Below are 53,540 nucleotides of genomic sequence, written 5' to 3' on the forward strand. Positions count from 1 at the left end.
AGTAGCAATGGCTAAGATTTCTGCCATGGATTTACCCTCAACACCCTCAGTGTTATGTTGAAGCTTCTTTCTAATATCTTCGCTAGCCTGACTTATGAACACAAGCCTTAACACAGGCAAAGTGGCAGGTGTCTCGGGGTCCATGTTTCCATACTGATGTATAGCTTTACAGAGTCTTTTAAAGTAGTCTGAAGGGTGTTCTCATCTGAGGTTAAGAGGCTTTCGAGAAGCTGCATGACATCTGACCAGGTGGGGTTATGAGTCATGAAAATGGTTTTGAAGCGCCTTAGAACTACTTCGGGATCATCTCTGAGCCTGGGGGTGTTTTCTTGCCAGTTTAAGAGGTTGGTGGTGGAGAATGGAGCGTGTTTCCAGTGACTGATAACTTCTCCACCCTCGCCAGGCACAGGGTATTCTCTTAGGGAAGCCAGAAGGCTAGGGGCAGGTACTCGTTGTCGGGTACGATTAGCTATGGGAGTCTGATCAGTGTTCGGGGAAGTTGAGTCTGGAGAGGGATGCCTTGATCCATCTACAGGCTCAGGACTTGGGTGGTTGCCAGGAGGCAGTCGGGGTGATGCCTCCCCACGATTTCCCAAGTCCCCTGCTGGCACGGGAATGAACGGATCAGGTGGGATAGGGGGTCTGGGCATGGGTTTATAATCATCATCTGAATATGAAGGTTTTGGGCATTGAAGGGGAGTTAACAAATTCGAGAAAAGTACAGGGGTGACTAAAGGCTTACTAGCAGCATTGTCTCATAAATACCAATAATTCATTAGGTCGAGGCAGAGGTCCTCCAAGATCTTTCGTAAGGTAGCCAGGCAATTTGGGTCAAATGATCCATTTTCTGGCCATTGTCTTCCCAACTCTAACTGAGAAGTATGAGACATCTAATTAATTAAACAGAGTTCTGCCATATGAGACTTGGACAGCTCTGCCCGTCCCTCCAAATGTTTCCAATTTCTAATCATAAAATCAAGGGGTGAATCAGGAATAGCTTTTCCTTTCCCTAGACCGGAACCCATGATTATATCCAAGCACAAGCAGTCTTATTTCCCTAAGTTCTACCTGCCTAGAAGCTGTTTCGTCCACGTACAACAACCGGTGTTCTCGGACCCCACTGGCTTTCTCCATGAGGAGGGGCGTCTTGAGTCCGAGACCCTAGTCATTGGCCGTTATTACAGCATTTCTACCTTATATCCGTGTCTTTTGCCTTTCGGCTAGGCTGCTGGCTCTAACAGCGTTTAAAGTAGCAGGCGGATACCCTCAAAGACTGCTTCCAGAGACCTCTAGAGGTTAAACCAGAAAACCAGAAACCAGATAGAAACCAAAAACATACCTGACCTGAGGTACTCGCCGGTACCATTCCTTTACCCGATTTGAGGATCCCGCCTTATTGGTCCTGAGGGGACCGTCCACCTCCAGAGACTAACCCAATAGGTGAACTCACCTGGTGCACGCTGGGGTGTCAGGGGATGGAGGTCTCCAAAGGCGCCAAGCTAGACGGGTCCCATCTGGGGTGCCAAATTGTGGTGGGAGAAACCTCCCTAAGGTTCGTTGTCTAGCTGTAATTTGATAGACAGACAACGTGGGTAAAGAAAGGCAGCTGTTTATTTGCTCGAGCAAAGACCATAAAGCCAGCAAAAGGCAAAATGGCCCCCCCTCAAGGTTGAGGCGATCTTTTATACTTATTACAATAAGGCAAGACTTACAGGGTTAACAAAAAGCAATATTTGGATGGTGCTTTAACAAATCTTTGTAACAGCATATTTCTATTAAGCTGAACTAGCACTTTTTTTAAAAGCTAAAAGTTAAGTAACAGTAACATTATAATATGTTAGCAAAACCTTACACAGTAGTAGATACTTCTCAAGGACACAACCACTGCACCCAGAACAATGGCTTCCCTGTCTTATCTTACTTCTTGCTGTAGCTGATTTTTCAGCACACAGACACAGATCCACTTTTTAACTCAGAAAATGCTTAATACAGTTAAAATGATTACTTGACACAAGCAAAGGCTTAGCTATCATTCTGCCTTGTGGTCAGCTGCATTGCTAGGCCACAGGTCATGCCTTGTATTCAGCTGTAAAGCTAATACTTCTTAATAATCCAAATTATTGTTAACCTAACGGTATGCTATCAGAAAACTATTCTATTTCAGGGTAATAACAAACATTCCCCCACAGCTTCCTGGGCCCTGCTGCTGCCCCTCAGTCCCCCCACCCCCCCAGCACACCCCTCAGACCTTCTGTTGCTCCTCACACCTGCCCCACAGCCCCCCAGCCCTGCTGGCACCCCTCCCTCCCCCCTAACCCTGCTGCTGCCTCTCACTTCCCCTAATAGCCCACTGGTGTTGCTAGTCCCCCCATCACTTCCCCCCACAACCCCCTGGCCCTGCTGGTGCCCCTCACTCCCCACCCTACAGACCCCTGGCCCCACAGCCCTGCCAGGGGAGGCCCCCAGCTGCCAGAAATATGGGGCCAGGGACTCAGCTCTGCATCCTTCTGCCCCTTTAGCAGTGCCTGAGCCCCGTCTGCCGCCCATGGTGGAGTTGGTGGCTGCTGCAGCATAGTGGAGTGCAGAGCCCGGCTCCCCTTCCCCATTGGTGGCACGACTGCTGCAGGCTTGGGTGGGGGGTGGGGTCAGCTCCCTGCCACTGCACACACTCCTGGGGGTAGAGGGTCTCATGCCCCCAGATCTGTGCATGGGGTGGGGGCAGGCTGCCTTCTGTGGGCTCGGGCTACCCACCCTGCTGCTCTGCCAGGGCCTCCACAGCCTAGATGGTGGGACCCAGCGCAACCGGACAGAGCGGGGCCCAGCTGGGAATTTCCTTGCCGCTATAAGCTCTGCACTGCCCCTGCATGCCGTGCAACAGCAAGGGGCAGGACTCTTGGCTTCTGCTTCCACTGCTGTGGGAAGTGCAGTGGGCTCATTGCCAGAGCAGTGCACAGCTCACAGTGGGAAGGAGCTTCCCCACCCAGCCCTGCTTTTCCCTGCTGGGCTGCAGAGGCCCCACAGGAGGGCAAAAGTCATCCTCCTTGTCCTGATGGCAGGCTAGGATTGGTAGGACATGATCTTCTGGCTTTGTGGTCTGCAATCTTTGGGGGTCATTGCTTGTAGCTTTCAGCCATCAGGGTGAAGCATGATATAGTATTTGATAATTCTTATCTGCCAACTCGACGTCGCTGCAGCCTTTAACTGTTAAACCACAGAAGGCTATTTTCACCTGCTGCAAGAGGATTGTCTTCCTTCACATTGTCACATACATACATCATTCATTCTTTCATTACTTCTTTTTAAACATGTTAGACATATCACAGACCTTACATAAGCATTTTCCTTATGCCAAATTTAGGTTCTAAAATCATGAAACCAATAGGTCAAATATATTTATGCTAAGCAATAGGAAATTTAAAATAGATGGCTAATTCCAGAACAGTAATGACTGATTAAAATATTATAAAAAGTAAATCATAACACAATTACATTTATCTTAATGGCTAAATAATTCATTATATAAAAATAAAAGTAACAATATGAGCAATCAAAGCAATTATAGCTACTGCAATACACTACCATCCCAGCCCCATCTCCCCTCGAGCTGCTACTCCTCATTTGACCCCATGGTTTCCTCTGGCCTCTTCCCCCCACAGCCCTGCCATCTGCAGGGAAGATGGTTTCTACTCCCATTGCAGAGCGGCATAACATGCTGGTGAGTTTGCCCTCAGTAAGGATGGCTGCTGTCACTGAGGCTTTCCAATGAGACTGAAGTCAGGATCCTCTGGCTTCTGAGAGAAATGAAGGGAGCCATGGGACAGCACTGGGGAAGGGGACAATGGAGAGCAGGAGGGTCTGGTAGGGCAGGAAGGAAAGATAAGAGGATGGGAGGCTGGGGTGCCAGGTCACCTAGATGTAGGGGTGTGGGAGCTGAGAGGTGCAGACTGAAAGACATAAGAGAGGCATAAGAACAGAGAACTACTAGTTACGGGGTTAGATTATAGGTCCATCTTGCCCAGTAGCCTCTGTCACACACAGGCAGACAGAGGATGCCAAAAGGTAGAGTGAACAGGGGGAGAAGATGTGAGTTACAGAGAAAGGGGAGAAGATAGAATGGCAGCTATGAGATCTCTCGTTTCCCCTCATTACTGAGCAGAGGCTTTGGTGGTCCAATTTCTCCGGGTGGGGGGGAAGTGGGGTACAGACTTTCTGCCTCCAGCCTCTCAGCCCTACCTCTTCATACCTCCTGTAATTGCCATATGCTCCTGCCCTGTTTCCCCCATACCTGCCATCCCCCTACTCCCCTGCCATTCATTGTTCAAGCAGAAAAGGAGAGCAAAGGCAGCCAGCACCACATCCAGGTTGTGTTTCTGCCTCCACATACACCATCCTCTTGCATCAGTCTCTCTGAAAATGGGCTTCTCCACCTTCCTAGACATGCACAACCTGTAGCATCTCCCCTCAGAAAGCTATTTATCAGAACATCCCCTTTGTCACATGCCAGAGAGCAAAATTATACATGAATCCCAGAGACTGATCCTAAAGGTACCATTCTACCACAGCCTTGACAAATTTCCTCCATGGTACTGAGGTCCACATTTAAGGTGACCCTGATGTCATTGAAGTTGGCTATTTGTGTTGCCAAGGTAAGGTCATTCGTATATACTAATTTGCATAATTTTGTTGATGGCACATGGCTTCTTTATACTTTAAAGAGTGTTGGTGCAAGTACTGAATGTTGTAGCAGTCCATTGCTGAGGAACCAGGATGAGCTGACTCTGTCACTCTGTCATACATTGCTCCTCCACCCATTCGTTGTAAAGCAGCAAATTAAGGAAAACAAACATCTCCCCATCCACAATGACCTCAACAGTGCCCTTCACCATTGCCTAAAGTGGTGCAAACCCTTCTGGATCCATGCACTTAACCTTCAACAATGTGACCTCAAACTTAATGAAGCTTGGCAAACCAAATGGAATTCACAGGAAGTCCCAAATATACATCTTGTGATAGATCCAGTGCAGAAGGTCCTTTGCTTTGACCTCCCAAAACTCTCAGGGGCAACTCTATACCATATCTCCACAAACCATGGGGGATGCGGATACTTGATACACAAATGGAAAATTAAAAACTCTCCAGTGTGCAACTGTGGTCACCCAGAGCAGACCATGGAACTTATTAATAATGACTCAGTGCCTAAAGTACAAATCTGAAGGAGCTATCACAACAATTCACTCTGCTGCTCCTGATGAAATTGTCTGGCTCACCTAAGCAGCTGGCTTTACCTAAATGTAAAGTTATAGTTGCTGTTCTGTATCTACATCAGCCATATAAAAAAAGACCATAGCCCCCTGTGGCAGGGCACTGTTTGTGCCTGCCACTTTAAGACCTGGGGCCAAGCAGCCAGCAGGTACTTAATTGCAGGGGCCATTTTAGAGCTCTGGCCACCCATATAAACAGGGCATTTTGCTACTGGTTGGAGGCATAGGAACATTGCCTGGCTGTGAGGCTTCATAGAACACTCTGGAGGTAAGAGAGGAGCTGTAAGGGATGGTCAGGAGGCTTCTGGTCCTGGGCATGACCTAAAATTGTGCCCTGCCAGGAGTGTGGCCTGGTGGGGCTCTCAGTGGTGTGGGAGCCCCCAGGAAATGCCAGGCCAGTTACCAGCCTGGTGAAAGTTGGGTTGGGGTGCCTGAACCCCAGCTCCCACAACTGGGTGGGTTACCCCCTTGTAGGGTCTGGAAGGTGGACCCCAGTGAGAGAGGGGGGCCATAGACTCAGAAGCCTGTCTCGACATCTCCCAACTGGTCAATGCTGGGACCAGGACCAGAAGGGTAAAAGGGCCAAGGGCCCACCATGAGGGATGCCCAGAGCTGAGGGCCTGGGGTTCTGACTGGCCTGGAGGTGGGCCAAGGCCAGTAGCCAAAGGTCCTGGGGGGACCACACCTGTAAGGGGGAAATAGCTGGGGGAGCTATGCTGCCCAGGATGAAGGCAAAGTAGGCCGCCTGAATGGATGCATCCAGGTGGGGTTCAAATAGTAGGATCTTGGGACTCAGAGTGGGGCTGGTGAAGTTGACAAGAGAAGATGCCATCTGTGAGGTATGGGCTGCGGTGTAGGGAAGGTATGGAGCTGCAGATAGTGCCCCCCTGGCACCGGGGCAAGAAATGGGCAGCCTCCTGCTTATTAAGATGATTGATTGATTAATATCAAGGTGTGGCAGGTGAGAAGGTGGGCGGTTGGCCCAGAACAGGTGGGCAGGCCAAAGGTTAATAGGCCCCAAGAAGGCCCCCTGTTACACCCCTACACACCTGTCATCATATGTATACGACCGTATACCAATTCTTTTTATTTTACTTTATCTTCACTTGACTGACAACTCGGGCACTGTCTCCTGGTTGGATGTTTCACACCTTAGTCTGGCACACAGCTTTGTGTGAGCTTCACAAGAGGCTTAATATTAAAGCAAGCAAGAGCTTTTTTGATGACAATAAGAACATGCATTGCACTGTGTTCTTCCATTGGTGACTTAAGAATCAGTCTGATAACCATCAATTGCTCACTGGGCTATACATCTTCTGTGTCCTGTCAATCGGGTCTCACCAAAAAACACATTTCACGAATTTCTGCTCCCATGTTTTTTAGGGCAGTGTTTTGTTTTGTTCTGTTTTTGTAGGAATAGGAAGCAAAGCAGATAGAGGAGATTGATTTAATGGCCTCCCCACAAGGAAGTGTACTTGCATTACTGTTATATAACATCCATGTGAACGACTGGCCAATCGATTTTTGGAGCTTCCTCATCAGCACCCAATCTCTCAAAGCCACAGTGAAGGAAACACAACTACAGATGTGTAATGAGACACTGAAGAAAATACCTAGCTGCTGGCATGTCCATATTTTTGCTGTAAAGTCCTCACCCTCAGGGGCTGATGAACCATGGCAAAGGCGGCAATGTCTAAACTGCCTATATACTAGATGTTGGCGCTAGATTTATGACACAGATACCTTGTTCTGGGCAGATCCTCAAACTGACCATGACTTCTTCCATTCAATAATAAGCACAGTCTATTGATACACCATGATAGCAGATAAGAATAATGCAGGCAAGGCAAACAAAATACACCCCACCCCCCCGATTCTATATATACCAGTCCTAGGGTTCACAGAGGAAAGGTACACTTGGTCAGTATGCGAACTTCACCCTATTGCTCTTTCTTGAATGTCAGATGTCCGCCTGGAGGTCAAGGACTGACTGGGGTAGATGAGATAGCTGGTGATGCACCTTCTGTCCACAGTGCCCTTGGGGACCCTTTCCAACTGTGAAATCCCTCCTTTTGTACAGGAAACTCTTGCTATTCACTAGTTCAGCGTTCGCAGTTTCAAATATTCATGAATGCTGAACCCACATCTATTTGGCAATTATTTGGGCCCGAGGGCCACATAGGGAGTTTTGATAAGCTGTGGTGGGCTGGGTTGGCATCACTCACCACAAAACCTCACAAAGGCTTTTGATGGCACCTTGGGTGAGTGGGGAGCAATGTTTGGGAGCTGGAAAGGTGTGATCCGCTCCCTGCACACCCTGCTCTGTGGGGGGTGGGGCAAGTGTGGCTGGAGGTGTGTAGAGGGGGCATGTATGTGTGGTGGGGGAGGCTCTGTGGGGGGCAGTGGCTGCCTGGGAGCCAGCCAGGGATGAGGAGAGGTAGGGGGAGGAGCATGCAGCAGAGCTTGCCTGGTCAGCATCTGCCCCAGGCAGGGCAGTATGTGCTGTGTTCCCACCTGCCCCCACCAGCTCAGAAGCTGTGCAGGCTGGCTGAAGCCCAGGTTGATGGGGCTGTTCTGTTTCCCTCGCCTCCAGATGTGGCTGCTGCTCCTGCCCCTGCTGCACCACTTTGGGCAGAGGGGAAGCTTCAAACAGGTGGCTCCTGCCCAGTGCATGGGGCTTCGTCTCTAGCTCCTGGCCACCTTCCACCCACTCTGCCCACTCACAGGTGGCTGCTCATCACACCAGGCAGGCAGAGTGGGTGGAAGGCAGCTGGGACCTGGAGCCAGAGCTCCATGCACTGGGGTAGGAGATGCCCAGCTAAAGCTCCCCACCCACCTGCCTGGAGATCAGAAGAGCTGGGATCTCCCAGCTATAGGAGGGCCCAGAGTATAATGGCAAATTAAAGTGGGATAGAAACCAGCTATAAAGTCATCATTGTTTTTTCATTGTTTCTGGAGGGTTTTCCTTCTTCTTTGGAGATGGTCTTGCCTTTTAATTGACTCCTTTATGGAAGCCCCCTCCCTCCTGACACCACATCCCATGGATGACAACAAAGCACGAGAGTCCAGACAGGGCAGCACTGTGGCTTTATTGCTTTCCTTTTCATCAACTGACTTTTACTATCACAGGTCCTCCATGTAATAGGCCTGTGCGAAGCAGGATTTGGATTTGGATTCGGCCAATTCGGACGGACAGTGATTTGATTCAAAGATTCAAATCACTGTCCCAATTTTGATTCAGCCGAATCAGATCCAAAGATTCAGCGCCACTTCAGAAATTCAGCCATAGACTAAACAGGCAGCAGTCCTCACCAGGGTGGACACAGGTGCCTCCAGCTGGTAAGTCTGTTGTGGTGGGGGGAGGGAAGGGACATGGGGGAGGGAGGGAGGGATTGGGGCTGCGGCTGGGACAAGCTGCCTGGCGGGGGGCATGGAACTCAGGGAGGAGGGCGGGGGTGGGGTGTGGAATGCGGGACCCGGGCATGGCAGCGCTTGGAGTGGGGGCTATGCCGTCCTGCCACTTGCGCAGCTGGGGTGGGGAAGCGGGGTACAATGCAGGCATGGCTTGCTCCAAGCAGAAGGGGGCAAGCAGCAGCAGGGCATTACCCACTGCTTGCCCAGCTGGGGTGGGGGAGGGGGTCATGGGATGCAGGCACTACTTTTGCTTGCCCAGCCAGGGTGGGGACAGGTGCAGGATGCGGGCACGGCAGCACTGGGAGCAGGGGCTATGCCCTGCTGCTTGTTCCCCTCCCATCCAGAGCAAGCTACACCTGCATCGCGCCCCCTCCCCCCAACAACTCATTAGTGACAGGATCCCAAGTCACAGAAGTGTCACTTTTCCCTTGGGTTAATGGGGATCCCATCTTAACTGGGAGGGAAGAGGGATCTAGAGTGTCCTCTCTATATGATGAGTTGTGGCAGAGCACAGCACTGCCCAGAAAGGCCCCCAGCAATGGGGGCTTGAATCACTGTGTCAACAAATGTAGGTTCATGCCCTGGTCTCAAATCCACCCCACAGGCATATACCTTCATCTCATATCCCACCATGGGAGCATGCCTTTGTCCTCATATCTCATAGAAGTAGGGTCAGAAGGGACCTTGTAGATCTTCAAGTCTGACCCCCTGCCTGGGCAGGAGGAAAACTGGGCTCAAGTGACCCCAGCAAGGTAGGCATTGAGCCGCTTCTTAAAGACCCCCAGAGTAGGAGCCAGCACCACTTCCCTTGGAAGTTGGTTCCAGAGCCTAGCCGCCCTAACTGTGAAGTAGTTCCTACGGATGTCTAATCTAAACCTACTCTCTAACAACTTGTGGCCATTATTCCTTGTTATCCCGGAGGGCGCTAGGGGAAACAAGGTCTCCCCCAGACCCTTCTGGTCCCCCCTAGTGAATTTATAGATGGTCACAAGGTCCCCCCTCAGCCTTCTCTTGTGAAGGCTGAACAGGTTCAGGTCCTGTAGCCTCTCATTGTAGGATCTGCCCTGCTGTCCCCGGATCATGCGGGTGGCCCTCCTCTGGACCCTCTCAATGTTGTCCACATCCCTCTTGAAGTGGGGTGCCCAGAACTGGACACAGTACTCCAGCTGTGGCCTGACCAGTGTCGCGTAGAGGGGGAGGATCACCTCCTTGGCCCTATTTGAGATGCACCTGTGGATGCACAATAGGGTCCAGTTAGCCGTGCTGACCGTGACCTCGCATTGTCGGCCCATGTTCATCTTGGAGTTGATGATGACTCCAAGATCCCTTTCTGCCTCTGTGCTGTCAAGAAGGGAGTTTCCCATCTTTTAAGTGTGTTGCTGGTTACTACTGCCCAAGTGCAGCACCCTGCACTTGTCAGTATTGAAACGCGTTCTGTTTTGTTAGCCCACCCCTGCAACCTATCCAGGTCTTTCTGCAGTCTTTCCCTCCCTACTAGCGTGCCCACCTCACCCCAAATTTTGGTATCATCAGCAAATTTGAACAGGTTGCTTTTCACCCCGTCGTCCAAATTGCTGATAAAGAAATTGAACAGTGCAGGCCCAAGGACTGAGCCCCGGGGGACTCCGCTGCCCACTTCCCCCCCAGGTCGAATATGACCTGTCCACCGCCACCCTCTGAGTATGACCCTTCAGCTAATTAGCAATCCATCTGACCGTGTAGGCATCGATGCCACAGTTGCCTAGTTTTTTAATGAGGATGGGGTGGGAGACAGTGTCAAAGGCCTTGCTGAAGTCCAGAAAGACTACATCCATTGCGACACCTGCATCCAGTGCTTTTGTGACCTGATCATAAAAGGCAATCAGGTTGGTCTGACATGACCTACTCCTAATGAAACCATGCTGGTTGTTACCTGATGTCAGGTAGCTTACTCACAAGTATCATCCAGAGGCAGATGGAGAGTCCCTCTAGAGGCAAGCAGTTCATTGATCATGAGTTTCAAGATAGAGAGCAAGTTTCAGATGGTCCAGCTTCTCTGTGAGGTTTTCATCATGGCTACTGCCCCTCCTCCTGGGTAGTCCTTAACTTATATAGAACTTATGGCCTCATTTACCTGATCCAATGAAGACCAATTTGAAATGTAACACTCGTTGCCAGGTAGACTGACAGGGTCTTTAGCCCCCTCCCAGTTATGTTGGCATTGTTTAGAACAATAGGGAGCTTAACCCCCAACCCTCACCCAGGTATGTGATGCCAGTCACATGGACAGAGGCAGCAGGTTTCCCCCATCCCTCAAGAATGTATCCAGCTCAGGTTACAACTTAGAGTTACCTGAAGCAGATGGGATCAGAGGAGTCTGCCCTTTGCAGTGACCATGGTAACCAAATTGTCAGATAGCAGAGTTTGGGGAGAGACAGATGGTATTTTGCCACAGGGCCCAGGCCCCCTGTAGTCCCAGGGCCTGTCTGTCCTCCCCTCTCTGTGTCCTTGAGACTGCACTAAGGAGCAAATTTGTAGTCCCCTGGAGCAGGGTCTGGTACTCCCTCATTTAATTCTGTTTTTTTTTGTTATGCAGATTACCCTTTACCTAAACCCTTCATCTCTAGGAGCCCAAGAGGGGCAATCCCCCTGTGGTGATCTGTCACCATCCAGTGCGTCAGTGCCAGGATGTGCAGTTCTATCTGTATAAAGACAAAAGTAAAATCTCAGACCTGCTGTCTCGTACAGATGGGGGGAAATTCACCATCCACAGTGCCAGATGGGAAGATGGAGGTAACTACCACTGCCGATACTGGTCCAAGTTGGAACCAGTCTCTTGGTAGGATCTCAGTGACACTGTTTGGATCAATGTCATAGGTGAGGGGCCAGTTCTCATTGGAGCTGGAGGCCAGAGTGTGAGTAGCAGCACTGAGAAGGGACCCCCTTGCCGCCATCATGGTATTTGCTCTCTCTGTCCTCTTTCTTGGTGAGTACTAGAGACAGCCAGAATGTGTATTGAAACCGTCCACCACCATGGACAGTTGTGAAATGAGGATCAAGGCATGCTCATTTCACGGGGTGAAATGAGGATCAAGGCATGCTCCCATGGCGGAATATAAGATGAAGATGCATGTCTATGGGGTGGATCTGAGACCAGGGCATGTACCTACATCTGTGGAGACAATGATTTGAATCCCCATTGCTGGGGGCTGTTCTGGGCAGTGTTGGGCTCTGATATCACTGTTCTTACAGAAGGAAGCCTCTAGATCCCTCTCTACTCCCAGTTAGGACAGGATCCCCATAAATCCAGCAGAAAAGTGATAGCTGTGGGACCTGGGATCTTATCACTAATGAACCATCTCCTTTCCAGGCTGCTAGCTGGCCAAGCAGAGTGGGTCATGGGGACATGAGTATTGTAGGCTGAAGGTGGTGGGAACATTGGTGACATGGGCAACTGGTGCCTTCCACTAGCACTTTCGGTTTTGTAGCTGGTGCTTCCAGGGGGTGTACAGCCAATCTCAGGGGGTGCACATGTACCCACATGCAGCCCTACACATCACCAATGATTGGTGATAAGCACATCGAGACAGACAAGAGTAAAGGGGGTTGGAGTCCTGATCCCTCACCCCTAAACACAACAGATCCCCTGAACTTTTCCTCGGCCTGGAATGGAGCCTGGGAGAACTGTACCTCAGACCCCAAAGCAACCCTCTGAACTGGCCCCTGCAGAGCTAAGATTATGATTATGTCTTGGGGCCCCTGTAGTTTGAAGGCCGAGGGAAGAAAGACCACAGCCCCTAGAGGAACAACAGAACAGGGAGGCCTTTCTTAATAGGCTGTTCCTGTCCTGGGGACGCAAAGAGGAGCTGGGAGCTTTAGTAAATGGCAGGTGCTGGCTTAGTAGCCCCTCATCCTGACTCCTCTGCATGCCTTCGGGACTTGGGAAGTTCAGACAATATCCCCTGGGAAAGGCCACCCTGCTTCATATGTCCCACTGGACAAAGCTCCCCCTCTCATCCACACTGGATATCGATGGGCTGTTCCCCTGTTCCCCAAGAAGGAAAGCTCTGACAGCCTGTGGGGATGAATGGGCAGTAGGTGAATAAGTGGAGGAGCAAGTGGGTGAGTGTGTGTAGGAATGGGTTGATGGCTGGGTGGGGGATGGAGTGGGTGGTTATGACCCTGCAGGGCAGGGGGATTCATATTCTGCTGCGGTTAGTGGGAACTGGGACTCCTGTGGATCTGCCTGGACTAATCCTCTCCTCCATGCCCCCTAGGACCAGCTGCTGATTGACTCTTCCTTCCGTCTTGTCAACCCCAGATTACATCCTGGACAACATCATCTGCCTCTGCCTGGGCAGGGAGGGTCTGCTCATCCTGCAACTGATTGTGACTGAACTAACATACATCTGGAGGAAGGAGCGGGGGCTCAACTGATTTCCCCACCTTCCCTCTCCTACTACCTCTCTGCAGAGTGATGCAGCTGGTACAGGAGGAGCACAGTGGAGTCACTCCATGACATTGCAAACCCAATCAGGGTGCTTGCACCCTTGGGATGTGGATTTGCAGCAGGCTGTGCATACAGCTATAGCAGTGAGCATATCAGCTGAAGCTTGGAGCTGAAGGCCGCAGAATGCACGCAGGCTATTGGACAGCTGCAACTCCAGACAGAAGCCAGGAAAACAAGGGGAGCAGCTGAGGAGAGGGCTGGGCAAAGGAGCTGAGAACTGCAGCTAGAAGCTCAGTCATAGTGGACTCCAAGATGAACATGAGTTGTCTGTGTGATGAAATCATCAGCAAAGCTAACCACACTTTATCATGCATTGGCAGATGCATGACAAATAGAACCAAGGAGATGATATTTCTCCTCTATGCGGCATTGGTCAGACCGCAGTTGGAGTACTTTTTCCAGTTCTGGGTGCCGTACTTTAAGAAGGATGTGGATAACCTCAAGAGGATCCAGAGGAGAGCCACTCTTATGGTTAAGGGTTTGCAGGCCAAGACCTATGAGGAGAAACTAAGGGACCTGGATCTCTTCAGCCTCCGCAAGAGAAGGCTGAGAGGTGATCTTGTGGCCGCCTACAAATTCATTAGGGGGGCGCAGCAAGGAATCGGAGATGCTCTGTTCACCAGGGCGCCTCTTGGGATAACAAGGAACAATGATCACAAACTGACAGCAGATTTAGGCTGGACATCAGAAAGAGCTTCTTCACGGTAACAGTAGCCAAAGTTTGAAATGAGCTTCTAAGGGAGGTGGTACTCTCCCCTACCTTGGGGGTCTTTAAGAGAAGGCTGGATAGGAATCTGGCTGGGGTCATCTGACCCCAGCACTCTTTCCTGTCTAGGCAGGGGGTCAGACTTGATGATTTGTTGAGGTCCCTTCCGACCCTAGCATCTATGAAGCTATGACGGGGGGTGGGGGGGAGGCCAGTCGCGTTCACCAATCAAGGCCTGACACCTAGTGAGATGAGATACCCAGTCCATAAGCTAGAATTTTTTTTTTTTGTGGGGGGTGGGGATGGCAGCTGAACTGATCTCACTATTTTATGTGGAGGAAACTCAAGACCCAAAGAAATAGGGGGGAATATGCTCACAGTAGCACAGACTGCCTGTGTCTATGTTACTGTGAGCAAACCCTGGAGCCCCAAGCCACAGCCTGGTGCTTTAACCATGATTCACATTGCCACCCTGGAGTCATCAAAAAAAGTCATGACACTGCCCTACAGTTTCTGAAATTTTAATACCATCTGACATTTTTGCTTTTGCTGTCAGAGCTGCTGGGGTGGCCTTATTGGAGTCTCCCAGCACTCTAGGAGCCAGGGCTTTAAGATGAACATCAAGCTTATAAGGCTGGGGATAAACTGGCTAGAGTTAACAGTATGTCTGGGGCATGAAGGTATTTCCTCTTGGCTTCCAGCTCCAGAATGATACACAGGAGGGTGGAAAAGAGAATTCAGGCCAGGCACTGCTTACTCTAGCACGGATTGCTGCACTGATTCTCCTAACATCACACATTTACACATATTATCTTGAAGTGCAATCTACCTCATGATGGTGCAGGGTAGGGACAATGATCCCAGATTTGGTTAATTTGTTCCTGAGATAAAACATCTCAAAAATTGTGTCCCTACTATCTCCTAGTTCTTTTTTCTATGTATGCCTGGGGTGGAAACAATAGTTTCAGTCTGCCCCAGACTGATCTCAGCTGCTTGGGACTTATTTTAGCTGATCCCTTCTGGGAGGGATATTTCCAAATCTTGTAAGAGTAAAGTGGAAAGAGCTGTTGAGATGAGCTGATGTGCCAAAGACAAAGAAAGGAGCACATCCACAAATAGCAGAGATCTGTTTAGGACAGAAGGTTTGCAGGAGGGTTTTGTCAAGATAATGTGATGACTCAAGGTGATGAGCTCCTGACACTGAACCTAAGCAAGTGCCATGTACTATGAGTCTGAACCCCCCGTCAACTGTCAGGTGAAGTGTGCCGTGGAGCAGTACAGGGGATGTGAGGTTGGCAGAGGGAAGGATAGGGCTCTGCTATTTTGCTAACATTTCCTGCAGTAGCTGTACTGTAGCACTGCTGTTGGGAAGCCAGCACACCACTAACCAATGGAGTCTTTTAATTGTAGGATTTTAGCCAAGCTCCAGCATTCTGTAAATCTAGTTTTGTAACCACTATTTTGAAGAAAAACTGGGTTCCTCAAATGTAGTTCTCCTAGGATCCTTCAATGAATAAGGGCTTATCTTCAAAGAGATCTCTCTGGGGGCACAGAAACAGAATCAGACCATCTGCCTCTCTGTGGGAAGGATGACTGTGCTTAGCAGGCAAGGGCAGAAGAAAGGACAATAATGAAGGGCAACAAAAAAACTACAATGCAACCTCATAATAACCAACCACTGCTTTTAACAATCCCAGTAGCAGGAATCATTTTTTTCATTATTATGTTACAGCAAATTGCCTATCTCTATTGTAACCAATACCCTCCCTTAATGAACTTTTCCTCCCCATTTCTGTGGGGGTTCGTTATAACAAAGTTCTGTCACATGCAGCCAGGGCCTTCTGTAGTTGATAACCATTGTCAAGGAGCTGGAAGCAATGGAAGAGGAGAGCTGGGCTGCAGCAGATGGAGATGCTGAGAGAGTACTTAAAAAACAAAACAGAAATTAACTGTTTAAAAATGTGATTAACACTGTCCAAGCTCCTTGCATTACACCCTTTAGGAACATCATACTCAGCTATGCTGAAACCCTTGCAAATCAGACAGTGCAGAGACAGCAAATCATACAGCATATTCATAAGACAGCCCTCTTTCAGCAATGAAAGGGGACACAGCAAGCAGGAGTTCTCTACACTTGGTCTCCACTCAGACACCGGGCCTTTGCACAGACATCCCCCTTCATATCATAGAAACTGTAGAAAACATAGAGAAGCAGAGCTGAAAGGGACCTTCACAGGTCATCTAGCCCAAGCCCTTGCCTGAAGCATAATCATCACTACCCAAACTTTATACAAATCCATCATCTAACCCAGGGGTGATGCGTAGGGGGTGCACGTGCACCCCCTGAGTGTGGTGGTGCACCCCCTACAAAAAGGCATTGCTGACCCACTTGACACCCCACCGCAGACACCGCTGGCAGTGTCTGTGGGTGGTCCACGATTCCTGATGGCTGCTGCCGGTGGTGGCTGCAGGTGGTCACTGCCCTTTGGTCAGTGCTTGCCATCCCCACCGCCGACAGCGCCAATGGCATCTGCAAGAGCTCCTGCTTGCTGCCGCTGTGCTCCCGCCACCGCCGTGCCGCTGGGGGCATGCACCATTCATGATCTAACCTCTTAGTAAAACTACCATCAACCCTGAAACAACACAAGACATAACAACCTAACCAGCCACAGGTTTCACTTCATCAGCCCTTGCCCTGAGGATCCCTTCTGAAATGTTAACTTTATGTTTCATATTTTATGTCCTGGGAGCAATAGAGGTAAACCAGAACAAGGTGCACTCATTCCTGACTATGAGTGACCCCTGCATGGAGTGCAACTAGCAGAACTAACGCTGATATGCTAGGAATTTTACCAGGAAAATTCCTGTTGTAGACAAGCCCCTGTTCTGGGGTAAGAAATTTTGAGGGGCTGTACATTTTTGTTCTGTGTTGTCATGGTGTCCACCCTAGTGATAAACAGAAGAATGACTCTTTGCCCTTGTCTGGTTGGGAAGGGAGTGTGGTCTGTGAGGAATATCAGCCTGAGTTTGAAGGTGGGGATTGAAAGCCTTATGGTATGGATCTAATGCTCTGTCTCACACCCAGCAAGCCACCTCACCTTATGCAGCTGCTTACAACCCTCCTCTCTGCATGTGAGGGTCAGGGGAAGTAAGGAGTCCTCAACCCCACATCTGTGATGATCTAGCCTTTCCCCCATGACCTGCCCTAGCCCAGGATCCCTGTCTGCCTAGTGCAGGGGTGTCCAGCCTTTTTGAATGTGGGGCCAGATTATGAACTTTTTATTACCCAGTGGGCCAGCGAGCCATATTCAAAGACCTCACAGGAAGTGGTATCACATCACCACCACCCCGCTCCCCCCCCCCCAAAACGAAAGTACAATGTTTACTTTCATTTCCAGTGGCAGCACTTTGGGCCTCAGAAAACAGCTTGGAGGGCCACATGGTGGCCCACGGGCTGTATGTTGGACAAGCCTGGCCTAGTGCATCACAGCAACCCAGAGCAGGGCATTGGTTCCTGTTAATGCATTACACTGAACAGTACTTTTCCATGGAGGTGTAGGGAGTTTCCTTTCTCACCCCAGCTCGGCCCAGCTCCCACCCTGAAGCATGAGGATTGAAAGACCTGGGGTACATCATTCACAAATAGCAACACTACATTTAGCTCAGGACCATATAGCAGAGGCAGGGCTGAGGGGCTGTGGATACCACCTCTCCCTGACAAGGGCTAGAAAGGGGAGGGATATATGTAGAATCTGATTTCTAAACATGAAAGCAATGGGTTTGAAACAAAAGGAAAGGGCTGAGAGAAAATGTGAAACTGGGATCCAGGACTCTTGTGTTCTCTTCCTGGCTTCAGGAGGGGAATGGGATCTCTGCTTAGAGCAGAAAGAAAGGATTCAGATCAGAGCCAGCACCCCAAAGGAAACGTTTTATCTCCCCCTGCATAATGCCCACTCCCCAGAAAGAAAGTCTCTTAGTTCAGCTGCCCTGTACAGAGCTCACAAGAAGCTGAGCTCCCTTCACCAACAGGATATTGAGATTAAGACACAAAAGAAGCAGAGGGGAGATTTGGAAGGAGGGCACAGACCAGCAATCCCAAGGAACCACATAGAGAATGAGCTCTAGAATAAAATCCTATCCCTTTCCCCTGTCTCTCCCGAGGCCTATGTCCCCTCACACCCATTGTCCCATCCACCGTTGTGTCCCCTCCCTGCATCCCCTAGCCTCTCAACACAGCTGCCCCTAAAAAACATGGCCACCATCTCATGTTGTTCTCAAAGGGAACTAAGGCTGACCTCAGCTAAAACGGCAGGCCCTCATTCCCTACTTTTTCAAGGGCTCTGGTACTGGGAGATACTGCAAGGTGGCATAGGAGCTGATTCACCTGCTCCAGCATTGTGCCTGACTGAGCTACATACCTGGTTAGTGGGTTTTGGCGATAGTAAACCAGCTCCCCACAGCTCTCCAGAGACCACATCCAGAGGGGCACAGAATCCCCTCCTCCCAGCTGTGGACACCTAGATCCTGCTGTACAGCCCTGAAGGGCATGAGGGCATTGAGTCATTGCAGGGGACTGCACTCCATGGCACAGGAGTTTCCCTTCCAGTCTTGTGTATTAGCTGCCTGGAAAGGGAACACAGCCCCTGGGGCCTGGGGAGACAGCCTTCCCCAGAGATCCACTGTGGAGCAGTGACGGCCCCTCCTCTGGGGCTGGTCACTGGGGCTGGTCTTCAGGGCTCAGTGGGGCTGGAGTGTTCAGGAAGGGGAAGATAATGGAGATTCTCAAAAGTCCAACATTGAATGGTCACAGTGGGCAACCTTTAAGCAACTGACTTCTATTAGCCATAAATTCTCTCAGAGGTATGAGAAGGCAGGGGGGAGGGGGAATTGCATATAAGCCATACTCAGTTCTTCATGTGGATGCTTTAGGATTTGAAGACAGAAGACTATTTGGGGAGGGCTGAGCCAGTGTGCCTGGGAGTCTGGAGTTACTGGTGAAACTAGTAGCCCAATATTCCCAAATCTCCTGGTCTGGAAGTTTTGTAGGATCTCTTGACTGGGACATTCCTATAAAAACTATGTCTTCTCCTGGGTTCAGCTTCTCCAGGTGGTTTCTGCTCGAGGCTCTGGGCTTTTATGTAACTCTACAAGGGAATTGTGGCCTTCAAGTCCCTGCACCTGTTGGACTAACTCCAGAGCCCTCTTCTCTCCCACTTTATGAGCTGACTCAACATCTGGGGAAGGATTTTACCTTTTTAAGGGGAAAGAAGACTCTTAAAAGTCACGTGCAGTGAGACAGGCAGCCCTTCCTAACAAAGATAACATTTATTGCAACTAAGGAGACAGAGTCCTTACGTCAGAAGCTCTAGGTCAAATCTTAAAGCAGATTTCAAATCAGTCAGAGGTCAGGCTGCCTTTGCTAGAGACCTGGTCTGTGTCCTCCCTTGGGTATCTGCAAGTCTGTTTTTCAAGCTATTCTCTTCCTGGAGCTTCTCCAGGGTCTCTCTCAGGTGCCACAGGTGGCAGGGTACCTCCAGGTGCTGGGGCCTGAATTCAGTGGGACTCCCATGTGTCTTCATGCAGCATACCAGTCCACTCTGAGCAGCTGTAACAGTTATGTGCAGAGACCCACCTTCATTCCCAGTAGTCCATCAAACGTTAACCCATTCTTCCCCATTCTATAACAACATACCATTGAAGTCAGGGAAATTGAAGCATGCATCTTTGTTGTAGAAATATTACAAAACACAAATCACAGTGCCAGCCTTAACCCTGGGCTTTCAGTATGCTCAAGGGAAGCTGCATGGGAAGGTCCCAGGATGTCCACACTGTCTCATTTTCAGGGTGGATGTGGGCAAAGCAGAAGCAAGCAGTTAGGGTATATTGCCTCTGTGGTAAAACCAAGCTCTCTGCTGCCGTGGTGTAAACAGACCCTCAAAAGGGCCCAGTTCAATAGCGACTGGGACCTGGAAATATAGAGATACCTGGCACAGCCCACATCCTTTGGACTCAGCTCTCTGGCTGTGCCAGGAAAGTCCTGGCTTTGTGTGTGAGCAGCTTACTTATCCATCCCAGCCTGGAAAGGATGGCTTTGGCCCAAAAAGCTTTACTCTCCCCTCCTGCCTGATGCCAGGGCAGTCTCCCACATGTTGCTGGCTCCACACATCAGAAGAAATGGAGCCAGCTCTGCCGTTGGACTCCCATTTGTCCTCTTTCCTGTCCATCTGTGACCATCCCTGATCCTTCCAGGTGGGGCTGGTTGACACAGGGGAGCTCCAACATGTCTCACCTCATCCTTGCCACTGCCTTTGTGAAGGGGCCACACTGCTCAGTAAAAATAACAGTCTCCAGTCAGGCTGGCAGGAGAGAGCATGCTGCTTTATTCACCTGGGTCACACATGAGTGGGGAGCTCCTTCCACAGATGGAGCAGGAAGGACAGTAACCCACATAAACCCATGGTGACCCCTTTATTATAGTCCTGGACAAGCTCGCACTTTGAGAGAACAGAGGCATTCTGGGGTTACTGTGCAGGGGTACTTGTGGGTTATTGTGCAGAGGAGCTCTCCCTGTGAGCCTCCTGTATTACCCTGACTGCAGTGTATATGACAGACTGGCTGGAAGGTGGGATCCTCCGCTGGGCATTGAACACTTTGCTGTTCATTTTGTTGTATATGATTCCATTGGCGCTGGGACTCTCAGGCTTCTGCATGTGACAAGGGAGAGATGATTGCTGGGTGCTGTCCTGTGCATGCCCACACAGCCACATTCTGACAGCCTGGCAGGTGGGAATCCTAGGAGGACAGTTCAGTCCAGTCCCCAACCCACAAAGCACAGAATTAAGGGCCAGCCCTCCCCTCGCCACCAGCCTTCTGCAAGCCTCAAACAAGTGGCTGCAGTGAGTATGATCCCTAGGGAACCCCACTTCTGACCCCAGCTCTGGCTTCTCATTTCTAGGTTGCTGATGGAAGGGGAGAGGAGAGGGGAGGGAAAGAGGCATTAGCACCCTGATAGAGATAAGTGAGCATGTATTAGGACTGTGCTCCGTTCGGTATAGCCAGGGACAGGTGGGACTATCAGAGCCTGCCTGGGGCAGCTGGGAACACTGGAAGCTGGGTGAGAGGCTAGAAGCAAAAGGACATTGGGACATTGCAGGGGGACACTTACTGGGGAATCCATCCAGTTCCTGTCACTGCCCAAGGAGTCTGTGGGACAAAGACACTTTGATGAGGTGGGAGGTGGTTGGTCCCCGCCAGTTTAGGTCAAGGCTCAGGTCCAGGTCTCGCCAGCCCCATCCCCGGAGCCTGGAGTCAACCTTTGATTAACCAGCCTTCCCCCAAGGGGTAGAGTTATTAGCTGAAGTTTCCAGAGGAGGAAACTAAGGCAAGGGGACATGGGCCTCAACGGCACCCAAGTCAAAAGGATTTGGGTAACACCTCCTATTCAGGATGTTGCCCCATGGAATACTGCCCCATCAGGAGACATGTGCCACTCCCACCTACAGCTCCCCAGTACATGTCACTCACAGATGTGGTCCTGTGTGGCAGGAGGCATCAACTCACTACAGAGAGAGAGAGAGAGAGAGAGAGAGTGTAAATAACAGAGCCCAGGAGTACCAGCTCCCAGGCCCCCTGCTCTAATCCACTAGACCCCACTCTCCTCTCCAAGAGACCCGAGAGAATCCAAGTGTCCTGGGTCCCAGCACCCCTGCTGTATCCCACTAGACTCTACTCCCTTCCCATAGAACATGGACAAATCTAAGGGTGATGGAAGACAGGAGGAGAGCGTATCCAGGATCCCTACCTTCTCCATGTTAGTGCCTGATTTTTCCCTGCAAAGACAGAGAATCCTCCATGAGTTGATCTGCTCCAGATACCCCTGTGCCCCAGAGAGGGCAAGAAAGATGAGAGTACAGGGAGAGAATAGCCCTCGCACTTTCAGGGGCTGAGCCTGGATCCCCATAGGGTGGCTGGGCTGGAACATGCTGCCCCCAGGAATGTCCAGGAGGAGACAGCAGCACAGGACAAGAACAGCTGGGGATGAGCTAGAAAACTCCAGGATTCTTCTCCCATCCCTGAGGGACCCATTAGGTGAAGATTGTTATAATGAGCTTGATCCACAGGCCAGTCACTCCCATGGAACCCACAGGACTTGGGTGCCCAGTGCCAGCAGCTGGTTATACAGGGACTCCTGCCGCCCAGCAGCCACTAGTCAGTAGTCACTCTCAACACTTACTGTAATAAAGTACCACTAGAAACATATTGGCATCAAGACTGATTTGGTGGGGGAGAGGAGGGAAGGGGCAGGGCACATCCCACCCAGGTTTGTCTGTCTGTTGCCATCCAAGCCATGACCTGTTTTGGGCCTGCTTAGCAGCAGATTTAGTCCTTCCCTTGCTGGACAGGGATACTTACTTCCTTGGGCTTTTCTGTAGCAGGTGAAGGCAACAAGTAGAAGGAGGACAACCAGGCACACCACCGTGATGACAACAATTGTGGTCAAAACTGGTGCTGCTGTTGGTTCTGAGAAACAAGGACTGGGCGTGAGTTTTAGAAGCAACTGCCTAAAGCCCACAGGGTGCCTAATGGAGCTGGAGACCCCTGGACGCAGAAACACAATGTACTGGGAGGTGTGCAGGCTGCTCCAAAACATTGTGTCAGGGGAGCAGGAGCAGAGGGAATTCTAGGTAACTGTGGTCAGCAGGGATTGCACCCAGTGCCAAAAGGGTATGATGGAGCACTTAGAAGTGGCACCAAGGGCCTGAGAGCTCCCTTCACCCAGCTTGCCCTGAAGCCCACAGCCTGGACTCCTAGGTCCTGCCATTCCCCTAGAAATTCCCCAGTTGCCTCAGATCATTTACCTGCCTGATACTGGAATCACAGCAAGTGACCTGATGTGGGGCCAAGATACTCATCTAGTGGGGCCTGGACTGAGCACTGGAAATTACACATGTGCTAAACCAGGGCTAGTTCAAGAGGATGAAAAGGGGTTCTCCTAATTGGAAATATGAGAGTGAGGAGACAGACAGGAAAATAGGGTTTCCCACAGGGCTGAGTTTCTGGCACAGTCTTGGTCGAGGGTAGCTGGCATCTGGCTACAGAGAGTCGTAGACCTAGCACAGGTCTCCCCAAGTGCTCCTATCATTTATCATAGAATCATAGAAAATTAGGGTTGGAAGGGAACTCAGAAAATCAAATCTAACCCCCTGCTCAAAGCAGGACCACCCCCAACTATATCATCCCAGGCAAGGCTTTGTCTAGCCTGGTCTTAAAAACCTCCAAGGATGTTTTAGAAATCTGTGTCCTTGGAGGTTTTTAAAACCAAGCTAGACAAAGTCTTGGCTGCGATGATATAGCTGGAGACAGTCCTGCTTTGAGCATGGGGTCTGAGGTCCCTTCCAACCTTAATTTTCTATGATTCTGTGGAGATTCCACAACCTCTCTGGGTTACCTGTTCCAGTGCTTTACTGCCCTCCTCATGAGAAAGTTTTTCCTAATATCTAACCTAAACTTCCCTTGCTGTAACTTGAGACCATTGCTCCTTGTTCCGTTATGTCACCACTGAGAACATTCTAGCTACAGCCTCTTTGGAACCACCCTTCAGGGAGCTGAAGGCTGATATTAAATCCCTCCTCTGCTGGACACATTCTAATTTGTCTATATCCTTCCTGTTGTGGGGGCCCAAAACTGAATGCAGTACTCCAGATGTGGCCTCACCAGTGCTGAATAGAGGGGAATAATCACTTCCCTCAATCTGCTAGCAACACACCTACCAATACAGCCCAGTATTGCAAAAGGCACTGAGTATGTAACCCGGGAGGTACTCCAAGAGGTACCCCCTGTCCAATTGAAGGGATCAGAGCAGGTACACAAGCACTGTGGGAGGTGTAGGGACCCTCCTCCCCCTATAGAGCAGAGCCAGATCACTAATGGGGGCTTAACTATATACCTTTTAATGAGAGAACAGTACTGAGAACATAACATGTATAAACCAGGGGGTATAGGGGACGCTACAACACCCTGAGGGGGCAGGATTCAATAAAGGTTAGACACTTACAATCATAGACATATTCATCCAGTTGACAAAAGACAGTGTTAACAAAATATAAAACACAAACAGCAGAACAAACAATACTGGTTGGTGAAATATAAAAGGCACAAAATACAAAATGTCAAGTAACAAGGAACATAGGGCCTAGGTACCTGGAAGGGGGGAAAAGAGGGAAAACATAATGACTCCTTTCCACTGCAACAAGAATTTCTCCCTATCACTTCAATTCAACCCAGCTGAGACTTAGACTCAGATCTCCCACAGGGTAGGCAGAAACTCTACCTCACAGCCACCAGTGCTGGTACTGCTCCAAGCTGCTAGGGGTCTTGACCTTCCAGGAGCCCCTGCCTCATGTTGAGCTGCCTGGCCTCTTATTGGAAGAGCTGGAAGCCGAGCTGGGAACCTCTCAGGTCACTGCTCAGATCCTTGCTGAAGCTGGGGAACCTCTCCTGCTGGCCACAGCCTCTCATAGGGGATCCTGGAGCCCTAGCAGGGAGCCTCTCCTGCCAGCCACACACCGCGCTGCTGAGGGTTCAGTTGCTGCCTGCAGGTCCCACTCCTGTAGGCTCTTCTGGGGCAACTACTCCCACCCCGCTGGCCCAGCTCTTTGAAACTCCTTCCTTGTGGTCCCTTGCTGTCTCTCCTGATTCAGCTGTGCTGCCCCTTTTATCCCCCTCCAGGTGATCCAAGGGGCCAAATCAGGAGACATGGAGGGTGAGTCTCTGGGGCCTGATTAGCGAGGAAAGGGAATCCCAAGCCCTCCAATCATCTTTTACCCTTTCAAAACCCCTGGGCTAAATCACTACCAGCTAGCCCATCACAAGCACTTTGGCCTTCTCTGCATCCTGTCACTAGGTTGTGTCTTCCATTTAATAAAAGGCCCACATTTCCCTGACCTTCCTCTGAATGCTGACATATTTGTAGGAACGTTTTTTGTTACCCTTCGTATCCCTTGGTAGCTGCAACTCCACTTGCACTTTGACCTTCCTCATTTCACCCCTGCATGCCCGAGCAATACTCTTATATTCTTCCCTAGTTGTTTGTCCACGTTTCCACTTCTTATAAGCTTCCTTTTTGTGTTTTATCTCACTGAAGAGTTCCCTGTGAAGCTAAGCTGGTCTTCTACCATACTTGCTAGTCTTCCTGCACAACATGATGATTCGTTCCTGTACCCTCAGTATGGTTTCTTTACAGTACAGAGTCTCCTGGACTCTTCTCCCCCCCCCCCCAAGACTGGCCTCCCAGGGAATCCTGCCCATCAGTTCCCTGAGTGAGTCAGCCTGCTTTTCAGAATTCATAACCCAAAGGAGGAGTCACTGGGTCATGACACCTGTATGCATCCCGTCCACAAATCAGCCACAGGCCTGGGAAGCAGCCCCATGGGAAAGGCTTCCCCCTGAGTGGCTCCCCTTGAGGCAGGAGTTCTCCTTCCTTCTGCCTCAACCTATGGAGACTGCTAATCCTCCAGGAGACTCAGTCTCCAGCCAAGAATTCCCTCTGCTGTGCTCTAAGTGTCCAGACCATCAGGGCAGAGGGCCCTCAAGGGCCCAAATGATGCCAGCTATGAATTGGGACACTGAGCTGTGCCTCTGACCTCTCACCACCAACTCCATGAGGTCACTTAAGATAAGACCAGGTGAACAGTTCTTGTTTCCACGGATACAGGCACTGGTAGTTCCCTCTGTCTGCTTCTCTCACACTTGGGATGCGAAACTCTGCTACCTCCCCAGCAGACTTGATGGGATGCAGCAGGGTTGGGTTTCCATCTTTGTACAGGAAGAACAACATGTCCTGGGGCCCACCCAGAAACCCCAAGGATTGCCCCAGGGCCCCCATCCTGTTTGGGCTTAGAGAGATGCTGGCTTTGGGGAGTATGAGCTCTGCAGTGGAAGGGAGATAAGCAGTGAGACACAGAACTCAAGCTAGTTACTCCACCCCAGTCACAACACAGACAGTCAGTGATGGGGCAGAGAGAGGGGTCGAGACAAACTTTGTTCCAGATGCTTTTTGCCAAGTCCCTAGAGCTTCCCCTAAACGTGAATGAAAATTGGCTCAGCCTCAAAGCCTGAAGCAGTGCTATGTACTGTCTTAGGTGCCCTGCAGGACTTCCAGCTCTTTATCTCCCTACCCAGTCTTCCCACAGCCATTCAAACCCATAAGGTTATCTAGCCCAGTAAGTCCTTCCCCTGCTCTCCCAAGCTACTTCCCTGACCTGCTGTTCCAGGGAAGAGCGCCGATGGGGCACTGAATCGGGGGGGTGGGGCTGGGCTTTGCCATACTGTGTCTGTAGCATGTCAGAAAATGGCAGACCTCAGGAACATGTGGCAGTGGGGAGCTGTTGGCTACAGCTGAGAGGGTGAAGGTTTTTCGGGTTGTATGAAAAGAGATTTGTTGTCTAGCGAGCTAAGGCAGAGGAGCTGCAAGTCAAGACTCCTGGGTTTTACCCCATCTCTGCCACTGATTTCTTGAGGCCCCCTAGGGCTGGGCTGGAAGCATAGATGCTAAATGGGGCCTCTCACCTCTTACCACCAGTTCCATGGAATCACTGAGATATGACCAGATGAACACTTCAAGACTTTTTGTGATAAAAGCACCGGTAGCTGCCTGCATCTGCTTGTGTCACACTGCCAATGGAGAACATGGCCACCCCATGGCTGTTAGCACTGTCCATTTGTTGCAACGGAATTGAATCTGTATCTTTGTACAGAAAGAAGTGTATATTCTGCTTCCAGGCCCAACACTGGATGGTCACAGCTGTGCCAAGGGGAATCATCCAGCTGGGAATCGCTGAGATGTTGGGTTTGTTGTAGGTCAACTCTGCAATGAGAGATATTCAGTAAGATCCAGACCTTGGCAGGCAATATCATTCTGCTCCAGCCATGCCAGAGTGACAAGGCACAGGACAGGTTTGGAGGAAAAATATCAGATGCTTTTGCCCAGTGCCTAGATCTTGTCTGGACCTTAGACTCAAACTGATTCTGCCCCAAATCCTACCTACTAACACAGATGCCTTTGACAACCTCTTACTCTAAGGCCAGGTACTGAACATCTGGTACATTCAGGGCTGTACCACAATGTCTACCGTATGGCCAGGGGTGTTGGTACAGCTCAGGAATTTGGGGGAGTGGTTAATGCAGAGGAAACAAGCTCAGGGCACCTGGGTTCAATCACCAGCTCTCAGGGATCATGGGCTCTAGTGGATTAGAGCAGAGATTACCCCCATCATTCTGCCCCAGCACTATGGCAATCCCTATCCTCAGTCTGGCCAGACAACTCCTCATCAGAATCCCACTTCTCAGGGCAGCAGAGCGTAGTTCAGAGTACTAGCGCCTCACAAAGGACATCTTTAGGTGGGTCTGGAAGCAGAACTGCTGAGCTAGGCCCCTCACCTCTCACCACCAGTTGCACAGGGTCACTGGGATGCGATGGGATGAATGGTGCTGATCTATTGCGATACTGGCAGCTGTAGTTTCCTCTGTCTCTTCGTGTCACCTTATTGATATGAAACTCAGCCACTTTCCCAGAAGGCTCTGCATCTTGTACCGAGGATGAGTTTCCAACTCTGTGCAGAAGGAACATCATGTTCTGGTACCCACCCTGACACTGGATGGTCACATCTGCCCCCAGGCCAACAATGGTACTGGGGCTCACTGAGATGTTGGGTTTGGGGTACATGGTCTCTGCAGTGGGAGGGAGTTAGGCAGTGAGACATAAATCCTGGCTCCATTCCCTGCTCTGTGGCATGACCAAGGAGGATCAGTGAGTTGGAGTGAGCTTCCCCTGAGCTTGAACCCACTCTGGCCCAACCATGAAACCTGGAGCATTCAGCTACCTCCATGCACCCAATGGGGGCAGTCAGCCCATTATTCCCTTACTTTGTCCTGACACAGAGGATTGAACACATGGGCCCACTTAACCTGCTTCACAGCAGACCTGCTGACCCACCCAGCCCACTATTCTGCTCCAAAGAAGCCAGGGCCTACTACTCTAGCAGCAGGTCCTGAAGGCCTGGCACATGCAGGGTGATGTGGCAGGGCCACACCATATTGTCTCCAGCCTGCCATGCAGTGTCAGCACATATCAGAGTTTGGCAACTCAGGGCTCTAGAGGGCCATAGCAGTGGACAGGAATGCAACTTCATGGTCTGTGCCTGGCTCCGTTTTTGGTGTCAAATCTGCCCAATTACAGTAGAGGGGACTCGGAAAAAGTTGCAAAGCCGGGGAAACTTAGGAAGTCAGCATAGTCCTAGAAACACGTACTGAGGAGATCCCTGGGACAACAGGGAACATGGGTACCGAGTTCTACTCTCAGCTCTCAAGAAGTCAGTCCAGTCTCCCACCAACTGTAGCAGGGCGCGGGGTAGATCAGGGTTTAGGTGAATTTTCCATGGTCCCATCCCTGGTCCCTTCTCAAAGCCTGCCCTTTCCCCAGAAACCTTGCCCTGCTGATACTCACGTCCTGACACCCTACTCTGCCTGGACAGCCAGCAGCCTAGAAACAAAACAGCTTGTTAGTGATGTTGGCTACAAATGTCCAACTCAAGATCCTTAAAATTCTGGTTTATTAGGCGGATCGAAACACTGTAATGAAGTTAAATCATAAACCTTGGGGCTGGTCCACACACACACACACACACACACACACACACACACACACACACTACAAGAGTCAGGTATATGTATCCCACAGGTGCTGGAGTCTGCCATCGAGGCTTCTTTCAGAGTGGTTTTATCTTCCAAAAGGGAGTCGCCAGCTGGTCCTTCTGGCTAGACAGGTCAGGTGCTGGTCAAGTTGGAGATCAAGAGGGCGCCGCTGAGGGTCACTTTTCACTGCTTTTTATCTGTCCTTGGCAGACTTTGGTGACTCCCCAGTTTTCAGGTTTGCCCAATCCAGGGGTCTTTGACCCTCATGGGACTTCCCCCTTGGTGGCTACTGGATGGCATCTGTCAGCCCCAGGGGTCGTCCACATGTACGTGCAGGTTTGGGAGTCCATTGATGAATTTTGAATATGACTCTGGGAGCGGTTGATCTGGAGATATTCATCCCAAAAGTTGGTCCACGGCATTGATTAACTCAGACCAGTGCTTCTAGCCCTTGAACAGTGACGTTTAGAGATTTCCCGGTTGTTACATTGTCTTCTATTGATTTCTTCCCTTGGTTGATCTGCGGTTTCCCTAGGTGTTAATTGCTGTCTGCTACTGTGTTATGCATTCAATCACTGATTCACTCCTCTTTCAGGGGCCCGCCTGATACAGGGAAGCGACAGTTTGACTCTTGCCCTTGTTAACATTGTTACTAAACACATTTATACTTGAAAGTTGAAAGGCGAGGCATAAAATATAAGCTACAAAAGTAATGCCATGGCACACAAATAGATAAAAATACCAAAATACAAGGGGAGATACAAAATGCACACATACAAATTTTAAAACACAATTCCTTATCTTAAAGTGAAAGAAAGAGGAAGGAAGAAAAGGCAGAAGAGGAAAAACATATTCAAAGAGGGGAGAGCAAATGCAGGCAAGAAGAAAAGGGGGCTTTCTGCTACAGTGACTAGAGCTCAGAGCAAATGATTCACTTTCCCTTCCAAGTCCCCAGATGCTGCCAAGTGGATCTTGTTCTCATTGGGAAGAGAACCTGATTCAGGGGTTCCTGTCTGGGGAGTATGGGTCTGACCCACCACTGTCTGAACCAGCCCTCAAACAAAGGGATCCCATACCCTGGTCTCAGACCTTCCCCTTGTTTTCTCAGGGTAATGCTCCTCATTTCATATGCCCTCTGGCCACATACCTTGATCTCGTATCCCCTCCTGGGTACACACCTTCATCTCAGATCCCCACCACGTGTACACATTCTGGTCTCGGATATCCCCATGGCTACACACCCTGGTTATCACCAATACTTACCAAGAAGGAGGACAGTGACGGCAGATAACATGCTGAGAAGAGCGTGGGGTTACACTCACACTCACTCCACTGAGCCCGATGTCCCAATGATCCCCAAAAGCAGAAGTGAGGCTGGAGAGGAGTTTCTAGGCACCAGAGGTTTTGTCATCTCCAGACAACATCTACCAAGGTCCTTGCAAGGCCCAGCAAGCACTTCTCTTTACATTGCTAATGCTAGCCCTGCACCTTTGTGGGTACCACACAAGTCTGGCAGGGAGCCCTCAACCCCAACCTGAACTACTCAGTATGGGAGGAGGGTGGCTTGTGGGTTGTCAGGACTAGCTGTTGTATAGCTATAGGGGTCATGCAGTGAGATGCACACCTCTGAGCTGTTGACTCAGGCTTCCTGTCCACCAGCAAGAACAGTCGTGTGTCAACTGCACTCCAGAAACTTAATACCTTTCACAGTGTTTGGCTTAGGATCTACACACTCAGGCAGGCTTTGCTGCATCTGTTGTCTTTGGGCCAGTCATTTCTGTCCAAGAAGTAGGCTCAGGGCTTGGGCAGACTTAGGCAATGTCACTATATGGGTTACACTCGGCAGTTTGTAGCTCTTTTAGGGACTATTCCAGGCTCTACGCAGACTGAGGCACATGGTACCTGGCACATTTTTAAAAGCAGGTCAGGAGAGGGTGTTGCTAATGCATCTTGTTGCTATATGGGCTCTGATGTCTATAAGGAGGGTCTAATGCCTGATATCTAGTCTCCTGGATGGTGTAAAGCTGAACTTGCTGCTGGAGTTCTAGAGTCCATCCCTGAAAAGTAGGCTGAGCAACTAAACAGGATCCAGGGCAGAGCAGCCTGTTCTGTTGATGCCTTCTCAGAGTGTCTGGGGTAGAGGATTGTTTCCTACCAAAATGAAAGCAGCACTATCCTTTGGCAGGGGAAGACACCGGCTCAAGATGTGAGGGTAAGGAGATGCCATGGGAGCAAAGGGCAGCCAAAGGCTAGAGACTACTGGGGGAGAGGAGGAAAGATAGACAGACTTTGGGCACAAGTTGGGCAAGGAGGAGGATGCAAGCGTGAATGGAAAGAATAGGGCAAAGGACAAGGGAAGGGGGGGGCAGCAGGAGGGGAACATGGAGGTCTCACATCCAAGTTGTGAGACCTGCTCCCCAGGGAACAGGATGGGTAATTAGCAATGAGGTGATGATGCTCTGGGAGTTCTGGCTCTGCTCTGAACCCTTCCTTCTGCTCCAACTTGAAAAGCTACTCCTCTTTAGGAGATGGCCCAGAACTCATGAATCCTGACTCTCTGCCCTCTGCTTTAGCCTACTAGATAGGGATCTTCTCCCAGAGGCAAAGGAATTATGGTCTGTGCCCAGGTAAAGAGCCAGGCATCAGATACAAAATCCCTCCCTTCCACTTTTACATTTTCACCCTGTTTCTAATCATCCCTCCAACTCTCTCAGTCTCATATTTCTTAGCCAGCAGCTAGACAACCTCTCTGGTGTCACTACCTGAGAATACGCTTTCCTAAGCCACTTGACCCTCATGCTCCAGGGCAAGAGCTGCATAAGAAAAATAAATTCCTTCTAGCACATGGAAAGCTACCGTCCAATCCAGGGTCTTAAGGGGGACTGATGCCTTTCCCTGGGCTCATCTAGTACTCCAAGTAGGCAGGGATCCTACAGGCAGTGGGTCTGTGGGAAGAGGTCAGGCTGGGACACATTCCCAGTTAACAGCTCTGAAGGTGTCAATGGACAACTTGAATATGGGACTGGGAGTACCCTTCCTTCTCTCACTCTGGCATACAGCTATGGGGGTGGGAAGCAGCTTTGAAAGGAAATGCAGTTTGCTGGAGCGTGCAAAGGCCTGAATTTGTTCTGACCACAATAGACCAGAAGATTACTGAGAAACTGTTATCTCCACTATGAAGAAACACACTGAGGTTGCCATGTCAGCCTGCAGCTGCAGCCATAGCTCAGTTCCACATTCACACTCATTGGGGCCCTAAACATGCCCAACCCAAGGTCTGCCTCTCTGGTGGGAAAAGCTGAGGAACTACAGGATCTTCCAACCCTGGGACATGAAGGATGGGAGGCCATGAGAGTGGGGGTGGAAAAGCCTGGTTGGCTCAGAGGACATGCTGTGAGGTTAGAGGGAAGTGTGTGGGGATACAGGAGAAGATGTGGGGCTGCTGGGATGTTCTGGAGGATTGTGGGGGAATTGGGGCACAGTGAGGGCAAGCAGTGCCATTACTTTCTTTCCAAGGGGTGGAAGCTCTGTTCATGTGCACAGGAGGCTGGATACAGGGTGTGGGGTAGGGGGGAGGTAGGAATGTGCAGGGAAGTGGTTACTTACTGAGGGAGTTTCTGTGCAGAACCTGGATCCTCGCAGGCTCTGGGCTCCCCATAGATGCAGGCAGCACCCTCAATTCAGGAGCAGCAGGGGAGCTCTCCATATTCCAAGACTTGAGGGATGGGGACACAGAGCTGGCACAGGAATTCATGCATCTGCCCCTAGGTCACACCTTCAGCATCCCAAGAAACAAGATATCCCCTGTCCCCAGCTATGGACACCCAGAATGACTGCACTGTGGCGAGGGGAACAGGGACAAATGTCCCTGGGGGCTAGACGGCAGAGGAGGCCATTACAGGGGTCTGGGCTAGATGGCCATTAACCAGCACTCATTCCAGGTGTAGCCCACAGCTCACCCTGGTGGCTCCTCAGCCCCTTGCTCTGTCCTCAGTCTTCTGGTTTGCTTCCCCCTCCCCTGCCACAACTTGTTGTTGTTAGATCTTTTGAAGAAGCTGCCCCAGGGATCCCCAATCCCACATTGGTATTTAGGTGTCTCTACTTTGCCTCAAGGGCTTCTAACGTGGCTCCAAACATCCCTGATACCACCCTGCCTAGGCATCACAGATGTTATCCATCATCAGCCCCCTTGGGCCATGGCCTCAGTCCCTGTGAGCAGGCCTCCCTGCCCAGCCACTTCAACTAGCTCAGCTATTCCCAAGTGCAAGTCCCTGGCCTGCCTTCTCCCCCAGGGCACTTGACCTCCCCCAGCTACTCCCGAGCACAGCATTCCAGCCCTCACTCCCCATTCAGAGGGCTCCTCCTCATTCCACCTCTGAGGGCTTCTCCTAGGCACCACATCCTGTCCTCTCAGGCTCCTATCTCCACCCATACCGGGATTAAGGCCCCTGCTCCTAATCTCTGGGCTCCTTCGCCTCATCTACACCCCTTTCCAGGCACAGGTCTGCTAACCCCCCTTGCTCACCAGCAATGGTCCCCAACCTTCAGTCTCCCTAGAGCCTATCTCCACTCTCAGGCCACTTGAGATCGTGAGCACCCTGGCCCTCATAGGCGATGCCTCCTGAGGCTGGGGGGGCGTGCAGTGTATGGTGACCACCTGTAGGCAGTAGCTGCAGTGGTGACAGCAGGGGCATGGCAGCAGCAAGCAGGGACCACCCACAGGCAGCCACACTGACACTGCAGTGAAGGCAAGCCGAGCAAGGTCCAACTGCAAGCAGCATCCGGGGGAGGGGGAAAGCGCTCCCTGCAGCCGATTGCTTACCAGGGGTCCCCCATGGCCAGATGCCAAGCTTGGAATTACCGGTGGCACTTCTCAGGGAGTGCACCAGTGCTCTCTCTGCCCCCCCTGCCCATTGCCTAAACTGAGAGCATTCACTGTCAGGGAGCACCAGTGCTCTCAGGGGGTACACATGCACCCCCTACATGTTGCCTATGCTAGCCCTCCTTGCTTCCCAGCCCTCTACTCTCTCCCACCCCTCTCCAGGCTTGCTAGCCCTACCTCCCAGGCCTTTTTGTCCTTCCAGACCCAGTTCCCAGGTCTACTGGGAGCTCCTCCTCCCCTTAGCTCTTTCTTCAAAGCTCCAGAGTTGCTTACCCCAGCTCAGATATTACCCAAGAGCCCTGATACCCACAAGCTCCTCTCTCCATGGCTTTCAGAACTAGACTGCATGACTAGCTCAGGCCACAGGCTTATATGCTTCAAGTCACTCTAATCAGGTGACTCTAATTAGCCCCTACCACATCTGCAGGCTGCTCCTCATAGAGCCTCTTTCCCTCTTAAAGTGACAGGCACACCAAGCACCCTGGAGGCTCCTTCCACTCATGTATGTCATCCTCCAGAGAGGACATCCTGCTGCCTGGAAGAAGCATGGCCAGCCTCTGTGGACTGGGGAGACAGTCCTGCCAAGGGGCTCTTGGCGGGGAAGCAACATCTCTTCCATGGCATGAGAAGCAGCAGCTGGGAAATACAGACTAGAACTTGCTGCACGCACAGACAGAGCACCTGCTCCGAGGTACTCCCAACCTGAACGCACTGAGGAGGGGCTCTTCTCCCCATTGCACACAGAGGAAATGGAGACCCAGAGAAATGAAAAGTCTTGCCCAGAGTCACACAGCAAGACTGTTCCTGAGCCAGACAGTGAATCCCAGAGTCCTGAGCCCAACCCCAGTGCTTTCCTCATGATCATATCCTCCCCCTACAGTGCTGCAATTCTGGAGCCATCAAAAATCATGAGACTGAACTCTAATTCCTGTGATTTTAATTATATATTTCCCTGCCTGCTCTCATAGCCCTTTGAGGGAAGGGGAGGAAACCTTTGGGGAGGTTTCTTCTCAGCCATGTGGACTTAAAACAGAATCTGGATTTGAAACCAGAGCCAAAGTTTTCCTGGACTCTCAGGACTCCAAGATTTGAGTCTTTACTAGAAGCAACAGATCTCATGAGACTGGGAGAATTGGGAGAGCTGGCAGTGTGGCTGCACTCTGCTACTGTGGCTGAGTGCAGCCCATGGGGGCAGAAGCTGTGGAGGGAGTCAGGCCAGGAATGGACATTAGAACAGGTGGTGCCGTGGTCTGTGCTGGAGGCAGCATGAATGATCCCTAAGAGCCTTCAGACTGCTGCACTACATTCCCACGTCTTCTGTGGTCTGGCTGTACTGAGGCTTTTCCAGAGGGCACAGGGGCAGGTCAGAACCTGTGCTGGAGTGCAGCACCCAGGGTGCCCCATGTCCTTGAAGTCTGAGCCCCCATGGGGGCACTCAGACCTCTCCCCACAGGGCATCCTGATGGCACACAGCTTCCATTGGTGTAACCCATTCACAAAGGTCTTCTCCATCCCTGTCACCATCCCTGTGCCATCACAGCCCCCAGCGGATATATGGAGGCCAGTGAGGGATGTGGTCAGACAGGCTCGGTTCACTAGTTCTTCTGGCTGTGCCTTACAACTTGGTGTCACAGTGCTACGGCTTATGGTGACTCCATTGCCCTTCCCAAGCGCTGGCTCCATCAGGGTGTAGCAGGGTCTGGGTGAGTAGGTGCTTATAGACAGATGTGAGCTTGGATACAGCCCTCCCCTCTACCAGCTGTACACGGCCTCAGCTATGATCAGTACCAGGAAAAGCAGGATCAAGACGCTCAGGGTCAGTCGGAAGATGTTACCGTTGGTATAATCTGGGAGTAACAGAGTAGAAAGGAGATAATCACTCAGCAACTGCTTCCATGGGGCTGTGAGGGGGAATGAGCATGGTCAGGCCTATAGGGGCTTCCAACCTGCCTCCCTAGGAACAGGACACAACCCAGTGACCCATGTCTGGCTCAGTGCCCCCAGGGCCACAGGCTGCCTATGCAACCCAGTCCTGCAGACATAGACTGTGTGTCCAGCTCTCCCTGCTGGGAAATAGGGAACAGACCCATGAAGTGTGGGGATATCTATGCACAGGGTCATTTCAAAGTAAGTTTAGACAGGAAAGAAGGCTCCAATTCCAAATAAAATGTCTGATTTCTAAATAGCTGGATGCTCTTTGTCACCATATTTACAGGGCTCAAAGGCAAGTGCTCCCATCCTGAACTCCTCATGTCCACACACAAATCAGCACCCAGACACCTGCAAAGTGACTTGTACCCAACATGGTGATTTCAGTCCCAGTTTCCATATAGACCAGGCCACATCTGGACCTAGGAGACATTTTATGGCTGTTAACAAGCAGTCAGACTGGGAGAACAATGGTCCCCTATAGTCTGAGCCTCCCTCAGTCTTTCTGCAGTCAACAAGCACTCCCAACTCTCCCTGACCTGTGTCCTCCCACAGGCTTCCAGCCCCATCTCTCTCTGTCCAGGCGCTCATTCATTCATTCATTCATTCATTCATTCATTCATCTTTATCTTTATGGGATAGTAAAAGACCTTAGCTCCAGGCCAATAGCAAAAGGCCCAAGGATCCCCAGTATCCCCCACAGCCAGCAAGCAGAGTGAAGGGATTGAAATGCTGACTTGGTGATTGAGCCCCTCCATGACTCCACATATATTGTCACCAGTAAGTCTGAGGGAGATCCTAGCTCAGCAGCCCCTGAGAACTGACTGCATCCCTAGAGCAGCCCCATGACCATGCCCCTGAGAAAGTCCTGCTCTGGACCACACCCAGTCTCTGCTCTGGAGCTATAGGAGCTCCTGCACCATCTGGATAGGAAATACCCAACTCCAGCCGTGACTTAAACCCGAGTCCTCAGTGACACGGCCTCGCTGCTGGGCTCCAGAGCCTGGTTCTGAGCCTCTTCCCATCAGCATGGACATCCCTTGAGGGTCCAGCTGCGGGTGAAGCTGCGGATAGGAACACAGAGCCCCTCACCTATCACCACCAGCTGCATGGGATAACTGTGATATGAACAGACAAATGGTTCTAATTTCTTTTGATAAAAGCACTGGTATCTCCCTCCATCTGCTTGCCGCACGCTCCTGATAAACAGCTCAGTCATGTTCCCAGCTGACGCCATGGGTTGAAGCAGGGTCATGTTTCCATCCTTGTAGAAGAAAAACTCCACATCCTGGGACCCACCCAGGCACTGGATGGTCACGTTTTCCCCTATGGTGAGCTTCCTTTTTGGACTGAAATTGATGCTGGGTATCGGATACCTGGGGTCTGCAGGGGGAAGCAGATAAGCAGTGAGACACAGACCTCAGCGCGCCCCCGCCCCCCCCAACCCACTTCTCCCCCAACAAGTTGGGTGTCAGTGACAGAACAGAGAGAGGGGCCAAAGGAAAAATGTTTCCACATACTTTTCCCAAGGGCCTCGAGCTTCCCCTGAGCTTAGCCCAAAACTGACCCATCCCCAAAAAATGGAGAATTCATACCTACTGCCATAGGAACACTTCATGCACCAAATGGGGCTAGCTAGTCCAGCATCAGTCTAGCCTGGTCTGCCACCAGGGATCAGACCCATGGGTCCATCTAGTCTGGTGGCACCCTTTTTCACCTGCTCCAGGTCAGGTCCATAGACCCACCCAGCCCACTGACCTGTCCACAAAGGGGCCAGGAGTTGCTGCTCTAAGGGCAGGTATACAAAACCTCACACAGGCTGACCAGTGGGGCAGGGCTGTGTTATATGTGTACAGCAGAACCTGAAGTGTCAGCACAGCTCAGGAGTAGGGAAACTAGAGGTGTAGTGGGACATAGCAGGGGAGAGCAACTCAACACTCCTGGTCCATGTCTGGCCTCTGGTGGGATTTGGGGTCTGGCTGATTAGCACACAGGGGGCTTGGAGTCAGTCGCACAGATAGGGAAACTGATGCACAACATGGTTATATGACTTGCCCAAGGTCGCTCCTATAGTCTGTGCTGGAATCAGGATATGAATCAAGGTGCCTGGTCTTGCTCTAGTCTCTGACCACCAGAACCGAGCTATACCCAGGGAGTTCCTCTGTTTTGTGTTGGAAACTCTACAGGGGTTGCTGCTCTCCTCTGGCTGGGGAACCCCACCACTGCCTCCATCCCTGCCCCTCAGCTGCACAGGTCCTCTTCTGTGTCCCAGGGCTCAGGAAAAAGCCTGGCTCTGAGCATCAGCCCATCAGTGCAAGGACCCTGTGGGCTTGGCTGATGTGAGGCTGGGAGTGGGAATGCCTCACCTGCCACAAAGATCTTCAAGTGCTCACTTTTCACCAGGGTTCCTTGTTTAGTTTTAGGCCAATATTGACAGCTATAGTCCCCTCCGTCCCCCAGGTCAGCATTGCCGATGTTGAATTCGTTCTTATTCTTAAACCACAGATTCCGGAGGGGGATATCATTCTTACAAAGAATTAACTTTTTTCTTGCACACTGACATTCACACCGGATGGTGGCATTTCCTCCCAGAGTTATCACCTTGCTGGGGTTCACAGAGATGGAGATTTTGGGTGCTGGGAGCTCTGCATCACAAAGAAACAGAAGTTAGATGGGGGAAACATGGGCCTAGCTCCATTTAACTGTTAACCCATTCCTTAGCTCCCAGATAATAGGATCATAAGAGAATGGGGCTGGAGGGGACCGCACAAGGTCATGTAGCTCAGCCCCCTGCTCAAGGTAATATCATCCCTGACTGAACCATCCTAGCCATGTGCCTCTGGAAAACTTCCAAAGATGGAGATTCCACGGTTTCCCTAGGCAGTCTGTCTCAATTCTTGACTACCCTGACAATCAGAAAATTCCTCCTAATCTCCAGTTTAAATTTCCCCTGCTGCAGCTTGAAGCCATTGCTCCTAGTCCTGGTCCCTTCAGCCACAAAGAAAAGCCCATCTCCCTCCTTTCTGTCATTGCCCTTCAGGTATTTGAAGACTGTTATCAAATCCCCCCCTCAGTCTTCTCTTTTCCAGACTAAATAACTAAGTTCCAGCCTTTCTTCATAAGTCTTGCCTTCCTTGCCCCTAATCATTTCTGTTATTCTGTGCTAGATTCTTTCCCAAATAATCCACATCCTTCTTGAAGTGTGGGGCCCAAAACTTGGCACCTGTTAATACAACCCAGTACACTGTTGGCTTTTTGACTATACTATTAGCTCACATTCAGTTATGATCCATTGTAAGCCCCAAGTCCTTCTCTGCAGTACTGCAGCCTAGCCAGTCATTCCCCAGTCTATATCTATGAATGCAATTATTTCATTCCAAGTGCAGGAATTTGCACTTATCCTTGCTGAATCTCACCTGACTGGTTGTGGACCATGCATCTAGTCTATTCATTCTGGATCCTAGCCCAACTCTCCAGAGTATCTGCAACTCCACCCACCTAGGGTCATGCACAGATTCACTAGATGTGCACTGAATCCCATCATCCAAATCATTAATGAAAATATTAAACAATAGCAGACCCAAGACAGACCCCTGAGGAGCCCCACTTGATACGTCCTCCCAGCTAGACATTAAGCCATTGGTGACTAGTCATTAAGCACAATACTCCAACAAGTCATGTATCCACCTTACAGAACTTTCATCTTGTCTGTAGTTCCTTAGCTTGTCAATGAGCATTTTGTGAGAGACAGTGTCAAAAGCCTTGCTAAAGTCAAGGTAGATTAAATCCACATCTGGATAAACATTGAGAAAGAAGGAAAAAAAGATCCCTGGGACTACAGGGAATCCAGGCACCAGATCCTGATCTCAGCTCCTGTGGGGTCAGTCCATGGGTTAAGATTCAAGATTTGGGTGAACTTTTTCCTGCCCCTGTACCTGTCCATGTGCCCTTCCCAGAGACTGCCCTCCCCAATGCTTCCATCCTGCTGTAATTTACCTCTAAACACTCCGCTTTCCTTGGCCACCCAGCATCCTGGAAAAAAGACAGCTTGTTAGCAACCAGACTAAGAGAAAATATTCCCTTTCCCTTCTGAATCCCCAGTTGCCTGGTGGTGCTGCATGGATACTGTTCTAAGAGGTATGGGAACACAATTCAGGGGCTCCTGCAGGCGACTATGAAGTCTGAGCCCTGCACTGCCTAGAACAGCCCTCCAGCAGTGAGATCACATACCCTGGCCTCACATCTTCAACCTCCCTCCACACAGTAAGCATCCTCATTTCAAACCACAGGCAACACCCCAGTCTTAGATTCCCCCATGGGTGTATATTCTAATCTCAAAACCCCCATGGACACATGCCCTGGTGTCAAATCCCCATGGACACATGTCATGGCCTTCTCCCATACTCACCAAGGAGGAGGTTGGTGATAGCAGACAACATATCGAGGGCAGTGAGGGGCTGTCACTGCCTCCTTGGTCCACAGCTCCACTGAGTGTGATACCCTAGGGCACCACAAAGGAGTATGGCTGTGGAGGCACTTCTTGGAACCAGCAATGTCTTTATCACTCCGTGAGTACATCTAATCTCCAGGCAATATCCAAAAACATCTCTGCAACGTCCAGGAAATCATATGCCATCATGCAGTTTCCTATAGGCCCTTACCACTGTGCACAAACCCATGCTGACAATGATCTGCCAGCCCCACCCTGCAGGGGGAGGAGATAGCTAGGGAGTTACAAGAGGCACTCTGCCAGGGCCTTTAGCTCTGGGGCTTACACCTTCATTTTAATCAGTTCTTGATTTCTAAACTCCTCTTGAGATTTGTATCTAAGGGTCTAATGCTGGATTTTTATATCCCACCAGGCTGGCAAAACTGGACTTGATGTAACTAGTTCTGGTGTCCACATGTGAAAAACAGTCTATGAATTAAACAAGGTCCTGAGCAGAGCATCAGGAAAGTGTTGGGAAATATTTACAGGCCTTGTTCTTACAAGTGCAGTGAGATTTGAAGAAAAGAGACCCCACCTTCCAACTGTGCTAGGGTTTCTGGGCATGTGAATGAATTGGAAACCCACCCTGGAAATGGTGGAATGACATTGTGATGGCACCCTGGCCCTGAAGACACACTCCCAGACTGCTTCCACACCTTGGGATGCGCAGCTCTTGCCATACCTGTTGCTCCCCTCTTTCCAAGTCCCTGACATCTGGCCCCATTCCTTTCCTGCTTGTTGGAGAGCATATAAAAGGAAGATGAAACCAGTGGGCATCCGAGGGATTAAGAGCTGAAGGGAAAGACTGGCTGAGAGTGGCTAGAGGCTGGACTGTGGCCAGGTTTTGGGGTGCAACAACAGTTCCCCCAGGAAAGTGGGCTTCCCCCTGCATGTTTCTGAGTGAATCAACCCTGTAAATATCACTGACATTAGAGGGCATGGAGTCCCCTCTCCATGGCTCCACAACCCCCACAATGCTCCCCATACTCAGCAGGGGTTTTAGTGAGATACTCTCCTGCCCTCCTGCCTGGTCTCTCCAAGGTGGACTGGGGCAGCCTATGTCCCTTCAAACTCTCTTCTTGGCCTACCCCCATTCAAGTCCAGTCCTTTGCAGTGTTTGCCCCCAAATCCCTTCCTCCTTCTTCAGTCTGGTTCCTCCCAGCCACAGTTAGTGAAGGCTCCCTTGCTCCTCTCTGTATTCTTTTCTCTGGGCAGCCCCTTGTAAAGGTGGTCGCTGAATCCCACTGCTTCCACTCAGGCTGGTGCCAGGCTGCCCTCTGGCACATGGCCACATGGGTTGTGAGGGGACCACTCTGAAGGAGAAAGGGGAACATGGTGGGGTGAGGAAGGCAGTGAGGGAGAAGGGGTACAGAGGCAAAAGGTGTGGGGTTTGAGGGACAGAGAGGAGGTTTAGGGAGCTGTAGTGGCATGATGCTGGACATGACAAAAATCCCTCAAGCCCAGCCTCCCTCCCCTCACATTTTCACTTCAGCTTCCTCCAATAAATAATCCCTCCATCCACTCCCCATCTCTTCATCCCATGTATGGGGGTGCTGCTGCCAAGTTCAGGCCTCTTTGGTCACAGCAGACCCACTCAGCCAGCAGTTTTTGGAGAGAAAACGACCCCTCCCACAATGCCTCTGTGAAGGAGGAAATATAGGAAAGACCCGCTCTCTCTTCCTCCATCCTCTCAGTCCTTCCTCCTTCAAGCCCAATCATAGTTTCATAGTTTCATAGTTGGTAGGGTCAGAAGGGACCTAACCAGATCATCAAGTCCGACCCCCTGCCATGGCAGGAAAAAGTACTGGGGTCAAACGACCTCAGCGAGGTGTTTGTCTAACCTCCTCTTAAAGACCCCCAGGGTAGGAGCCAGCACCACTTCTCTTGGAAGCTGGTTCCAGATCCTAGCCGCCCTGTCTGTGAAGTAGCGCCTCCTGATGTCTATTCTGAATCTACCCTCTGCCAGCTTGTGACTGTTATTTCTTGTCGCTCCTGGTAGTGCTTGGGGGAACAGGGACTCCCCCAATACCTGCTGGTCCCCTCTGACTAGTTTGTAAATGGCCACTAGATTCCCCCCCTCAGCCTTCTCTTGTGGAGGCTGAACAGGTTCAGATCCCTTAGCCTCTCCTCGTAGGGCCTGCCCTACTGCCCCCTGATCATGTGGGTGGCCCTCCTCTGAAACCTCTCAATGCTATCCACATTTCTCCTGAAGTGCGGCGCCCAGAACTGGATGCAGTACTCCAGCTGCAGCCTGACCAGTGCCGCACAGAGGGGGAGGATCACCTCCTTGGACCTGCTCGAGATGCATCTGCAGATGCATGACAAGGTGTGGTTGGCCTTCCTGACCGCGTCCCCACACTGTCGGCCCATGTCCATTTTGGCATCAATAATGACTCCAAGATCCTTCTCTGCCTCTGCACTGACAAGAAGGGAGTTCCCCAGCATGTAGGTGTGCTGCTGGTTCTTCCTCCCCAGGTGCAGCACCTTGCACTTGTCAGTGTTGAAACCCATCCTGTTCTCACCTGCCCACCCCTGTAACCTGTCTAGGTCCAATTGCAGCCTATTCCTCCCTTCTAGCATGCCCACTTCCCCCCACATCTTAGTGTCATCAGCAAATTTGAATAGGGTGCTTTTTACCCCCTCGTCCAAGTCACTGATGAAGATGTTGAACAGCGCAGGTCCGAGGACCGAGCCCTAGGGGACCCCACTGCCCACATCCCTCCAGGTTGAAAATGACCCATCCACCACCACTCTCTGGGTGCGGCCCTCCAGCCAGTTAGCGACCCATTTGACTGTGTAGGTGTCGACACCACAGTCCCCTAGTTTTTTAATGAGACTGGGGTGAGAGACAGTGTCAAAGGCCTTCCTGAAGTCCAGAAAGACTACGTCCACTGCTACCCCTGCATCTAAGGATTTTGTGACCTGGTCATAGAAGGCCACCAGGTTGGTCTGACAGGACCTGCCTCTAATGAACCCATGTTGGTTGCCCCTAAGCACAACCTCCCCTGCTGGCCCCTTGCAGACATGCGCCAGGATAATTGTCTCAAAAAGCTTCCCCAGGACCGAGGTAAGACTAACTGGCCTATAGTTTTCTGGGTCCTCCTTCCACCCTTTTTTGAAAATGGGAACCACATTGGCCCTTTTCCAGTCCTCTGGCACCACACCAGAGCACCATGAGCGCTCATAAAGCTGTGCCAGGGGTCCCGCAATGACTCCTGCTAATTCCCTCAGCACTCTGGAGTGGAGGTCATCAGGACCAGCTGATTTAAATACGTCCAGTCCCTCCAGAAGTTCCCTGACTAGGTCCTCACTGACCCTGGGCCTGGGTGCACCTCCCACGGGGCCTGAGGGGTCCCGGCTGACAAGCTGATCTGGTCCCTGCTCAGAAAAATGGAGGCAAAGAAATCGTTAAATAGGTTAGCCTTGTTGTCTGGTGCAACAACCAGATTTCCTAGCGTGTCTTGCAGAGGCCCCACATTACCTGGTACCTTCTTTTTGACCCCTATGTATTTAAAAAAGGACTTCTTGTTGTCCTTGATCCGGGTAGCTAGTCCCAGTTCCATTTCCGCCTTGGCCTTCCTGACCGCCCCCCTACATTCCCGAGCTACTGAGGTATAGCCCTCTCTTGTGATGGTCCCTCCCTTCCATTGGGTGTACGCCTCTCTTTTAGCTAGGAGACATTCCCGTATGCTTTTGGCGCACCATGGGGGCTTTTGCACCCTCTTGCCCCCTTTGATCCTTCTTGGGATTACCTCCCTTTGGGCATGGAGGATCATCTTCTTAAGGAGCGACCACTCTTCTTGGACACCCAACTCCCCTCCCCTCCGGGACCTCAGTATTTCCCCAACTATTCTTCTTACCTCATTGAAATCCGCCTTCCTGAAGTCCAGGGCTGCTGCCTTGCTGCAGGCTTTTGCCACCTTGCGCTGGATGGTGAATTCCAGCAGGCAATGATTGCTGTCGCCCAGGTGGTCGAGCACCCGCAGCCCCTTCACGAGGTCGTTGCCTGTGGCCAGCACCAGATCCAACAAGGCGTCTCCCCTGGTGGGGCTGTGCACCTCCTGGGTTAAATGGAGGTCCTGTATCTCAGCTAGGAACCTACATGAGCGGTCAGACCTGGCTGACTGCTCTTCCCAGCAGATGTCTGGAAAGTTCAGGTCACCCATGATGACCGCGTCTTTTGACCTAACTACAGGCGTGTCGCAACTTATGCAGGGATTAGGTTCTGAGGTCACCGCGTAAGGTGAAAATTGCGCATAGTCAAATAGCCAGCCATTTGACTAGTGGCAACTGCCCTGCCTCCAAAACCTCCCGCTGCCGCTGCGGAGCCATGCTTTGAGTTGTATGGCCGGCGGCAGTGGCGCAGCACGGGATGGTGAGGGGGATGGCTGCATGCTGCCAGCCCACCACCATGCTGCCAAAACCTCCCGCCGCCATTGCAAACTGCCGCAAACTGAAGCCCCGCCTCCCCCACCCCGCATAAAGTTGAATTTGAGCAAGTTAAATGCGTGTATAACGCAACTGTACTGTACCTCCGTGAGCTGACTTAAGGATTCCCGGTCTAGCTCTTCCCCTTGGTTGGGTGGCCTGTAGTAGACCCCCACCGTTAAGTCCCTTTCCCCTCAACTCCCTTGTATTCTAACCCAGAGCACTTTAGTGTGCCCTTCATCTGACCTTGCGCTACTAGATGAGGATATGTATTCCTCCTTGATGTAGAGCACCACACCCCCACCTTTCCTCCATGTCCTGTCCCTCCTGTACAGCCTATAGCCCTTGATATTCACCGCCCAGTCATGCATTGGGTCCCACCATGTTTCTGTGAGCCCCACTATGTCTGGGTTGATGTCAGCTAGCAGGAGGGTAAGTTCCTCCTGCTTGTTCCCCATACTACGAGCATTTGTGTAGAGGCATTTGAGGCCTCCTGAAGATGTGTGCACTGGCCCCCTAATCTCAGTACTGCCCAGGCCCCGGTTGCTTACCTGGGTATTCATTCTGCTTGTCGTTGGTCCAGGCTGGGCTGTTCTTGTGGGTGTCTCTTGGTTTTTTGGTTCAAGGCTTCCTCTGCCCCCATCTTCCCCGTCCCCTGACAAGCCTAGTTTAAAGCCTGCCAGAGGAGATCCGCCAACCTGGAAGAGAACACATGCTTACCTTTGGGGGAAAGGTGAAGCCCATCCCACCCGAGCATGTATCTCGTCATGATATGCGGGTCGCTGTCTCGGAAGCCGAAGCCTGCCTCGAGACACCATTTCTGAAGCCGCCAGTTGGTCTCTCTGATGCAGGTCTCATGTCGTCTTCCACGTCCGCTCACTGGTAGAACAGAGGAGAATACCACCTGTGCTCCTATCTCCCTCAGCTTTCCCCCCTGAGCAAGGTAGGTAAGAGGTAATCCTGCCTCTTCTCAGCAGGGTTTTGGTAGGAAAGTGACCCCACATTGTTGGGCACTGTGGGTTGGGGATGGAAGTCTGTTTCTCTTGAAATTCTTGTTGCCTCCCCCACCTGCTCCCCTTCCCTGAGCCCCTCCCCAGCTCCCCCCCCTCCGCCCCGGTCTCCCCTCAAACTCCATTTACCATGACAATACTCCCACGCAATACTCTCCCCTCAGATTCTTCCCATTCCCAGCCTGACTCTGCTTCAACTCTAATAGTTGTGAAGGGAATGGCAAGTCTGTGTGTGAATCTTGAGATCCCCTTGTCTGGGCAAATTCAGGCAGGGAGTACTGGGTTGGATACAGAGAAACAAGGGCAGAGAGCTGCTCTGGAGGTTTGTGGAATAGAAAAAGGGGCCTAGGTTACCCTCCCCACCCTGGGCTCTTCTACATTACCAATTTTTCCTAAGAGCCCTGAGGAGAGACCAGGCCTACCTGAGCAAAGTTATTGCTCCCAGCCTCCTCGGGTGACTCCTCTATGTTAACTGTGTGTTCCCGTGAAGAATGGGCCAAGAGACTAAACTGACTGAAGTCAGGTCATTTATTAATTGTGGCATTAATGGACTATCAACAATTAGCAAAACAAAGTCATAACTTACCTACCCTGAAGGAAATCTTTGGTGCAGTGGCTGCAGCAAGCTCAAACCTAGTTTTAAACCCCACCTGTCCTTCTTCTCCCTGACTTGTGTACAACACTACTGAGTTCTACCTCACACATTGCACAGTTCCTTTTCTCTCACCCTTTGTGCATACTCCAATGTAGGCAAAATTACAAGGACTTCCTCAGGGATTTCCCTATCTGCCTCATTTGCACAAGCAAGGACATGAATTTAACTTTTTGCTATGTCCTGTAATGACCACAGTGGTCTGGGCTGCTTGCTCCTACATTATATCAAAATATTCGAAATCTCAGCAAAAACTGAAGATATCTTTTGTTCACCCAATCTCATTCAGTTCCTATATACTGTCACAACCAAATTAAGTAGTGCCCATGTCACAAACAAGTAAAACCATTCAAAACAGTTTTTTTCTGCACTAGGTTAACTAAGGGTTAACAATGATAGTAACCGCTTTTTTTTTTGCTGCGCATATCAAAAAGAAATTTATAACTGCGACACTAACATAAAATAAAACTTATCCTTCTGTGCTGTACATAAATCATTATAACTGGTCAGAGAAAACAGGGAATAACCCTGTGAGATAACACCCTAGCAAAGACCGCTAAATAATTGGCGATTCTAATTAAATTTATGATGTGGCAAAAAGCAATTGGCTATTACACAAATAAAACCCGTCTTCACTTCCGTGAAGAACGGGAGACCTCCGCACACACACCTAAAAAACCTCTGAACGTATGCGTGAAAATAACTGACAAATTGATCGCTTGTCAGTCTCCCCCGTCTCGACCTTATCAGATGTAAATCAACGACCTGCCGGCCCGACTTTTTTCTCCGTTTATCTGCCCGACCAAAGAACTCTTATGCAGACCGACCTATGACCTATGAACCTTAAGCTGTAACTAACCAAATATCTCTGACCTCCGCTATTCACCACCTTGATGGCGTGAGTAAATAATCTTGCTTTACAACCGATAAGCGTCCGCCTAATTAATTCCACTCCAAGCGTCACAAATACCCGCCTGACGGCCTTCTAAGGCCCCGGACCCTTATCTGCCCGGGTGGCGTCAGGGAGAGCTGCTGGCTGGCTGCCCTGAGTCCCGACATATACAAGCTGTGGTTAGTAGTTATTAAGGAAATCATTCATCTATTGCATTTTTTGTTTTACCTATTTCTACAATAGTATCAAAAAGTACACGTGTGTTAGCTCATTGCAAGTCAAAGGTCTTTGGCTCCTAATGATCCAATTTAGCTTAAAGACAAATCATGAACTAACAATGCAAAGCTGCAGCTAACAGCACATACCCCAGCACAAAGGAAAGTTCGTTTAGCAGGTACAGTTGGAAGCAGTTGGAGCAATTATCTTGGAAAGGGATATTTTAGAGGCAACAAAGGATTTTGTGCAGGTGCCTCAGAGGGGAGAAACTCTTTCTCTTCTCTGCGTGGTCTCTTCCCAGTTACCCTGTGAGTGGAGACAGACAGGAGATAAAGGGGCCACAGCCATGCCAGGAGTCTGAGCCCCCTCCCTGAGGTAGACAGAAAGAGAGGGTGGGGTAGGATGAGTCACCTGAGACACTAAGAAGTTCAAAGAAGTACCAAGATGCTGGGGCTGTGATCTGCTGGCACAGAAGGGACTCAATATCTGTGGTCTGGACTTGGGAGTCACTGCCAGTAGCTTGGGGAGAGGATGATTCTGGCCATCACTGACCTACCATGGAAGCCCCTGCTCTGCTGGGCAGGGGCACTCAAATACCTCCCACCCGTACCCTGAGAGAGGGACTGCAGCTGTGTCACCCACCAATTTCAATGGGGAATTCATGGTGGGGGCGGGTCTCATGAGGAGCAAGTGGTCCAGAGGGGGAAGGGGTCACCTCACCTGGAACATCCCCCGCCAGCTACTGTGCAACACGTTAGTCATGGCCCACTCCTGGAGGAACAACACCACGGCACCCAGGCCAGTCTGGGTGAAGGATTTTGGGTGTTGCTGAGATTGAAGATGCAGAGGAGGGAAGGGGACAGAGAGTCACTCACAGTAGCACAGAAGGGGAGATGAGGTACAGGGGCTGCCCTGGGAGCATGGACCCAGGCAGCTCTATTCTCTACCACTCCTATTATGGGGTCTCCTAGGGACAGCAACTACTGGGACCTCTTTGTGGCCCCCAGTGCGGGGTTAGTCCTGGGGACTGAAGTCCACATGGAGCCCCAGGAGACTGAGATCTAGTTTCCCAATGAAAGGGGCAACTGAGGAGTGAAAAAACTCCCAGATCAATCCAGGGCTTCCCAAGAGTGGGGCAGGGAGATTGGTCAGAACCACAGGACTTCCAGTCCCTAAACCACCTCCAAACAGGAGGGCTACCCAGCTCCCTACCCCCTGACATGCCCTCCTTCCCTCCAATCTCCACCCCTACATGTCCCTCCAAACCATCTGCCACAATTCAGCACGTGCCTCCTTCCTTATGGCTCAGCATTTAGTTATTGCCACTGCCATATCCAGGACATCAAAGGGATTAACTGTCTTGGGAAGGTGCTATCCACAGCAGCACCAAGGAACTCCCTCCTAGGAAAGGTGAAGCACAGTTCCACCCCTGCCCACCTGATCAGCTCAAATCTGAAGCAGCTGCTGCTCTCCTCTGCTGGAGGAATCCCCTCTGCTTCAAAGCCAGCTTCCCAGACAAGCATCTGCTGGGCTTCAGGGCTCACAACAGAGCCTGGCTCTGAGCATCCAATGTATGAGCTTGATGAGTCCCTGAGTGTCTGCTGGGACAGCATACTGAGCCACTCACCTTCTACCACTAGGTCCAAAGGGCTGCTGAGATGTGATCAAAGTTCTTGGTTTGATTCAGGGTAGTGAGGGCAGGTGTATTTTCCTTCATCTTCTTTTGTCACATTGTGAATGTGAACCTTAGCCACTTTCCCAGAGGAGATTTATGGTACAGCCAGGTTTGGGTTCTATCTTTGTACAGAAACAGCATCATGTCTTCAAGCTGAACTGAACAACTGATGGTCATGTTCCCCCCAAGACCAATTTCTCGTCTGGGGATCACAGAGATGTTGGGTTTGGGGTATGGTTCTGTAATGGGATGGAGACAAGCAGTGAGACACAGAATCTGTCACTGAAACTCTACCAGTGATGGGCAGGAAGAAAGGTCACAGGGAGTGGTTCTGCTGTTCCCAAAGGCCCCAGGGCTTCCCCTGAGCTTGGACCCAAACCAACCCAGTCCTGGAAACAGAGCATCCTCTTTGCATCTAACAGGGACAGCCCACCCTTCCTCCTCCTATCCAGCCCTGGCAAAGGCTATCAGACCCATTGGCCCATCTACCCAGTATCAACCCTGCTCCACACCAGATGCATGGGCCCTCCCAGCCCACTGTCCTTACCAAAAACAAGCAAAGACTTAGATTGATAGATTCATAGATTGTGAGGCTAGAAGGGACCTCAGGAGATCATTGGGTCACCAGGCAGAAAGGGCAACTGAGAGTCAAGAGACCCCACAGCAAGGTGACCATCCAGTCTCCTCTTGAAGATTTCCAGGGTAGGCGATTGCACCACCTCTGGAGGGAGCCTATTCCACAGTCTGGACATCCTAAATGTGAAGAAGTTTTTCCTAATGTTGAGCCTGAAATGGTCTTCCAGGAGTTTGTGACCATTACTCCTGGTTTTTCCCTAGGGTGCCCTGGTGAACAGTTGTTCACCGAGCCCTTGATGTATGCCCTTGATGGAGCAGTAAGCTGCTATCAAGTCCCCTCTCAACCTTCTCATTTTCAAGCTTAAGAGTCCCAGGTCCCTCAGCCTTTCCTCATATGACTTGCCATGCAAATCTCTGATCATACAAGTGGCCCTTCTTTGGACTCTCTTGACCTTTACCATCCTTGTTGAAGTGCAGCACCCAGTACTGGATGCAGTACTCCAGCTGCAGTCTCACCAATGCCAAGCAGAGTGGAAGAATCGCTTCCCTTGTTTTGCTGGAGATGCATTGATTGATGCATGCCAGGGTATTATTTTCTCTGTTGGCTAGAGTGTCACACTGTCGGCTCATATTCATACTGTGATCTATTATTACCCCCAGGTCCCTTTCATTTGTGGTGCTGGTCAGTTTGGCGTTGCCAAGCCTGTAGGTGTATAGAGGGGGTTTTGTCCCTAGGTGGAGCACTTTATATTTCTCAGTGTTGAACTTCATCTGATTCCAATCTGCCCAACTTGAAAGTCTGGGTCTACCTGTATCTGCAGCTATCTTCAAGCATGACCACACTTCCCCATAGCTTAGTGTTGTCCGTGAACTTGCTACTTGGGATGCAGATGCTGAATACCTGGCTAGCATTGGGCTGTGCCAGGCTTTGCCTATCGCATACCAAAAGGTGTTTGGCCAATCCAGTATCTTTGTGGATGGTGTGAATATTGTTAAAAGCAAGAAAAGCAGCTCAGGACTTGTGGATTCTGGGATGGAAGCAGTGCCTACTGTGTTATTGCTGTTGGGCGGGCAGTTAGGACTCCTGGGTTCTATCTGCAGCTTTCTCACTGATTATGAGAGTTCTCCCATAACAGCCAGGATTGTGTTCCTCCTCTCTCACTCTGGATTTCTCCCATTCTGGACACCCTGTTCTGTACAACACCTGGGGCAAGGATCACCCCCATCACTCTGTCCAAAAATCATAGCAGTTCCCCGTCTAGCTGGATGTCCCCTCTGCTACAGACAAGGGCTTAGGGTAGAGCCTGACTCAGCATAGGCCATCAGCATGGTGAACCCCTGAGAGTGAGGCTGGGAATGAGGAAGCCAACAGGGACCCCTCACCTCTCACTAGGAGCTCCAAGGGTTTGCTATATTCTGACCATCTGGGTGGATTCAATTTTTTGTGATATTGGCATCTGTAGCTCCCTCTGTTTTCAGGTCTCATATCATAGAGGTGAAACTCAACCAATATCTCATTATCGTCTGTGGCTTTCATGGGGGTCATGACCCAATTTCTGTACAGACAGCACGTCACATTCTTATGTTGACTCTGACACTGGATGGTCACATTTCTCTCCACACTGACTACACAGTTGGGGATCATCAAGATGCTGGGCTTGGGGTATTTGGTCTCTGCAAAAGGAAGAAGACAATCAGTGGGACACAGACCCTGGTACTCTCACACTACTCCAGCCATGCTGCAGTGTTGGTGTTGGGGTGGAAATTCCTCTGGATGCCTTCTCCTAAGCACCTAGACCAGTGATTTTCAACCATTTCAGACTCAAGGCACCCCTCAGTAAGCTCAAGGCATCCTTTGGAAAATGCCAGCTCTAAGTGTTCATTCATTTTTGTTACTGTAAAAAAATAAAGGAGCAATTCTTCTGTTGCAAAGAACTCAAAAGGACTGTGCCTGGTCAGAATGCTTTTAATACCGTGGATTCCTATTTGAAATCTCTGGGTTGATCTTATGAATTATATTTGTACATCTAACAGTGCTAACATTGCATGGCACCCTGCAACACCCCTGAAAGGTTATCAAAACAACCAAGGGTGCCACACTCATAATCACTGCCCAAGACATTCCCCTGAGCTTGGACCAAAACCGACCCAAGTCCCAAGACCTGGAGCATCCCTATGTATTGCCACAGGGGTCCCACTGGGATTCTGCAAGCCAGGTGGCTTCCAGTGGTTTGGCACCCGGGCTGGGAGTGTCAGGGCTTCTGAGCTGCAAGTCTACTCCTTCACACAGGCCCATAGGAGGACATCTGGGACTACAAGGAACTTGAGCACCAGATACTAATCCCAGCTCCCTTGTTTCAGGTTTTCCCTGCCCCCCATTCCCACACCATCTTAAAGCCTGCTCTTCCCCAGCATCCCTGTCTGACTGATACTCACATCCCAATGCTCCATCCTGTCCAGCCAGCCAGCACCTTGGAGAGGAGACATCTTATTAGTAACTAGATCAGAAGCAAATGATTTCCCTTCCCTCCTGAAACCCCAAGCCCAAGATGGTGCTACTAACTGGAAATGCCGCAGGTTCCAGAAGCTCCTGTCTATGGATTGTGGGGTCAGACCCAGCACTGCCTGGAACAGCCCGCTAGTAAAGGGATCCCACACCCTGGCCTCAGACCTTCCCCTTCCTTTCCCAGGGCAAAACTCCTCATTTCACATCCACCTTGGACACATGCTTTGACCACAGATTCCCTCATGGGTACATGCCCCTGGTCTCAGTTCCCCCATAGGCACACACCCTGGACATAGCTCCCCACCTTGTATACACATCCTGGTGTCTGATATCCCCTTGGTCACACACCATGGTCCTCCCTTGTACTCACCAAGCAGGAAGATGGTGGCAGCAGATGACATGTTGAGGACAGTGAGGGGCCTCTCAGTGTCTCCCTCTCACCAACATTCAGAAATCCACTGAGTTGGATTCTCCAGTGAACTTCAGAAGAAGAAGTGAGGTTGGGGAGTGGCTTCCAGGAACTATTAATGACTATTTCTCCCCCTGCGTGCATCTTATCTCCAGGAAAACAAGCAAGGTCCAGCAAACCACTTCCTCTCACATAGCTGACCCCCCTCCCCACCTCCATTCAGCAGCCAGGGCTGGCAAGGAGCTTCCAGCCCCACCCTGAACTACGCAGCAGGGAAGAAGTATAGTTAGGTAGTGACAACATACACTGTTAGGGCCAGGGAGTTTAGCTCTGGGACCCACCCTGTCATTTTAAGCAGCTCCTGATGTCTAAACTCATCTTGAGATTCGTACATGAGAATCTAATGCTGGATATTTAAATCCTGTGGGGATGGCAAAATTAGATTTGATGTATCTAATTCGGGTATCCACATTTGAAACAGACAACTGAAGACACACTCCTAGAGTGCTTCCACACATTGAATACCCTTCTGCCCCAAACCCCTCCCTGCCCTCTGCTGTTTAACCACTGAGAATCAGCTGAGGTGAGTCAGAGGCCACACTCCTTGGTCTATGGTGCCTCAGCCCTACCTGTTTCACTCAGGCCCTGCCAGTCCTTAGGCTGTAGCAAAACCCCCAGGTTTTTCTCTTTTTTTTAACTTAAAAATACATTCCCTCCCCTTCCCCAACCATTTCTGACTTTTCTCTCTGCCCTCTTTATCCCTTATAAGTAATTATAAGTAGTCATAGGTAAACTAAGATAAGTTCTTGTATGCTATTATTGTAATAAGCCCCTTTTATATTGTAAATAGTGTTCTGTTATGTTTAGGCCTGTGTCTGTAAAGTTAACCAAAGTAATGTCAAGTAATGTCAAGTTTCCATTTTGTAATGTCAAGCCTCCATCTTGTGTCCCCTGCCCAGGCATACCCTATTGTATAGTATGTTGTAACAGTGACTCATACCTACCCCTCTGTCGTGAAAACACACACAGAGTACTTTTGGGTCAGGTCAGCAGAAGCTTTTATTTAAAAGAAACTACAGCTGTAGGAGGAGTTCCAAAGTGACATGGATTTCCCAAGCACTTGGAAGGGGTCCCCCCCCAAGAGCAAAATCAGGAGGCTTATATACTTTTTAACAGTCGCTTATAACTCACGTGATCATATAGTGAAATTAGCATGAAAAGCGGCTATAATATTACTTTATTATTTCTTTGCTGTAATCAGGATGGGAATTTATGGGGGAGGCGAGGTTAGTTCACAAACCTCCTTCTTGCACCT

The 53,540-nt window shown here is 50.6% G+C and overlaps 2 protein-coding genes and 1 long non-coding RNA gene across 3 annotated transcripts; 1 reads left to right on the top strand and 2 right to left on the bottom strand.

Moving 5' to 3' along the window:
• Window positions 1–2,305: 2,305 nt before the first annotated feature.
• LOC132250778 (uncharacterized) lies at window positions 2,306–16,843 on the top strand. Its single transcript, XR_009462395.1, has 2 exons — window positions 2,306–8,600; window positions 12,932–16,843. It is a non-coding gene; the product is annotated as an uncharacterized LOC132250778 (long non-coding RNA).
• A 2,084-nt stretch (window positions 16,844–18,927) lies between these two features.
• On the bottom strand, window positions 18,928–27,593 carry LOC132250685 (immunoglobulin superfamily member 1-like). Its single transcript, XM_059727653.1, has 6 exons — window positions 27,308–27,593; window positions 22,283–22,390; window positions 21,672–21,699; window positions 21,395–21,429; window positions 21,036–21,073; window positions 18,928–20,574 (listed from the first exon to the last, which is right to left on the bottom strand). The coding sequence occupies exons 1-6, from the start codon at window positions 27,591–27,593 to the stop codon at window positions 20,416–20,418; spliced, it is 654 nt and encodes a 217-aa protein (XP_059583636.1). The 3' UTR covers window positions 18,928–20,415.
• Window positions 27,594–33,961: 6,368 nt separating this feature from the next.
• Window positions 33,962–42,066, bottom strand: LOC106737540 (T-cell-interacting, activating receptor on myeloid cells protein 1). The gene is made up of 5 exons (XM_014604148.3): window positions 39,781–42,066; window positions 39,369–39,404; window positions 37,739–38,017; window positions 36,465–36,755; window positions 33,962–35,290 (listed from the first exon to the last, which is right to left on the bottom strand). The coding sequence occupies exons 1-5, from the start codon at window positions 39,809–39,811 to the stop codon at window positions 35,196–35,198; spliced, it is 732 nt and encodes a 243-aa protein (XP_014459634.1). The 5' UTR covers window positions 39,812–42,066; the 3' UTR covers window positions 33,962–35,195.
• Window positions 42,067–53,540: the final 11,474 nt, after the last annotated feature.

This window comes from Alligator mississippiensis, chromosome 5 (genome assembly GCF_030867095.1).
Source record: "Alligator mississippiensis isolate rAllMis1 chromosome 5, rAllMis1, whole genome shotgun sequence".
In the NCBI taxonomy this organism is placed as follows: Eukaryota; Metazoa; Chordata; order Crocodylia; family Alligatoridae; genus Alligator; species Alligator mississippiensis.

Bases quoted from the DNA above. Each gene is read 5' to 3' on its own strand.
- LOC132250685 (XM_059727653.1), bottom strand. From the start codon at position 27,593: ATGTACCCCAAACCCAACATCTCAGTGAGCCCCAGTACCATTGTTGGC. The intron at 21,700-22,282 runs GTAAGTATCCCT...CTGTCTTTGCAG, and splicing joins CTACAGAAAAGCCCAAGGAA to GGAAAAATCAGGCACTAACA. The intron at 21,430-21,671 runs GTAGGGATCCTG...CTCTCTCTGTAG, and splicing joins CAGGCACTAACATGGAGAAG to TGAGTTGATGCCTCCTGCCA.
- LOC106737540 (XM_014604148.3), bottom strand. From the start codon at position 39,811: ATGTTGTCTGCTATCACCAACCTCCTCCTTG. The intron at 38,018-39,368 runs GTAAATTACAGC...TTTGTGATGCAG, and splicing joins GGAAAGCGGAGTGTTTAGAG to AGCTCCCAGCACCCAAAATC. The intron at 35,291-36,464 runs GTGAGGGGCTCT...TGTTACTCCCAG, and splicing joins CATGCAGCTGGTGGTGATAG to ATTATACCAACGGTAACATC.